This window comes from Cygnus olor, chromosome 3, assembly GCF_009769625.2.
Source record: "Cygnus olor isolate bCygOlo1 chromosome 3, bCygOlo1.pri.v2, whole genome shotgun sequence".
Lineage (NCBI taxonomy): Eukaryota > Metazoa > Chordata > Aves > Anseriformes > Anatidae > Cygnus > Cygnus olor.
The window spans coordinates 76,379,922-76,452,010 of record NC_049171.1 but is presented as its reverse complement, the minus strand read 5'-3'; the positions used below and the strand labels follow the sequence as shown (position 1 = coordinate 76,452,010).

General features: G+C 38.8%; 1 protein-coding gene and 1 long non-coding RNA gene across 4 annotated transcripts; both read left to right on the top strand.

The window, feature by feature from the left end:
- Positions 1–11,449: 11,449 nt before the first annotated feature.
- Positions 11,450–44,852, top strand: THBS2 (thrombospondin 2). Its single transcript, XM_040553998.1, has 22 exons — positions 11,450–11,699; positions 12,745–12,819; positions 13,688–14,244; positions 15,655–15,739; positions 20,137–20,333; positions 21,080–21,220; positions 21,479–21,575; positions 22,631–22,801; positions 23,595–23,771; positions 25,271–25,444; positions 25,890–26,017; positions 26,121–26,273; positions 27,326–27,544; positions 30,769–30,876; positions 32,653–32,812; positions 34,280–34,398; positions 34,836–35,070; positions 37,949–38,176; positions 38,621–38,892; positions 39,860–39,957; positions 41,852–41,991; positions 42,663–44,852. The coding sequence occupies exons 2-22, from the start codon at positions 12,750–12,752 to the stop codon at positions 42,668–42,670; spliced, it is 3,537 nt and encodes a 1,178-aa protein (XP_040409932.1). The 5' UTR covers positions 11,450–11,699; positions 12,745–12,749; the 3' UTR covers positions 42,671–44,852.
- A 1,385-nt stretch (positions 44,853–46,237) lies between these two features.
- On the top strand, positions 46,238–70,135 carry LOC121068643. Of its 3 annotated transcripts, XR_005819006.1 has the most exons (5): positions 46,238–49,914; positions 51,423–51,603; positions 53,253–53,411; positions 62,491–66,327; positions 66,960–70,135. It is a non-coding gene; the product is annotated as an uncharacterized LOC121068643 (long non-coding RNA). The 3 variants fall into 3 exon arrangements; XR_005819007.1 differs by lacking the exons at positions 62,491–66,327; positions 66,960–70,135 and adding an exon at positions 54,055–54,282; XR_005819005.1 differs by lacking the exons at positions 62,491–66,327; positions 66,960–70,135 and having other exon boundaries at positions 53,253–54,282.
- Positions 70,136–72,089: the final 1,954 nt, after the last annotated feature.

Genomic DNA, 72,089 nt, shown 5'->3' with positions numbered 1-72,089 from the left:
GTGTGTTCATCCTTACACAGACTTCTGTGATGCAGAAGTCTGATGACTTTTTAATTATATCTGGGACTGAATTTCTAAGAAAATCAGCACTCTAACCAGTCCAAACCTCAGAAAAGAGTATTCATTGTCTTTTTTCCAACAAATAATCTGAGATCATTTTGTTTTGTGGCAACACAGACATTCTTCCACGGATCTGACTTTTGGAGGCCATATGTCTAATACAGTTGGAAGCTACTGATATTCCTGGCAGAACTAATCACTGCAGATTTATATTATAAGGTCAGACTGTGTCCTAACAGGAGCAGAAATCACTATTGTGTGTTTAAAAGAAAGATGAAAGACATCCTCTTAACTGAGATAGCAGCAATGAACAACTTCAGTACCTATGGCTACGACACTGGTATCATTAGCCAAATGTCTTTCAAGCTTGTGGACAGTGTTTGAACTACAACCATTGCACAGTTAATTACTACTGTTTCTCTCTGACGTGTTAAAGCTGTCAATCTTCTGATCATTTCATAGCAGTCTTTTAAGCAACACACAACAGAGAGATATATGACCCAAATCCACATCCTGTTCATGATGGGCTGATGCACATCAGGAAGGTAGGATGAAAAGGTGAGCTTATCCTCCAGCATTGAGAAAAAACTCTGTAAGGGGCACTTCGGCCACATGGCATAAATAGCCTTGTCTTCTGATTATGTGCATCTGCTCCCTTCAGCAGGTGGTTTAAGAGACCAGTAGTTGGAAGCAGTAGTTGGCTGAATCTACCTCACTCCATTGTCCATATATACCTTGTTATTGACACCGCACAGAAGTAACCTCAGTCTGGGTAAAGAGACTGCATCATTTCCATTTACAGAGTGAAATCCACTCTTGTAGAGATGGTGTCTAAATTCACTTTATAATCCAGGAGGCTGAAATACTAATTCTAATCACAGGCCAGGCAGTTCGATTATTCTTAATTACTAAAAGTAAGTTTTCCTACAAAAAATGAACTCCAATCTAATTTTGGCACACACTAATTTACATATACTGGAAATGAATCTGAGAAAATCATAGCATCAAGAGAGAACTGAGTAATTTAATAAAGGAAACAAATCAGGATTTAGTTATCTATCTGTGATGATGAAAAGAATAAATAACTTTTAAATATCTAACTTTTATTTATTTATTTATTTATTTTGCTTTATGTGGCCTCATGAGGACTCACATGAGTGCAACTGCAGCATAGCTATAGTTCTCAGTCAAAGAGGCTGATGCAAGGGATGTGTCTTGCTGCTTACTTCCTGTCTGAAGAGAACTGTTTTGTAGTTGATCAAAATGTTTCTTCAAGATCAAACCTGAGCAGGGCTATAGACTGCCTATTAAGATCTTATCACAGTAATGTTCTGCAAGCCATATGGAAAAATGATTTTTTTAGCTCTGTCTAAAAGTCTTTAAAAGGAACATTTTGAAACAACTCTGTTATATTTCATCTAGTATACAAAATTTAGTGGTAGGAATATCATTTCCCCTCCTGTATTCTATAAAGACATTGAAAAACTAACCCCACACAGAAGCCTTTTTCCTATGAATTACAGAATTATATCTCCATAGACTTGTTCTCTATGAACGAGGCACTCTGAAGGTGTGTTGGGTAGCTAAAAAAAAAAAAAAAAAGAGGCACAATTACTAGTTACTTTTGAATGTGGGAGCCAATTGCATTTTATTATCATTGTGGATGTCTGAAAGAATAAGAGAAGATATATAGCCAGTTATGTGTAAAAATATCTTCAATTCTTCTGGGACTCACAAAGTGATAGCTGGGCAACTCACTCTGCCATCCTTAAATACCAAATGCCCACAGACATTCTGGGGCCCAAAAGGAGCAAGAAGCTGAACAATGACTAATACGATATGGTATTTGTATAATTTAACAGAAGTATTTCTCAAACTTACAATATTTACTTTTCAGGAAAAATATGGTTGAGTTTTTCTATCTTAATACCAAGAGAGCACTTAGTAGGAAAGTTAGTACAAAAATACGGTCTCTCGTTATTTTCTATATGGGTATTTCTTACTCCATAAGTCCATTGTCTTATTTATACAGCAAGTTCACAAGAATATCTGTGTGTACAAAACCATCAACATCTCCTTTTGAAAATACGTGTAACAGGAGAAATAGTAAGCAATTAAAATGATTTTGATTTTCAGGGTATCTTCCACCTCAAAATATATAAACACTCCCAGGCATGACTAATCTATCAGATGAATATTTTCATGAGGAAAGTAAGAAATACTACATATACTATAGAAAGAAGTAGATCTTGCCAAATACTGGAAATATTTTTTAACAAAAATATTTTATTTTTTCTTGATTGCAACATACAAATTCAACAATGTTGTATGTATTAGAATTTTAGAATTTTTCATTAGCTCATGGACAAAAATTTAATTTTCTTCAAGAGCAGAATCAAGAAAATCATGAAATGTTTTTCTGAGCAAAATATATATAAAGTCTTCTGTTATCATGTGTATTAAGTGCTTGTCAGTTATTTTCTGTAGAATCTTTTCAGTGTAGATCCATCACAAATACAAAGCAGTTGTAAATAGGTCATAGTAATTGTTGTGGTTGTAGTAATAGTTGAAAAAGAAACTGTGTGTGGCTGAGGAGCTAGTAATGTAGAGAGGTCCTATTAGGGTCTCTTCTTGACACAATTTTGTTCAGTAATTGTATGTACCAGAAACTATACACTAAAAATGCTGAGAATTTCAGATAACACAAAATTTTGAGGTGGTCTCCCTTAAGAACACATCTTAATCCAATCAAATGTGACACCAAAGGAAACAGTGACTTTAACAAAGATTTGTAAAGGGTGATGATGTGATAATTAATTGAACAACACATCCAGCACTATGTTAGGATTATGAAAGGGCATGCAAACATTGGACATACATACATTGGCAAATACCAAGTAAGGCAGTGAATATATTTTTATCATTCATTTGACTGAAAAACTATATACATTTCTTGTGTTCATATTAAATATATAAATACAGCAATTTTAAACAAAAGGGGAAAAAAAGAAAAGGAAAAGGAAAAAAGGAAAAAAAAAAGGTATAGAAGCATAATGAAAATATCTGAGATGAAAGAAAAACTCAGAGTATTACATGCTTAAATTTACATCATCAAATAAACTTTATACCAGGACTCTGAAGAAGCTGGCATAGGAGTTTCCAAACCCAGCAACAAAGAATTTGAGTGAACCTGTCTCATCTGGGACAGTCTCATAGGAAATGGGGAAAATTAATGTAAATGTATTTCATACAGGAGAGGAGAGAGCAAATAAGATCTCAGTAATACACAAAGAGTTTAGAGTAAATACCAAAACAAAGAATAAGGAACGATGGGGAGAAAACTGGACAAAAGCAAGATGAGTTTACCAAAGGAAGCTCATGGTGTCATTTGTTAACAGGCAGTACATGATTATATCAAAGTAAATAAAAGTAAAGCAACACATTTTTACCCAAGCTGGGTTTGAATTTCGTTATCTCTAAGCTAGCATAACACAGCTAGCTTCCAGGGATACTGCGTTGAGGGACACATCTTTGAACAAGCGCACACTTATACAAATGCACGTAGGCATCCACCACCATGAACAATGGCTCATCCCCACCTCTGCAAAAACATTGAACCAATTGCAAAAATGCCACAGGTCAGCTTTACTGCTTCTCTTTTCCTTAATGTGAACCATGCAAATCACCATGCAAATTCAAGATAAATTATGTGGCTAGCAGGAAAAAAAAAAAAGAAAAAGAAAGAAAAAAAAAAGACAGTTTTTGGTCAACAGAGCTTTTCCTGAAGTAGAACCAACTTTGTTCTTATGTGGTTTTCCTGGAAGTGAATAATACTCTGTGATCAAAATATAAAATAAAATAAATAACTGTGTAAATGGAAGACAAGAATAAATCCTGATTTATTTATCTGATTTGGTGAATATCAGTCCCTTCCTGTGCCCTGATTTCCAGTATATCACTGTGAACATTTGTGGAAAGGAAAGTGAAATAATAGTAAGAGAATAGTATCACAAGGGAGAAATGCAGGTAAGTGCTGTAAGTAAACAAGTAAGAATTAAAGTCAGGAAACCATGCATAGATTGAATTATATCATTGTTCATTAACCTACGATTTCTGTTGCCAGAGAGCATGGATAGAAATAGGAGGAATACATTTTGTAGGAACAGGAAAAAATTTCAGTTTCCTTATCGTCTTTTGACTAATATGAAGCCAATTAATTCCTGAACAGAGTGAAACAGAACTATTTGCAAATAAAAAATAAATAACAAAAGAAATAGTGGATAACTTGCAAGAACGGTCAAAGTTCCTGTTGTGAAAGTCTATCATAAGAGTGTAGAAAAATATACCAGTGTATACCAAAAGATCAGTGTGCAACAAATGTCATCAGGATTATTGTGTGTGGAGATACATTGTTTTGTTTCTGATGTATGCTGTAATAGATATTTTTCCCATTGCTCCAGTTTCCCCAACATGTCATTATACAACCATGTCAGATTGAGTAGGCTATGGTTATGATCAGAGCAAATTTCTCCCTTTTCACTTTTTAAGAGTACCAGAGACAGACACAGTAGAAGAAGGAACATACATAACAGCAAAACCGATTTTCTTCTTTGAATTACTTCAAAGGTTTTTTGAACTGATTTAATTCCATTTAGACAATGGCTTTTGGAGCCATTGCAAAGCAAACTGGACGCTTATAAGCATGAGTACCAAAAGAGTCCACACTTTAAAAATGTATGCCAATGTATTTGTTAGGGAAGTGATGGTGTGCTTCCTGGGGAGATGAAATGCTGCCATCTGACTCTAACCATTCACAGCTAAGCAAGATAATTTGTATTTTAGATATTCACCAGCAACGCAAGAAATGGCTATACAAGCACACCCAAATAATTAATGTGTTTAGGGGAAGCTGTGGCCTGTGTGGAGATGTTCTTAAGAGAGGCAAAACTCATAATAGAGTAAACATATATATATATATATATATATATATATGATTCTGTGATTTTGTGATTCTGTGATATGGGAATTATTTGCTCAGCCTTAATCATCATAATCATTACCAGGCCACAGCTGAATGAAGCTCTTTCTCCCAGTTAGAGTCCCACAGCCAGCTGTAGTATTTTCATGAATTGCTTTCTTTCATCTCTTCACTTCATCCTGTGGGACCCATGTCTCCGTCTGTGGGAGTTTTGCACATATGGAGAGATATCGAACCTCCAGACTGTTCTCTGTGGCCTTTCAAATTATTTTTGCAATCAATTTCAATTCTTTTAGTATGTTTTTTCTTTCCCTGTTGGGGCTTTCATCCATTCAGTTTCTGTTCCCTGTTTTGCCTCTTGGTCTTTTCAGAATCTGTGAGCCCCTTGCTTCAGGAATGCACTGTACCTGCTCAGACCACACTTTCATGTTGGCCACACTGCAGCACCTACAGAAAAATGGAGGGCAAGGGGAAGGGTGCAGATGCCAGAGGTCTTGCCAGGAAAAGGGAGGGAGTGTGGCAGAGGCAGCAACCTTGGGCATGGGGGCTTCAGGTCTGCCCGGAAGAGGGGCTCCCGTCCCATGTTCCTACCTAAAGTCCCCACAGAATGGTTTCCTGTAACAGCCACCACATGCAACAGTGGGAATAACCTGAACATCATGGGACAGTTGTATGGGTAAGCAAGGAGCTGACATGATTCTGATGAAACACCAACATGAGTCTCCAATAAAAATCCTTTTCAGAGTGAGATCATACAAACGTTCGCTATAACCCGTTAAGACCTCAGGAAGTGTTTAGTATTTTACTTCACTTAAATAGGTGAAAAGGCACTTGGCCTTCAAAGACTCCCCCTCTCTCACCTCCTACTGAAATTAATGGCATCTGGTCACCTGGACCATTCTTATATCTGGGCTGAACCACTGAAGTTATCATTTTAGTTGTATTCATTTGCTCCAAAGCTAAAACTACTACTAACTTCAGTGTGTTTTACTTCTAAATATGGATTAAATCACACTGGCTAAAAACTTTGAGATTTGGGCTATCTTTAAACATAAGTAAATATGTCAGAATGAATTCCATTTGATATACAGAAAGCACAAGACAGCAAATAAAATAAGAATGATAATATTACAGCCCAGATAATAAGGCTCGTTAGTCATAGTTGTTTAAAAGCAATGCTGCAGTGATGTATTCTATTCCTGTTATAACTGAAAATAGCAATACCTTTGCTGTGTAATAAAGTTGTACTAAAAACAGATCTTTGGGTAACAAATCTGTTCTGAAACCAGTAAAAATATTTATTTATTTATTTAGAACCCAGAGCAACAGAGTGGGATTTACTGAGCATTTTCAGTGCTCATTTGCATTGCACTTGGTAGGAGAATGTTCCTTTTTTGGAGACTGAAAATATTTGGCAACCCTACCATGTTCAGCAGCTCATAATAGGGGAAAGAATACCAACATTCTGTAAAAAAGGTTAAGGACACATTTAACTCTTTGTAGAAGAACATTTGTTTTGTCTTATGTACTGTAAGGATAGGGGAAAAAAAAGGTTTCCCATTTTAAGTTCCTGACTGTGAGTTAGAAGTCTAGGGCTTCACTTCCTGCTCATTCATAAGTTATTCTCATTCCGTTCCTCACTCATTCCATAAGTTATTGCGGGATGTTAGTTAAATAATATACGGTCCAATTTAGCAAAATGCTCATACATGTGTTTTAGTTTTAAACTCAAAGTTGTCTGGCTAACACCACTGAGCATGCTTTTGTGTATAAGCCCTTCATTGAGGGAGACTGGGTTTGTAAATGGGTGGTAGTAAGATTTCCCTCTTTGACAAGATTGTTGCAAAAGTATACTGGCTGGTACTTGTAAAGCCCAAGGCCATTTCCTCTGAAGAAGGTGTTAGCACTTCTAACTGGATACATTTTATACCTGGAAATCATTTAAAGAAGGTTGGAAATGGAATACTTCTCCATCTGAATAACAACAATAATAAAATAATAATTAAAAAACGGAAAACTAAGTATCTGGTGATGATGTCCATTGATTCTGACCACTTTTGCACCAGAACTTAAACTAAACCATACATAATGCTTTATCAAGAATAACCTTCTTCCTCATCCTAGATGAATTCACTGTCCCCTGTGTAATTTATTCTGGTGTTAAAAATCTTCATTTATCTGGAGTACTTCCAGCGTGTTGTCTGAGGAACCACCCAGGTCTTTCTCCCTATCAGTAATAGCTCATTCAGAAAACTGAATGGCTGAGTCACATGCTAATCTGAAGTCATCAGTTTTCATTTTGTAACCCCGTTATAAGTAAATTATGAAAATCAAGCCTTGCCACAAAAAGAAAAAAAATATGTATTGCTGTATCTCATGTATTTGGGAAAAAAAAAAAGTGCAACCTCCATTTTAACGCTGAATTTCATGGATCTTACACTAATAGAAACACAGAACTTTAAACCACAGCTGCTCCAGCAGCACTTGCAAAGGAAGCCCAGGGATTCACAGATTTCAAGGACTGTTGAAGCATTCAATCTAACCTACACAGCAGAGGCATGGAGTCTTACCCCACTGCTCTTGTATTGGTATCACTAGCAAGCTGCTCAGAAATGGTCAGCAGTTCCAGGGGCAATACTTCACCTTTGAGCTTGTGAAAATGACTGCATTTATGAGATTAATTCACTTGTATGGAAATGACACAAGCAATCAACAAATTATGCTGCAATTATTGCTATATTTTTTAATCTGGAGTACAGAAAGAAGTTGATGTTTTCTATAAAAGGTAGCTCATTTCCTGTACAACCAACACTGGAGAACCAGTGCTTACAAACATCTGAGTGCTCATATTGCTGTCTTCTCATTCTGGTATGTCTATATGACACTAAATATAGTGGTGAAGAAGCATTCTGTACAGCCTAAATCAACAGCCAGTAGTATTGCTATTCTCAATGGAACTGCAGTAATAAGTGGTTTTCAACAAAATGATGATCTTACACATGTATAGGGTCTTTGAAATTACCTCTGTGGGAATAATGTAGCTATCATACTTGTTAGGACTTATTAGTGTATCATATGGCATCTGATATTCACTGATGTTGGAGACTGTAAGACATGGGCAGACACTGCCTTAATGAACAAAAGACTATGTGCAGACACAGAAGTAACAGTCCTAAGTTTATCATTAGTTTGTTGGATGAGCCTTGCAACCTTCTTCCTTTCTGCTTCTCTGGCTTATGCAAATATGTACAAATAGATTTAAAAAGGCTCTAAAAGAGCTAATCCATGCCATTACTCATCATAATGATGACAATTTATCTTTGCTTGATCTTATTAATTTTTGTTATTTCTATGAATTAAGCAGAATGATGGAAATAGAGTGCAACTATCTAACCTCAAGTACTTCCTGTGAAACATGCAACCTCTATCTAATGCTTTCAGAAATTAAAAATAGGAATTATTCATTTATCTTCATTTATAAGCATAAAAAAAACCACAAAGCATAAAATCCACTATTTTGCATATGTGTAGTGTACAGTAAAAATAAGTTAAAGTTTTTACACAGTCAGTGATGTAATTAAGAAGCTCTTGTGGCATTCATCAAAGTAATCTCTCTCTTCAGATGTTTGACTCTGCTGAAGCTACTGGGAAAAATTCATCATGCCAGTCGGACAGTGTTCCAGAATTTTTATCAGCATCAGATGAAAATCCAGGACTGCAGGATAAGACTTGAAGGACTCTTACAACATATTTGTGCAATTAGCTTCATTTCAATGAGTGGGACTGCTTTTGTGTGTGGGGTGAAATGCTGATCAGGATTTCACCCAGCAAAAGTCATGGAATTCATCTTCTGGCACTGTTCCACAACATCTTTAACGTTGTCAGAAAAGTAGTCCAAAAATTTCTAGTATGTATAGCATATTCCACTTTCTTCAGTGGGATTTCTTCTAATGAAGGAGAGCACAAGTCTTGCCCTAGTGTAAGCTAAGACAGAATGTCAGCAATAAACTCTTTGGCAAAAACTAGAGTTATTTGATAGAGATCCATCACAGTTCTTTCTGAGACAGTGCAGAACCAGACTCACTGGGTCCTGCCATTCCCCAGTGATTTTCAGTAATGCATGCTTACATGATGCTCACACGGTCCAAAATGGTAGTCCCTAAGACTGGTGCAGAAGGAAGAAATAATAAAAAAAGAAAAGAAGAAAAAACAAAAAGAAACCAAGAAAAACCCCAAACAGAAGACAGAAAGAGGTGTCATAAAGAAATGAGAATTTAAGTACCTGTGCTTATATATGATGGGCCAGTCTGAAGCAAAACACAAGAAAGGTAAAACACTGAAGGAAACCGTTCATATGAGAATGTTACTTCACTAGTGTTCCTAACTGTAAGCATATCTGACTTTATGATCTCTGTAATTATCATTGCTCATTTTCAGACTCTACTTAAAGAGCAGGTAGATTGAGAAACATGAACGTAACTCCAACGTTTGCATGTATACATTGTCTAGCTGGGGAAAGAAGAATGTGCATTCATTGCTGTGAGCCTTTCTGTCAGGAATCCTGGACTGAAGATGATGTTTACCTGTTTAAAGGTGGCCAGGGAAAAGTAAGCAGTGAGCATTTTCACAGTTGTGGAAAGAACAGAAGCAAATCTGTCGTCTCAAAGGTCATCGTCCTACATATAAATCACTCAGCTTGAAACAATATGCTATCAATCTTTCATTCCTTCAACGCCCACAGAGATGGAAAGAAGAGTTTTATTATGTGGTAGCTGGTTAAAAGCAATCAGGATAAAATTTATCTCTTAACTTCGCACTTTTTTACTGACTTGAAAATTTCCACTGTAAAAAGTGTTCTTATATGAATGTACCAATAGTAAACTGAGTTATCTCAGATACCTTCTAGTCTCTTAAAGTCTTTGCTGCCCTCTCTTCTCCAACTGTGAACCCAGACTACAGTTGTGCCAGTGCTGTTCAAAGTCCTGTGGAAAACACATTGCACAGCTACATATATAAAGACTAACTCTTAATATAGTGGGGGGAATGAGTAAACGCAGTAGAATTTGAGGTTTTGTGAACTTCATTAGCTAGTTTTTTAAATTCTTGAGGTTTCGCAAAACTGAAAACCAAATGTCTTAGGAAGACAAAAAAGCCCTCTCCCTCCTAGCTTGGCCCAGTCCCCTGGACCCTGTGAGAAAGGGGAAAGTTCCCTGGCTCCCACTACCCTGCAAGGCCCAGGCCAGCCAAGTTGGACGGAGCTTCCATGGCAGAAAGCAAGACAGTGATGCTTGCGTTGGCGTTTTCTGCTCTAGTGACAGATTGAGCCTTTTGAAGTCTCCTGAGTTTTGAAAGAGCAACATGTTTTTCTACTGGAATTTCAAATTGTGATGAGAAAGTTGATGGCTTTCTATGCTTTCTTTCTCTGTATTTTTTTTTTTTTAATATTTGTGGTGTTTATCCACCTATACATTTGATGGGGCTCCACTCTCCAGATTCGTCACACCTCTCAGAGCCCAAATCTATGCCTCTTCTCATCAGCTACAAGATCCTTCCACAGATATTGTGCAAGCCCAGATCAGGCCTCTGCAGCAGGGGTCCTAGTCTTCTCGTTTGACTTCTGAAAATTTTCCATGCTTCAGGGCAGGTTCTGTGGACACACCGCTGGGATTTCTTCTCCTGCCCCACACAGCATTGTGCCTGCAGCGTGATGGCTGCTCCTCAGCAGGGCGACCTGCTGGTCCAAGACACCTTGCTTGTGGAGGCACTTTCCAGTTTTCCACGCTGGGTGCAACACTTGAGTGAGATTTCTCCTGTGCTCACGTTAACCTGAGGGATGGCTCTCTCCATAAGAAGCATGGAGAAGAAAGCCCAAATTCCTTGAGGTCAGCAGGGACCAGTGCTCCACGGGGAGGCAAGAGGGGCCGGGGTGCTGGGGCTCACTTGAGAAACTACTGCCTGACAAACGGCAGGGGGACGGTGCCCAAGGCGGCCTTTTTGCTGCCGCCGTAACGTAAAAAATATTTTTTAAAAAGGGATGAAAACGAGAGAATTCGGTGCTGGGGACGGCTGAGCCGAGCCCTGAGCCGCCGAGGTACGCCGGGCGGGCCGGAGGGGCCGCAGCCGCTCTCCCCGCCTGCCGCCCGCGGGGACGGGGCTCGGGAGGCCCCGGCAGCGGCTCCCGGCCGCTCTCGGGGCCCGGCAGCGGCTCGCAGGGTCTCCGCAGCTGCCCCGTCGCCTCTGCCTCTCCCCGCTCGCCCCGGGGAGCCCGTCCCGCCTCCCGCACCGCCCCTGCGCAGGGCGGTCGCGGGGCGGCGCGGGGCAAGGGGCCGGGCCCGCTGCCGCCTCGCAGGTAGGCGAGAGCGGGCGGCCCGGCGGGCAGGGGGCGGTGGGGGGCGGATAGGGGGCGAGGGGGGGCCGTGTCACCGCCGCCGAGCAGCGAGCCGGGGGCGCGCCCCGGCGCCGCTGATTGACAGCGGGGCCCGGCCCGCAGCCCATAAAGGCGGCGGCGCGGGGCGCGGGGCCGCGGAGGGACGTGCGACGGCGGCTGGGCTCCGCGATCAGCTCTGCACCCCGCTCCGCACCCCGCTCCCCCGGAGCCACCCCCGGAGCCACCCCCGGAGCCGGCAGAGCCTCCTCTCCCCGTCGGCTCCCCCCGTGCCAGGTGAGGCGATGGGCGCAGTGCCCCTCCGAGGAGCACCCCCGGGGGCTGCTCCGGTGGGCTTCGCCCTGGTCTACGGAGCCTGGAGGTGGGGGATGAGGCGACCCGACCTGGGACAGGGACAAGGACAGGGGCGTCTGGGCATTGTCCCACGGGGAGGTGCTGGGCGTGAGGGGTGCTGCAGGTAAAGCTCATCCCCAATGAGCGCAGCCCCGTCCATAGTAAGAGGCGAGAAATCAGAGGAGCTGCGGGAAAAAAAGAAATGTCTGGCAGCCAAAGGTGGTATCCCCGAGTGCTTCCAAAAACGTGTGTAGCACTGGGAGTGTTGGAGCTGGAGGTGTGTGCGGAGGAGTGAGTGTCTGCACGTCCAAGTGAGTGCTGCCTGCTCTGTGAGAGCACACGCGTGTGGAGATGCAGTTATGTGGCTTTTCGCCGTACAGCGCCGCAGGGCGAAAATAGCATCGCGTTGGAAGTCACTGTCTCCAGCTATGATTGAGTACAGAGGGTTGTAGGAATGGGTAATGATATGTGTATGAGAAGGAGAGAGGCGTTTGTGTGAAGACACTGGAAAAGGCACTGAATGAAAACTATCCCTAGTGATTAAAACTAGCATGTAGTGAGGTCCCATTGTCCTGCAAGGGTTTTCATCTGAATGAGAAATTTCAGCCTTGTGATCCAAAGTAAAGTTGCAGCTACTAATATGCTGTATATCATGCAGTATCATCTGGTCCCTATGCCACCTGGTAAAAAGATTGTGCAGAAAAAATGTAGTTTCTGTGTGGCTTTCATTTTTTTTTTCCTAGTAGGGTCATTTAAATGAAAAGTAGCCTTACTGTAGAGTTCTTCATCCTTTCACTTGATGCCACTTTACTTTACTTCTGGCATCAGTAATGAATAAGCATGACGATAATCAAAAAAGATAGGAATTTGATTTCCTATGTGTAGTTGGGGTATATAATGAGAATTCTGCTTATGTCCTAAGGCAAATTAAAATGTTTGTAGTTGACAAAGGTTATTTCCCTAATACTTCCTTTTGGTTTATTCATAGGAGTTATGGTGCAGAGGAGTGGGCTGTTGTGGCTTGCTGTCTTGATAACCCTGTGGGTTTCCTCAGATGCTCAGGGTAAGTTCTTAGCTAGGTATAGTTAACTCACAAAGCTAAAACTTGGTGTAGAAATAGTCTTACCTGACATACAGTAGGCACAGTAAACATATATGGCTTTTTTAAAGTGTCTGGAATTGTAGTTGCTGGGGTTTTTTTTTTTTTTCTTTAGAAATTATTGATTGAAATGTATATAATCTCAGAAGTAATTGCTATTATACTTTTCTCTGCAGTATAAATGTATTGCGCAATAAACAGAATCACTTGGGATGAACTTTTTAAAAAGATGGAATTAAAGAAATAAACCTCTACAGACCAAATATAAGTAAAATGTAATTTGGCACAGTGCCAGGCCTTCATCTACATCTGATTTCTTGTCCTGAACCTTTAAAATGCACATCTCTTGCTTCCTGTTGTCACATGGCCACATGGCTTCTCATCATTTGATTTTTGTTAGCTGATAGTCAAAATACAGAAATTGGCTCAGTTTCCTTATCCATTCATATATGTAAAAATATCTACTGATTACATCATTACATGCATCTGTGCATAGACATATACATGAACATAGAGTTCATGAACATTATGTACAATTGTGTATTATATAATGCTATAAATTATATAGTCATGTGTTTAGTTATATGATGGCATATTGATACCTACAGACATAAAAGAAGAGAGGCGTCATGTAAATGAAAATGACAGATGGAAAATACTATTCAGTTGCATGCTAGTAAAGCAATTATGTTTGTGGAGGTAGGAGAGTACCAGGTTTGCTCTGCTGATCTTCATGTGCATCGTATAATTGCAGTTACTAAGTATAGTGTGCAGAATTGTTTCTTAAGATGATTTTTGTAGTCACATTGTCACACGCTGTTAATTTTTTCAGATGGTGACAAGGAAGAGGAGAATACCTTTGATTTACTGCAAATCAGTAATATAAACCGAAAGACAGTTGGAGCAAAATTGTTTCGGGGTCCAGATCCCACTATCCCAGCATACCGTTTCATTCGGTTTGACCATATACCTCCATTTAAACCAGAGAAGTTAAAAAAGATTGTCAAACTCATACGGCAAAATGAGGGCTTTATCCTTTCAGCCACCCTGAGACAGGACAGGCAATCTAGAGGCACCATCCTTGCCTTAGAGGGTCCTGGCATCAGTGAGAGGCAGTTTGAGATAATTTCCAATGGCCGAGCCAACACCCTGGACCTCATCTATTGGGTGGATGGCTTCCAGAACGTGATTTCCCTGGAAGACGTGGACCTTGCTGACTCGCAATGGAAGAACCTCACTGTGCAAGTAACAGGGGAGAACTACAACCTCTATGTTGGCTGTGACCTTATTGACAGCTTCATTCTGGAGGAGCCTTTCTATGAACAGCTGAAAGCAGAGAGCAGCAGAATGTATGTGGCAAAAGGGTCCATTCGGGAGAATCACTTCAGGGTAGGTAACCCGGAGGTCTCTGGTGAGGTAACGTAACTGCGAATAGTTTCTGAAGATGCAATAGGTGCATTTTTTTTCTCACAATGTCCGTTGGATTTGACGAGGTCACAGGTTTTCCCAAGCGTTTCTCCAAAACGTGTTTTTATTCATTGCTGGATCCATATTGCATGAATTTGGGAGTTCTTGAAAGCAAAAGGACTGGTAAAGGACTGATAAAGTCTAAGGCCAGGAGAAGTGCACACAAATCCTCTTTGTTTTCCAGATACAAGACTTCTGAATGTCACATATTTTTTGTGGTGATTTTGCAGAACTCTGGAAATAGCTTGAAGACCTATTTTTGGTTGAAGTATTTCTGTTCAGTTCACAGAACCTGTTGATATTTGTTCAATTTTATTTGGAAAAGATAGAGGAAGAAAAGAATTTTTAATTGAGTTGAAGGGTGTGGTGTTGGACCATACCCTAACAGAATATCTTGATTTGCCAATTTGAATAAATAACCTTTCATTTCAATTAAAAAAGAAAAAAAAGGAAAAAAATCAGAACAAAATGTTTTGATCAGTCTTGTTAAAGATTTTTTTTTCTTGTGGAAAGCATTTTGCTTCTCTTTTGTTTTAGAACAAAGCAATTACAAACTTTCTGGTTTTCCTATGAAATGAAAATGATTTCCTGTCCATAAAATGATGTGATCTGGTCCATGTACTCTAAGGATAGCTTCTTTTCACTTACAGTTGAAATCAAACTTGAACTCGTGGCTTCAAAAATTTGCAAAGCCCTTTATTTTCTCATCCTATTATGCCATCTAGTTGTCAGTCAGAGCATGACATGCTGGAGAGTGGTTCCATGTGTTGACTAGTTTTGGCAGGAAGGTCAGAAGTTGTTGCCCACGGCCTCTCCATTCCTGCCTCCATGACTAGGTTGTGCTGATGGAACTAGTTTTGGAACTGTACAGTTCAGTGGGCCACTGAAATAAGAAATAGTCTCAAAAAAGAAAGGAATTAGTTTAAAAATAGATTAAGTGAAACATACTGGTCTGTTTTTATAGTGTCGTCTCAGGGTAGTGTCAGCACAATTGAAGAGAGTGCATGGGAATGACTGGCTAAGGATGGAGGTGTAATGGGGCAGGAGCTTCTAAAGTTGGCTTTGACCTCATGGCCAATGTGTCATAGAACTACAATCTATTACTGTTTTATTATGACCTATTTTGGAAAATACCTAATTTTGTTGCTTAAAGTATTGAAATTGTATATAACAGAACCATCAATACATTTTTAATGCCTATTAGATTGTTTTATTTTCATATTTACCAGTCAGCTAAATCCAGTCAGTAGCACGGGGTTGAGACAGATTAGTTATTGGTTAATTCCAAATTGATCTAACTGTTTTTTTATTTATTTTTTATTATTACTACAGGGTCTCTTGCAAAATATTCAGTTAATCTTTGATACTCCAATAGAGGATGTTCTGCGTAAAAAAGGATGCCAGAGGAGCCAGTCAAGTAAGGCTTTTCTTCCCCCATTAATATTGTTCAGCTGACTTTGAAAATGAGAATTGCCAATATTGATTTATTATATTAAAGCCATGCAACAGATCCCTTGGAAATTGTAGAGGATTCTTATTTGATGATGAAAAAGGAAGCAAGTTGCTTTTTGGTGGTGAAAGGAACATGCTTGTTAGCTATCTTGAGATATCATTCCTTCTCTCCAGCCTACATCTTTAGTTCATGCTGCTGGTTTATAACTCTGAGTCTCTGTTTCGAAGCAGGGAGAAAAGCTGTCAAGAAAAAGAAATAGAAATAGAAGGAAAAATATATATGTATGAAAATATCTATCTTCTTCCATGAGGAAAACTCTGATGCTTCGAGCACAAGACTAAGAACATTTTCTGAATTCTGCTCCTGATTCTCAATGGGTCCATGAGCAAATCTTAGGGTCGCGTCTTAAAAACACCGAGTTACTCAATGAGTTTCTCGAATGAAATAGGCTTTGGGTTTGAATCCCAGAAGGGTGTTAACCAAAACAACAAAAGCAAAATAAGAAACTATGGAAGGCATGTGTGTGACAGGCTGCCATGTATTCTTGCTAGTCCTGTACGTGCTGACCTCACCAGGAGGGGAGCCTTCTGTGCGTGGGAGTAGATTGGATTCCTCATGACAGAGTAATGAAAATTTGTCAAGTATGCACTAAGGTTTTGCAGTAGAGCTCATGGGAGGTTCTAGTTTACTTTCCAGCATTTGTAACTGGCAGGAGCTCAGTCAAGACTCAAAGACAATTGATTCCATAAGGACATGGTGTTTGCACAAGGCAGTCAGGATTTGGGGATTTTATTTGAAACTCTTATCATCTGAAATGCCATTATTTCTGTCATTTTGCCAAGACATATGACATTGAGCAAGTCAGTTAAGCAGACTATGCTCTACTTTTTTCCTTGCTTTTACATACCCCGAAAGTTAAGCAGTAGCAGGTCTTAACTTCTTCAAAGGGAGACAGAGTTCTGAGACTTCACAATGAGAAGTCTCTAAGATACATAAATATGCATGTATATATATATGTATGTATATGTACAAAAAATTAACTGAGCTTGCTAGTTGGTTTTTAAATCTTGATAAAGGATATTGGTTGGTTATTCCGTACATTCCAGAGGTGTGCCTTGCTGCAGGACCTCAGACACAAGTGTGATGATGTGTTAGAAACGAGTCTTGTGGGCCAGAATGGAAGTGGCCTTAGATGGCACAAGTAAGAAAACAAGCCCTCATTTGTTGATTATCATCTATCCCAGCCACACTGTTTTCTGTACTCAGAAACTACAAACTGCACAGAACTACTGATTACTGGTTTTCAGCTTTGTTGGTGGAAGAAAATGCTTGAGATCAGATCTGTTGTGGGAGAACAGAACATTTATTTAGGTCCAACTGTAATCTAAATAAGACATGGTTTCGGGAAGGATTCCGTTCAGCTACCCTGCTTCATTTGCCAGGGGAAGCAATATTCCCAGAAACTGAGGTAGAATGTAGAGGGCATACTCAGCGGTCAGAGACAGAACTGTGTCATTATTCAATATGCTGGGCTCCCTAGGTGTAAATAGATTTAACCAGCAAAACAAATGAAAGAGGGTGTCTTCAAATCATTTATATTACTATTGGTTGATTACCACAAAGGAAAATAGTTGGACCAAATGTTTTGAAATATCACCAAGTAAAAATGGAATATTTTAGTACAGTATTTCTACTATAAATAGGAAGCCAATGGAAGTCTAAAGGGATAATTAAGTTTTGCATACTGTTACATACCTACTTTAGCCGCCATAACCAGCAGCATCGTTCTTAATGCATATTTTGTCATGTTTGTCAACTACCAAATTTTCAGGTCTGATAAATTACACAGATTTTGGTTTTATCCTTCCTGGGAAATACTTAGCAAATGATTTCATACAGAGTATTTTGACTTTTATTTTACAATACCAAGAGAACACTACAAGATGGAAATTGCTTGTGTAATGGCAGAAGAGGGCTAATGGCATGCTGTTGTTGGAGGCTGTCAGAATGACCTGAGAATTTTCTTACATGCATGACTGGGATTTTCTGGCATTGCCTATCCAGGTTAATTATCACAGATGAAAAGCCATGGGTAATATGCTACTGAGCACAGAATACATAGGTATTTTCCCATTTTCCTTGCCCGCCCGTTGAGCTGAGGTACAGGTGCTAAGGTGACAACTTACGTGAGAGTGTCCCACATGGCAGACATTATCAGTGAATTGCCCTCAGCAACGAGGGTACAAAAATCCTGCTGCTTTTTCAGAACCAGGACTGTGTTTCCCTTCTGTACCTTATTGCAGTATGAGAAGGTGACTTATAATGAAATGGTAGCTTGAGACTACAGCTGAGTTGAGGGTAGGAAAGTATCTCTGTAGTGTGGTGGTTGCAAATATTTTAAGCAGGTCTTACACACAGTGCTGAGTAGGAGAGATGACAAAAACATGCCTAAATAGACGCATCAGTAAAATCCCTTCTCCAGCTAGATCAACAGAATGAGATTTGCATATGTGAAGGGATGCACATTCTGCTGTTCTGGTTTCTCATTTTAAGGTAATCATGTGCTCCTTAGGAAATTAGCAGGAAGCCAGCAGCAGAGAACTGATTTTGCAGTGATCCCCAGGCATCTTCTTTCAGTCACTGCCAAGTACCAGTAGGAAGTGTGGATTTAGCTCTTCTAACATCGTTTTGGTTTGTGTTTCCTGCTGAGATTGCAGCTTTATTAATGTCCTTAGAATGTTCCGGTCAAGGCACACTCCATGTTGGCTTGAAAAATATGAAATTAATGACCTGAGAAGTGCTGTGGGGGAATCTGAGAAACCTGGTGTTTCAGTGTGGTAGGAAAATTGCATTCTTTCCAGGGAATCAAAAAGCAGTTGAAGTAAACAGTTATGACACAGAGAAGTCTGATCCGTTATGTGGTGTATCTGTTTTCTTCCATCCTGTAAGTGAAGATAGACAATTATATAAATTCTGGAACACTGCAAAAAATTTATTGTAGATGGTGGCTAGCAGCAGATACTCCATACCTAGTAATAGAAAATCACATCAAACTAAGTATCTTAAATACGGTTGAGAAGCAATTATTTAATGTCATCTTATGGGTTGGTTCTTTGTTCTTTTTTTTTTTTTTTTAGACTTCTAAGTGAATAGAGAATAATTCTGCTCCCATTTTCATTGCCTGTACATTTAACTCTAGCGCTTCATGTACGATCAAGCATGAAATCAAGCCATAAAATTTTTTTAGCATTGCCACTTTCCATGGCTTGTCTACAGTGACTGGTATTGGGGTGTTCAGAAGGATATGTTTTACGACTCACATTCCTCTAATGATTTCTTCTTTTTACATTGCTATATGCTTTGCTTCTCTCTTTTGCTTGGTAACCTCAAGTTATTACAGCATTTCTAAATCTGGTAAACAAATCTTTACTGAGTGATGGGACAGTATGGATTTCTATATAGCTGGTAATAAAGTTGAACGTGCCATTGAGTCCGTACAGAAAGTTTTCATGGAAGCCATAGAATATTTACCTGGTGAAGATTTAAATGCTTAATAGAAGCCAGATTGTTTTATGTAGTTATGACTGTTTTATTTCTTTTATTTTTTAATTACTGCTGATGCTTTCTGTTACATTCTTTTTCAAGAGTTTGCTATAGACAGGGAGGTCTTTTAAACTCTGATATTAGAACATATTCAGTTCTCCCTCTGTAATGCACGAGAAGTTCCATTTTAATTAAGTTTTGCCTGATGGAGGAGTGGTTGGAGTGACAAATCAACCTGATCTTAGCTTGATCTCCATTTCAGTTCAGAATTAAACTAACAATATAACAGCTCCTCTGAGTTTGACACCAGGTAGTGAAACATAAGCAGCCCAGAGGTTGGTTATATATTGCATATTGGTCCAAGTAAACATGGGATATATGGGCAGAACAATGCCAACGACTTGCTGCGAGGAGACTTTTCTTGTGTCTTTTTCTCTCATTGAGAAAACACGATAGGTCATGAAAAAACAAGAAACCTTTCATGACTCTGAGTGGATGAAATGGGTTTGATTTTCTGTTACTATGTCCTTTTCGCTTTCTTCATAAATGAATGTGTTGCAGTGCCAACAGTGTTTTAAAGCGAGCACTGTGCAAGACAGAGCTTGGCTTTTAATTTAGAAAAGGGAAAGACAATTATTGGAACCAGCTGACATCTCACCCTTCTCTTTTATTCAGGGTATAATATAACATGAAGTTGTTCCAAAAGAGCTGTGTTTAAACTCTACCCATGGGTGCCAATCTGTGATTTCAGCAGGAATCTGTAGTCTGTGGAAGAACTTTTTATATGCAACTCTTCTTTTTCCCTCTCTTGCTACCAGCTGAAGTGAACACCATCAACGAGAGCACTGAAATACTTCACTTGAGCCCTGCTGTCACAACCGAGTATGTGGGTGAAAAACCAGAGAAGAAGGCTGAGTTCTGTGACCGCTCCTGTGAAGAGCTGGGAACAATGTTCACTGAGCTCACTGGCCTGCGCATTGTGGTGAATAACTTAGCTGATAATCTCCAAAAAGTGGTAAGTACCTGCAAGGCTGAAGAACTGAAAGAGGTCTGTTGTTTGGGGCTCTTTCCTTTCTCTTCCCCCTGGCGCTTTGATTCGTAGATGGTGAGGCTATTAGAGGTTTCTATGACCCACATTTTCAAAGTGACTAGTAAGGTAGTTCTTGAGTATGGCTCTTTAATGAAGGCTTGGTTTTCACTGACTGGGTTTAAAAGAACACATACACATGCACTCAGACACAGAAGAAATCAAACCTTTAAAAGATACTGCAAGTTTGGAAATTGAAAGCTAGCAAACTATGCCTTATCTGTATACCGTTAAAGCAATGTTACCATGCTTATACATTTCTGAATGCATCAACAAGTATGCACAAGGTACCAAAACTGTAAGTATATGAGATATTTGTAGTAAGTGAGATGGCAATGTTTTACTGAAGTGTGCAAATCTTATTCTGGATAAGTTGATCTTTTCTGAAGGAAGTTTATTAATATTCCATATGTCTCAAGAGTAAAATCTTCCCATGTAAAGGAAGAAAAACTCCTGAGAACAAATTTCCCCTGCTACTGGATGAGTGTAGTTGTGCTATTAGTGAACAATTAATACATGGTATTGCAGTACCTGAGGTCATCATCTTTATGTACATATGTAAAAGTATAGTTTTTTATGGAAAATTTAAATCCAGTAGTGTTTCTCAGTTTTGCCTTGTTTAAAATTATTTGCTTACAAAGCGCACTAACTTTTTCATTTGCTTCATCTTCTAGTCTGAAGAGAACCAAATTATGTGGGAATTGATTGGGCCTAACAAAACACTCAAGAACCAGTCTGTTTGCTGGCAGGATGGCCGTGTCTTTGCAGATAATGAAAGCTGGATTGTAGATAGCTGCACGAAGTGCACCTGCCAGGTAAGGTTTGGGAGATATTCTTCTCTGCAGAAACAAACAGCAGGTTTAATCCAGCTCGACTGTCCAGGTCTGGTCACATTTACTGAGAGCTTGGCCTAGACTTATGAAACTTTTTCAAGAAAAAAAGTTCCCATATCCATGTCATTTAGAACAAATCGAAGAATTTCTATACGTGAAACCTTCCCCAGAAAAAAAAAACAGCTTTATTTGCTTCTCTATGTGAGTGTAAGTCAGTATGTTGTTTTTCTTTGCCTGTAGGATTCTAAAATTGTATGCCATCAAATAACCTGCCCACCAGTCTCATGTGCTGATCCATCTTTTATTGAAGGTGAATGCTGCCCGGTCTGCTCACACTGTAAGTATTTAGCCAACAAAAGAGATACTTTTTGTCAGTTTTTAAAACACTACTAGTAGTTGGAGAGGTCACAACAAGAGGTAAAGCAAGTAAGAAGAAATAAAAAACTTATTTGTATGAAAGGATCATATGAAATAACTTTGCTGCTCAAAGTTACCTTCTGGAGGAGTTGTGCTTTCTTCACTAATTATATTGGTTGCGTAGAAGTAAGCTGGTAACTTGCATAGCTAAGTTGGACACTAGACGTTAGATGCATACCCCTCCCCAGTCATATTTTCAAAGGCTAGGCATTCTGGTTTTTATTTGTTTGCAACAGTATGTACTGTTGTTCCTATTCCATACTGCCTAATTAAAACAGACTAGCATAAGTTAGGACATCTTTTTGCCTTCTTTTCTTATATGGAACAGGTTGACAAGGTTAATTTAAGACAGAATTGCAGGCTGTGGCCTGGGCTTCGGAGTGATAGTTCTAGTAATTTTACTAAGTCTTCTTTACTTACCAAGTCTTTACTAAGTCTTTTACTAGGACTTCAGTGTGAGTTCAGTACTCTTCCCTCTGTACGGGTCAGATCTATTACAGAAGAAAACAGCTCTACTTCAGTTGGTTAGATGTTCTAAATAAAAATGCATTGGAATAAACTAAGAGTTTTTTACCTATTCAGAGCACAGAGCACATTCTTTCAATATGCTTTTGATCATGTTCATGGTAATGTTGTGTTCAGAGGTGTGCATCATACTGATCTGTATGCTGAAGTCAAAGGCATATGGGAATTGAGTGTTTGTCTCAGTGCATTCTAGAAGTAAGATGTCCTTCTTCAAGGGGTCAGTGCCTTGTGCAAGTGCACTGCACACAGGGAGGTTCAGGATCTAATCTGGGCTAACCTCTCATTTTCTTAAACCACATTTCCCTAACTTCAGTGGTAGCTCAAATTAGAAAGAGAGATCTAAAGGAGAAAGCATGTATTATACAGAGAAAGGGAAGTGAAAATCTTCCAAGTGGGATAATAGAAACAACTTTTAATGCTAAGCACTTTTTTGTATCTTTTGCTTGCCAGCTGATGACAGTGAGGAAGGCTGGTCACCCTGGTCAGACTGGACGAAGTGCTCAGTTACCTGTGGCTCTGGGACTCAGATGCGAGGAAGGTCGTGTGATGTCACCAGGAGTGCTTGTACAGGCCCACACATCCAAACAAGGATGTGTAGCTTCAAGAAATGCGACCATCGCAGTAAGTAATAAAATTTCTCCCCTTTTTTAAAGTTTCTTTTGACTTCTCTAAGGAAAAATAAGCTTAGCCTGGATTTTCTGTGAACACTTGTTATTCATAACGGTTGGCATATGAACACTCATATGTATAATTAAAGTAGCTATCGTTACATTCTTTGTCTCCCCTTTCAAATATTCCTCCTTTTACTATCAACGTGGTATCTATGTGCATTCTGGGCACTCTGTTAAATAAAAAGATAGTACGTCATCTTTTCTTATACATTACAAACTGGAGTCTCTTCTCTGAAGACAGCATGGAGATAGCACTCAGTTCATATTTGCAATACCTGGGGTCCTAGGTTTGATCTGCCATTCCTTCATGACTGTTGGCCCATTTTAGTAGCTTTGTAGTGTTTAGGAATTGGGTATTAAAAGGATCATACTCTTCCCTCAGAACTGTAGTTCATATTGTTGCAGATAGTCTCTATATCCAAGCTACTTGAGTACCTGAGACTGTTGCTGAAGCTGCTAATTGTTCAAGTATGCATTTTAAATATTAGTTCCATTAGAACGAGTTTATTTTTAAGTAAAATGTTTAACATTCACTTTAGTGCTATACTGGTTGTTGAGACTCTTAAAGCTGTACTTGAATGACCAATCTGAAATGCTGGACTTTGTAAGTGACAGTGGTAGGAAAGAGATAGGATGTGCATCAGCTGTGGTGAGGGGCTTATTAGAAGGTTAAGTTTACAAGTGAGTTTGTATTACTGCTGCAGGTGGGCTATTTCCTTGAATTTTGCTCTTTTCTCTGGCAGTACGTCAAGATGGTGGCTGGAGTCACTGGTCTCCCTGGTCTTCCTGTTCAGTTACCTGTGGAGTAGGAAATATCACTCGCATCCGCCTCTGCAATTCCCCTATCCCCCAGATGGGTGGGAAAAACTGTGTGGGAAATGGGCGTGAAACAGAGAAATGTGAAAAGGTTCCATGCCCAGGTAAGTCTGTGGCCTTAAATAAAAGATGACTCAATAATGTTGTTCAAGAAGTTGAACTTCTTCTCTTTATACAGCTCTAGATTATAGTGAATTTCTATGACAGAGAATATCATTTGCAGTTTAGGGGTGAACTAACTCTTATTTGCTCTGAGATTCTGAGTTTTAGCATCATTTTCAGCAAGTAGTGGTCACAGAGGTTCTGGAGGAATCAGGAGTCAAGAAGTGGGGATGTCTGTTACAGGCTTGGCACTGACTTTCTGTGTAACCTCTTGATATTCACAACAGTTCTCCATGGTTGTAGTTACCATCTTGCTAATCTGCCTCACAGTGTTTTTAGAATGAACATAAGGATGCAGTCTGAAGTTTTATAAGCCTCCCAAGTTATTATTTGGCTTTAAACATTAACAGTTTGAGAAGTTCATTTTATAGTTTATTTATTGATGCATAGTAAACATATAAATATTTTCTATCTAATAGGAAGCTTGTACTGTACATATTAGGAATAGACATCTAATCCACAGTAGTCAGGCTTCTTTGAATGCATGCATATATATTTTATATATATGGAACACATTTATTTCATATTACAACTCTTTGTTCCTCATCTACATGTTCTAACCTCTTTAGAGATTGCTTTTGATGCCTCTCTTTTTCTTTCTTTCATATTATTTTTCCTCCTTTTTTCACTTTGAATGTATTTCTTCACTCCCTCTTCTTTCCATGCTTTCCATTCTACTTATGGGATATGAGCCTGAATTTCATGCTAGTATTAACCCAATATTACTTAAAGAGCTATTTTTTTACCTGCTTGTGCACGCAAAGTTAGCAACATTGACAAGGATGATTTATTTATGGACACACGCTATTGCACTTCTGTTTTTTTACAGCACTAAGAACGAACAGTTTGGTTCAAAAATGTTTATATTTCATGAAAAATCAGGAGTGATGACAACAGAATTGGTGGGATTGTACCAATTTAAATTGTGCAGAAGAATCATTCAAATAAGTCATTTATACTGAGTTAAGCAATGCCATTGAAGATAAACTGGTGAATAGATTAACAAACAAGAGTAATAGCTTCAACAAAATATAAATGCTGAACACGCTGTTAACCTCAAAGTTCTAGAGCACAGGTCTGGCTCAGCAGAAGTTTGTATCCTGTAGTTACCTGCTGCTGTCTGTATGAAATGGAATCTTAGCAGGGAGCTTTGAAGCTGCCGTACTTGCTCTGGTCAGCTTAAGTGGAAACGCACCAAGCCAGTGGGCACTGAATGTTATTTTGAATTATTGGCCAAAAATGCCCATAAAGCAGTTGGGTATTTTTTATTTGCTTGCTCGTTTCTGAAATATTGCTATCTCAGTAGAAGGCTTTGCCAGCATCTTTCTTCCTCTGTGTGTGTAGTGAGAAACTGTCAGGGATCCGAGCAAATGATTGTTGTAACTGGCACGAAGTGTTGTCCCCAGTACACTTCTTTTCCCTTCTCTTCTGCATATTCTAGTGAATGGCCAGTGGGGTCCTTGGTCTCCATGGTCTGCTTGTACTGTTACCTGTGGAGGAGGAATCCGTGAGAGGTCTCGCCTCTGTAACAGTCCGGAGCCACAGTATGGAGGAAAGCCATGTGTGGGAGATACCAAACAACATGATATGTGCAATAAGAAGGATTGCCCAATTGGTTGGTATTTAATCATTTGTTATTCTGTTTGTGTAGTTATTTTCGCTTTTGTTTCTTTAATGGAAAAAATTTGAATTGACACTACAGAAATCTGCTAATGACACCTTGGTTACAGGAAAGCACTTTTAACTTTTTTTGGGTGCTGATTAGATCACTGGGATTTTATATATTTTCTTGATACTGACTCTTCCTGAAAAGGGATGCCTTTCTCAACCAGGGCCTAAAATGCATTCAACTGGATTTAGCAACCTGTAATAGTTTCATATTAAAACAATAGTTAATCAATGTTAAATACGCTTAATAACCCTAATTTTGAAGGTTTTTATGAGACTTGTCTGTATCAGATGTGATCTATGCTTATGAACAGAGAATTGCTGTTTTTTAAATGGTCTTATGTGCCTTTCATGCTCATAACTTAATAGATGCTTTTATGTGTCTTTTCCAGATGGGTGTTTGTCAAATCCCTGCTTTCCTGGAGCAGAATGCAACAGCTACCCAGATGGGTCTTGGTCATGCGGGCCATGTCCCGCAGGTTTCCTTGGCAATGGTACAGTCTGTGAGGATCTTGATGAGGTATTGACTTTATTTCCACTAACATCAGGAAATTACTGTGAAGTTTTCATTATTTGGGAATTATGTGGCCATCTAATTATTTTCTTTCTTTCCTTTCCTACAGTGTATAGCTGTGTCAGATGTTTGCTTTAAGGTGAATCAGGTTCATCGCTGTGTGAACACGAATCCAGGTTTCCACTGCTTGCCATGTCCTCCACGCTATAAAGGAAGTCAGCCCTATGGGGTAGGACTGGAAGTTGCCAAGACAGAGAAGCAGGTAAGTGATGTTGGAGAGAATTTGATGGCTCAGAAACTGAGTAATTCTCGCTGAAAGTATCTGTGAATTAAAATGTGATAAACTTGGGTGCAAAACAAAGATAACTTCAAATAGATAGCTTCTGCTTCAGGGTGGTTTTTTTTGGTTCAAGTGACAAAACACTGAATTTGTTGGTTTCTGTTAAAGGTTTTTATTTTCTCTAGACATCTGCCTAGGACCAAATGAGTGTAACATGCAGGAAGTGGGCATTCCCCTAGTTTGCAATGATTTCTCTTGGGTGTATATACCTAGTTGGGGGATTGGGAACTGAAGAATCAGGATAGTTACCCATATAAGTATATTGCTGTTAATGTGGATATCATCAGACATATGTGTAAAGTTCTCCTTAAGTTCCATTGGGCTGACAACTGTCAGTGGGGAAGGATATAAGGAAGTGAAAGTGACATTGAAGGCTATGGTTTGAGAGACAGGACAAAAATATTAAAACAGATGCCTTAGAATGCCTTCTCTCTGTTGCTGTTGAATCAAACTCTGGTTGATTCAACATGTGAAGTCTAAACATAAAACATAAGATTCTCAGAAACTGTCAAAGAAATTAAGCAAAGTGATATGAAGAGGTAACAAAAGCTTACTTGAGGGGAATGTGAAAATGCATTAGGCTGTTCTTGATTTAAGAAAATAAAGGTAGTCTTTGAGTATTGACAGGTGGAACACTGAAGCAAACAGGTGAGTACAGTGTACTTTCCATTGCAGTAAATTTCTGGGCATTAATGACATACGGAAGAACGCAGATAAGAGTCCTGAAAATGTTAACCACTTTGATTTCTTTTGAATAATGTACAATTTTTCCTGTGGCTTGTTTTAATTATTTTCATTGTACGCAATGTCTAGAGATGTGAACTGACAGAGCAATATGGCTTACTAACCACAATTAAAACAAAGTTCCTCTCGTTAGGCGTCTAAATAACTGGCCTGCTTTTGATAAAGTTGAGGCACACAGAGCTGGCTGTGATGATTATCATGCTCCAATTAGTATGCTTTATTTGTTACAGGTCTGTGAACCTGAGAATCCATGCAAGGACAAGACACACAGCTGCCATAAGTCTGCGGAGTGCATCTATCTAGGCCATTTCAGTGATCCTATGTACAAATGTGAATGTAGGACAGGTTATGCTGGTGATGGACGCATCTGTGGTGAGGATTCTGATTTGGATGGCTGGCCAAATAACAACTTGGTCTGTGCTGCTAATGCTACATACCACTGTGTGAAGGTAGGTAAAATACTGTTGATAAAAAGTTACACCATAACCAGATTTTTTTTTTTCCAAACAGTTGTAAGTAATGTTTTTCAGCATCAAGCTGGTGGTTGCTTTCATTTAAGCTTTGAATGTTTATAGCATTCTTATTTTCTGGGAGATTCCATCGAATATGTATTCACTTAACACTAGATTCAGTAAGGATTCTCAAAATGAAATCCATAGTCCTCTGCTTTGGATTTCTTTCTGCTCGGCATATGTTGAAGGCAGGGGCGCCTGTGAGTGGCGTTAGCATACTGAATAGGAGCTGCCTAAAGCATGTGTAGAGCGCACAGCTAGTTAGAACTAAACAGCATCTCTGAGTGCAGGTGAGTAGGAAATCTCACCTGCAAGGCTTATAACAAGACACTAGTGGTCAAGTAAGGTCTATGGTTCTGAATCCTTTGTGGAGTATCCTTTCCTTTTAAAGAGTTACACTGTGAAACTGGATTCAGAGCTTGAGGAAGATTTTTAGCAGTGGGAAACAGAGATGAATACGAGTAACTAGACAGAGTTGTCTTTGTAACGCTTGGTGGGAGAAGATGGGAAGTGCAGCCTCTCTTACCTTTCAGAATGTGGAGTCACAGCTCTTACCCCCTCTCTCAGATGGAATGACCTGCCTGCCACATTGGCTCTAGACCTGGCATGGGACTGTTCACCCTTGCTGCTGTGGCTGAGCCATCGTAGTGAAAAATGAAAGATCACTATGCAAAGGAGGAAGTAAGCATCAGGGAGCCTAAAAGTGGCTGTATATAGGTTTACCAGTGATTGCTTGCCATGGTATGTTCCCCGGGACCTGTTTCTATGTTGTTAAAAATAGGAATACGGATCAAGAAGCTAGGAAAGCTTGAAATCAGGCAGTTTGAGAGAATCAGAAGTTACCCAGGTGTAATCCAGTTAAGTTGTGAATCTAGGCTTTGTCAGCATAAGAGTTTCAGAGCCTCTCAAATACCGATTTCTTCACCCTAGCTGATGTGTATTCATTGTGGTTCCACCCAGTTCAACAGTTACAGTTCATAGATTCATTTTTGGTTCCCTTCATCAGGATCTGCAACATGTTGACTCAAGATGTAAGATACATGATTAGTTTTCACTAAAATCCTAACATGCTGTACCCATTCAGAAAAAAACTGTTTCCAAGGATTGATTCATGCTTTCTATAAGATACGTGTTGGTCTAATAGACACAAGTATTTCATTTAAGGGGAAAGAAAGAAAAACACCTTAAAAATACCAGAAACAAACCAAAGCTTCTTTCTTTGAGCTGATAACGGTTCAAAGTTTACTTACAGCCTAAGCAAAGCTACATGAATAAAGCAAGTAGTTGTAGGTAATAATAATAAAATCTTAGGAATATATTTACTGTAAATTTATTTTGCATTCACATGAAAGTAATATTTTCTTTTTCGATAAGTATTACTGGAACAGCGTAGAACTTGGTCAACAGGTGAACCAATGAAGCCTAGTTTACTGTGGGTTTGTGTCTTGAGGTTATGTTCTCAGGTGGAAGGTGTGTCGAAGGTGTACTTCCTCTACAGCTACCTCCATGGAGATTGTGGTGAGGCGGGGATCAGTCTCTTCTCCCAAGCAGCAGGAGATAGGATGAGGAAATGGCCTCAAGTTGTTCCAGGGGGGATTTAAGTTGGATATTGGGAAAGATTTCTGGAATTTCGGCATTGGAATGGGCTGCTCAGGGAAGTGGTTGAGTCATCATCCATAGAGGCATTTAAAAGACGTGTAGATGGTGCTCAGGGACGTGGCTGAGTGGTAGACTTGGCAGTGCTAGGTTAGTGTTTATAGTTCATGATCTTAGAGATATTTTCCATCCTAAATTCTTCTATGATTCTATGTCTAAGTCTTCTTTCTAATACATAATAAAATGTTTTTTGAGTGCACTGGTTAGATCTATCTTCTCTTCATCCTTTACTTCTTTTTGTAAAGCTTATGGGAACCGGCTGCCCTTGAGGGAGCTCATAGGAAACGGCTGCCTCACTACTGGGTTTGTATGAAATTGGACTGAAATCTATAGAGAATACAGACAGGCAAGCATACAGATGCAAACATACAAAGTGATTGAGCAAGCTTTGACTATTTTTTTTTTCATTGTTAAAAAAAAAATAAAAATCATTTTGTATCACTGGTAGGCAGTACAGAGTTGGAGAATAAAGGCTGTTCACAAGTATTTTGTAAAAATATGCCATAAAAAGTTTGCAGTTACATTATGGTTTTGATACTTATCACAAGTTTTCCAGTTCTCTCTTTCTTAAATTGTCAGTACTATTGGAACTGCTGAGGTTAAAAACAGGGCTGGTAATATTACTGGAATATTCATTTTTTTAGGGTAGATGTTATCAAAAAAAAAAAAGATATTTCTGCAGTCCATTGGCAGATACAGTTTTGGTCTGAGATAGATATGGCATGGGAGAAAAAGTGAGAATAACAAAGTGTTTTTTTGTAGGTATATTTATTCTTAGCTAGTGGTAGAATTGCAATCCATTTTTTCAGCTGATTTTAGTACTTTCTTTAAAAGGGAATACATGTTAAAACTTTGTTTTTCTTTCTACTTTTTCAGTCTAATCTAAGCTTTATTCTTTTATAATAATCATTCTTTACAAGGCTTTGTTAACATAATAAAGAGATAAATTCACCTTTCATTTTCAGAGCTATGAGAGAGCAAAAGTGCAGCAGAACAGTATAAAGGCCCATTTTTCAAAACCCATGCATACAGGGTTCCCCTTACTGCTGTGTACTACCTCATTGCAGTAACTTTCCATACGAACAACTGTTTCTGAAGATATCTCCTGGCTTGTATGCTTTTCTGGCAACAAAACTTGGACATTTTATATGTAATCTTCAAACATACTTCATGAGCTGTCTATAAGAAGTTGATGTAAGCAAGTGTGTGTGCGTGTGGTGTGTTTGTTCTTTGCTAGATAGTTTCATCTAAAATTTACTGGAAACATCCCTTTACCAGAAGAAAAGCTGAGAAATAGAATGATTTGCAGATGCATTTCACTTACTGTACAATATGAAAGCAGCAAATGAACTACTATCTTTGGCAACAAACACAGACTCCTTAAAAAGTATTTGTGGATGATTTTCTTGTTTTATAGCCTCCAGTGTAACATATCTGCTCTTATACCCAGGCAAGTCATTCTGACATAATGTAAACCTAATGCCTCAATTCTGTCTTTTCACCAGGATAACTGTCCCCTTTTGCCTAACTCTGGCCAAGAGGACTTTGATAAAGATGGCAAAGGAGATGCCTGTGATGAGGATGATGACAATGACGGTGTTGAAGATGACAAAGTAAGATGCATTTCTCTGTTATCAGTTCATTTGACCTAAACATCTGTTTTTAAGGAAAACCATTACAACGGATGAGAGCCTTATTGTTCAAAACTTAATCTGAGTTACTCTGCATTGCTTTCCCTGAATGATGCCTGCTGCAGAGTAAAGTTATGCTGGGTCAAATGAGAGTAGCGCTGGGAAGATCAAAAGAGCCTGGGGAGCCCAGGGCTAAACTAAGTTCTCCATATCTGCTCCGGGTTCTGCTGTGTGCATGAAAACAGTTCAATTGAGTTTTGTATTTTGCAATGGGAGAATGATTGTTCCATTGCATTTTAAAATCTGATAGACATTATATCTGAGGTATGGTAGAAGCAAATTGTGATAGTAACTGTAAACATAGACAGCATCAAGGGGAAATGACAGGAGGAAAGTTACTAGCCTGTTTCATACTTTGCTCTTTTAGATTTGCCAGCAAGAATGAGATTCATAAACTGGAAGAACTTAAGATAGGCAGTTAGTCTAAACATGTTATCCCTTTGCAATCAGCAAAAGGTCAGAAATATATCAAGAGTGGGATTCATTCTTCCTTTTCTGAACATATTTAGGATGCATGAATTTAAGATTACTGTTCCTCTTTGTTCCCTTCACAGGGAGCCTAGATTCTCTAGAGCAAATGATGGTTAAAACTGAGTTAGAACTATGTTCATGAAGCCTCTGTATGGCATATTTAAAAAGTCAAAGAATCATTTGATAACATAATATGGCTTACTACATATATACGGAAAAATTGTAGCTAGTTGTTCAGTTTTATGTACAGTATAAAACTTCGACTTGCCCCTATATCATGTCTTTAAGTATATAAAACATATATGTGAGGAATCTAAAATGTGAAGCTAAAAATGATTTCCTAGTAAAGAATGTTTTTTTGCTTTTGCAGAGGAAAAGTAATTTAAAAATATTTTCAAATTACTCCCTTCAGATTCCACAATGCTGATCTGCCCCTCACTCCCACTGCTTTGATTTGGTTTGTTGGTTCTTTGCTTTCCACAAAGCAAATGCCTGTGCAAAAGTCCCTGTGTAATTTGGGGTTATGTAAAGCGTAAGAAATTTTATTTTGGCAGTCTTTCAGATTAGGGATTGAAATAGATGAATTTCTAAAAGTTGCAGTAAAGGGAACAGTTTTGGGGAAAAATATGTTGGGTCAATGAGAGTATTTTGTATTAATTTTGCTTTTTAAATTTTTGTGTGCTTTATTATCATGTGCAATATAACACAACCCATAAAAAGTCAGTCCTTGTTTAAAATGAAAAATGAAAATACTTGGTTTAAAAGTGAGAATACTGATACTAGTTTGTTCCAAAGAAATCAGAGTATCGATTCCAGTTTGTTCCAAAAAAAATAATATGTACTGAGATTGGACTGATTTTACAACATATTCTGGTTTTGACAAAACACAGGTACCAGTGGGTTGCACTTCTGTTGAAATTTCTGAGTATAGATCCAATTTAAAATGTCTGTTGCTCTCATAGTGAGATAAGTTGTATGCCTCACATATCTTGTACAAAAATGCAAAATACACAGTGAGCTAGGCAGTGCTTCTTCAGTTCTTCTTCAGTGCTTCTTCAGATTTTCAGTTTAGGCACAGTTTGTCCACTGGAAAAATAATGTATTCATGTCTTGATTTTGGCCTCTGTCCAAGATGAATAGGAAGAGTTACCACTTCATAGTATGTGCTGATGACCTCAGTTCAAGCTGTGATTTATATTCTTAAATGTCTTTATTTCTTCTCACTAGGACAATTGCCCTCTTTTGTTCAACCCTCGTCAGTTTGATTATGACAAGGATGAAGTTGGTGACCGCTGCGATAATTGCCCCTATGTGCACAACCCTGCTCAGATTGACACAGATAATAATGGGGAGGGTGACTCGTGTGCTGTGGATATTGATGGAGATGGTATGTTTTCAGTCTTGAGAATTAGGTGCTGTGCTGTAAGTACACTATGAGTTATGGCCAGTAAGATGGAATACCTGCTTTTGTACATGGAATAAAATCAAGTTTAGCTGCTCAAAAATGCAACAGAAGAAAGAGAAGACTGAGGTCCATCTCTCCTGTGTAGTATACTTGTCCATAATGTCCCTAAGTAAATACAGTGGATACTGTTGGAGAATAAATCACAGCATATCTTTTGTTAGTGTAATCTTAGAAAAAATTCTTTCCTTCCTCTGTGTTCCAAAGTAATCAGTGTCTAATATAACAATTTTGTTGACTTTTTTCTCCTTTTTAAAGTTTAGGGAGGGAAAAGAACATCAGATCATCCATGCAGTTAAGATAATATCTGCAGTAAATTAATCTGCTTTTTTATGAAAGCACTGCAATGCCCATAACAATCCAAATACACATTGTTTTGTCTTACAATTTTATTAAAGGTGTTTATTTTATCTACCCGTATGTGTCTATATGACCCAGATTTGATCCAAGTAAGGAGGGAAAAATCAGTCACATGTCTCTCAAAAATCTTACTTTTGTAGTAGTTCAAATTTATTTGAATCCAGAAGTACTATTAGTTGTAGAAATCTGGTTTTGGATTTCCTTCAGTAATCGTAGAAACTTTAGGATGCTTATCTGAATTAAACTTCTAAATATTTTGAGTCCTCTCGTCCTTCAAATCATCAGGTTCTTAGTAGTACTCGTGGGAGTTTGCATATATGTTTGAAAAAAAAATAGAAAGAAATGTGTTGGCTTAAAGATTGCACAAATATCCAGGGACCATATAGTGTAGGAAAGGGTCCTTGTGTCCTTTCCAGACAGCTATGCCAACATGTATTGATTATGTTTCTTTTCTACATATTATAATTTTTGAAGGAGATTGTCCATTGCATAATGAACTTTCCTGAGGGGGAGCAGTTTCTGTTTAAAATTTGGCATGCTGTACAATAAATGACATATGTTCTGGTAAAATGAAATCACTTAGTGCTGAGGCAGCTGAACATTAATACAGTTGTTTCTATACAAAACTATTCAGACATTCCACCATGATATAGCTATGCATTCTATGCCGTTACATATAGCATATGTGAAGAAAGTACAAATCAAATTATTTAAAAATACCCCACCTCTTCATCTATGTTTTTTAAAGAAATGTAGAATCTGTGCAGAAAGGGTAGAAACATGACTTAATCAAACCTTACTTTAGCAAAATCTCTTAGGAAAGTACATATAGAAGTGTTTATCATAGCAAGAAAAGTGGGATTGATACTGTATTATTTTTTTCTCATACTACCCACTGTTTCATGATATATCAGCCTGTGAACACCTTATGAATGCTGCTTATTTACTCGTGACTCTAACAGTCTATGACTGTCTGTGCTGAATGACATATCATTTTGATTTCTTCAGTCTTTTTTTCTTCTTTCCTCCTAGACATTTTTAACGAACGAGATAATTGTCCTTACGTCTATAACACAGACCAGAGCGATACAGATGGTGATGGAGTTGGTGATCAGTGTGATAATTGTCCATTGATGCATAATCCAGACCAGGTAAATGTTAGGCACAGTTTCATTAATGACAAAGGAAGAGAAAAGTAGGAAAACATATGAGGAAATAGCTGAAGCTGTTGCTGTTTCTCTTGCAATTGCATAATACAGGTAGACTGAAGGAACTGCACTGCATACATTCACCCAGTATCTCATGTGTCTGCCCCTACCATAATGATGACATCACTTAAAAGAGTTTGTAGCTGTGCTCTTAGATAACCTGACACATTTTGTTGCCAAACAAATTCTGATCAGGTCTGATGCACTGACGATTGCATAAGTAGCTATCCTATTTGTAAATCACGTTTCTATTAAAGATGTTTTTCATCACAATATCACTTGTCTGCAGAGAAGTTCCCAAGGAAAAATATTGAGAAATTTAAGTATCAGGCTGTCAGTATCTTTGTGCTTGGTAATGATCTTTTTTTTTTTTTTTGTAGACTGATGCAGATAATGACCTTGTTGGTGACCAGTGTGACAACAATGAAGACATAGATGAGGATGGCCACCAGAACAACCAAGATAACTGCCCTTACATCCCCAATGCTAACCAGGCTGACCATGATAAAGATGGTAAAGGGGATGCCTGTGATCCTGATGATGACAACGATGGTATTCCAGATGACAGGGATAATTGTCGCCTCAGATACAACCCTGACCAGGAGGATTCTGATGGTAAGAGCAATGTGACATGAATTTAACTTGGTTCTTAGTATCCAATTCTGATCCTGGAATAGAAATATTTCATGAAGAGAAATACTCTCGAAATCAAACTGAGCTATGTTTTATATTTGAGGCAGCATGGACTTCAATGGAAGTGCTATAGCCAATTTGGACCACAATTAGCGCATTAAGAAATCCCTCTGAGAGGGGCTCAAACAAACACATGATTATTTATAGAGAAACACCTTTCAGAAATTTATATATATATATATATATATATATGTATATATTTCTGGTTTTAATTTTGAAATATAAAAAAACTGGGAAAATATTTCAGATTGAATTTCACGTCTTAAATGAAAAAACTATTTGCTTTGTTTTCAGGCAAGATGTCTTCTGAAAATTAAAATGGAAAAAATATGGCTTACTGTTCTGTTTTATTTTGAAAAGGGGACTATGCAGTTCTTAAGTCTAGAATCATTTTTGATTTAAAATTATTTTTCTAAAAAGTATTTTTGAGCAGCTTTTCTCAAATTTGTTTTATAGGTTAGTAACTTTAAATACATTTTGATGATGCATCTTTCACAGTTTAAGAAATGGATATGTAATTCTTGTTTTTTCCAGTTCTGTCCTGAAATACTGCTGGGCACTCTCAAACAATCCTTCTTTGTGTTTGGCTGTATTTCAGTAATCAAATAGTGATAGTTTCACAGTCATAAATGTAAATTAGAAAACATTTGATCCTTTGAAAACCAACACAATATGTCTACAATAATGGTCCTTGCAATAAATACGTGAGCAATTTCTGTTCTGAGTTATACAACTTGCTGGAGTCATTCCATGGTTATGTTGGTGAAATTGAAAGCAGAATTTAATACCTACACAATATGGTTTTATATACTTTTAGAAAGACAAAATCCAGAGACCTGACTGGTTTCCTGGTAAGACAACTGCTGTAGGAAGTTTCTGATTGGTAGTAGTACTTTACCTTTCAGTCCAATGATATAACGGTAATATCTTTGTACTTGTCAATTTCTAGTATAGCCTTGTAATGTCAGAAATACTCCAAAATAAGGGTGCCCCCAAACTGAGGTATAGTCATCTGTCACCTGGATCTTGTGAGTGAGAGTACCATTATGTATGGAGTAAGCATTCACAGAAAGAGTAAATTTAAAAAATTTTAGCCAGCTCATCACTGTCATCAGCAACAGGCCCAAGAAAAATCTTGGAAAAATGATAAATAAAGCCAAAAGATGCTCCCACGCTTTTGAAGATGTGAGCTATAGCATTTAACGATGAGGCCCTTCAGAGAGCTGTTGGACATGGCTGGGTAAACAAATGCTTTCTAACTTTTCTTGACACAGAGTCAACATTGTCAGCAACAGCTCAGTACCAAATGAATGTCATCAAGACTTTCAGTGGATAACTAAGTTCTCCTGTGACTTGAATATTGCCTCTTCGATGTTGGCAAGGAGAATAAAATTGGAAATTCACTCTCTTCTTCTAAGTGCTAAGATAAACAGGTGCTTGAGCACACAGAGCTGATCAGGATTTGGAGTTTTCCATGGCCAATTGCCAGATTGGAAAATAGGACTATTTTACAGTCACAGAGTGGTTCAGGTTGGAAGGGACCTCTAGAGATCATCTAGTCCAACCTCCCTGGTCGGGCAGGGTCCCCTGGAGCACGTTGCACAGGATCTTGTCCAAGCAGGTTTTGAATATCTCCACAGAAGGAGACTCCACATCTTCTCTGGGCAACCTATAGCTGAACTTTCAAAAGTCTTTGAGTTATTAGATGCTTTAGCTTACTCTAAATATCCTTTTTGGCTGTTGTCTAAGACTCATTCTGCTTTTCTGCTCTATTTATGAAAGCTTTATTCCTGAAAAATACTATGCCAGTTAGGCATGGTAATGTAGCTTTGCATTTGTCTGAAACATCTAGTAATAGCTTAGTAATTAATTAGTTGGATCATTGCTATTTCCCATTTTGTTAATTCCCATGTTCTTAGAACAGTCACAAACACTTTAAAAAGGAGATGCTCAGTTATGTGAAGTTAGAAGCAAATTAACTGGTGGGTCTGGTTTTACATTATTAGTACCCAGTGTAATATCCAGTTGCTTCTGTTGTAAAAGTCAGAGCCTTCCTTCTATTTTCTTACGTGTTTCTGAAGTGCTATGTTTTATCTTAAGACAAATTGTTTTACCCACAAGAGAAAGAGTAACCAAGCATGTATACATATTTTACAATAATATTGTCCCCACTTTCTTTTGACATAGCGGTGACACTTCTGCAATCTGAAGCACCCTGCATGGATTGTTGCTGAAGGAATCTTGAGACACAGATAAAGTCTGAAAAAACAAACAAACAAAAAAAAAACCCACAAACATTGAGTATCTTCAATAGTATATAGGGATTTGGTAATTTGCAGTAGGGTAAAGATTTTAACACTGCTTGAATTCATTTACACTGCATGTATTAAAATGTGGCCTTATATCCACATCTGGGACAAATCATACTGAAAATTTAATACAAACATTAGTGAATTACATCGGCATAGGAAACTTCCAAGTCCCCCAACACTGTTTCTGAAGAAGCATATAGAATAAGGGCCAGATTGATGACTGTCATAAACCACTGACTGGCCAGTTTTATTAGCATTAATTTTGGCCCTGATCTAAGTTGATGGTTTCTTCCAGTCATTACCAGCAACATTTCAAATGTTCGTTTCAAATGAACTTTCAGAGAATGAAGCTTTATTTGGAGCATTCTTTGAGTAACAAGAAATAACGTACTCACATGCATCATAAATTTCTTCCACTAGTGCAAGAGCCATTAGGTAGCACGGATAATTTGCTAACAATTGTATTCATTTATTCCTGTTGCTTATAGGTGATGGCAGAGGTGATATTTGCAAAGATGACTTTGACAATGACAATGTCCCGGATATTTATGATGTATGCCCTGAAAACAATGCCATCAGTGAAACAGATTTCAGAAAATTCCAGATGGTCCCTCTGGACCCAAAGGGAACAGCTCAGATTGATCCCAACTGGGTTATTCGCCATCAAGGCAAGGAACTGGTGCAGACTGCCAACTCTGATCCTGGAATAGCGGTGGGTAAGTATCAAATGTTAGCCTGCATCTTTGCATAAACAACCAGTGATCTAGTGATCAAAAAAAAAAAAAAGTAGATAAACATGTCTTTTTGGCGCTCCAAGGTTGGGACTGAAACATTGGTTGTATATGCCCAAATTAAAAATATCTCAATGCTGTTTGCCTTTGTTGACCATTCAGTTTGTCACTGGCTGTAACACACATGCAATATTCTGTAGAAAAACCTTACGTAGGTGTAGTGCCTGCTGTCTTTTATCCCTTGTAAATAACATATTTCTCTCTAGAAACCTCCATAGGATAGGTTAGGTAGGCAAGTGTAATTACCTCTGTTCTTACAGGTGAAGAAATTGAAAAAGCAAAGCTTAGGATTAAAGTTGGGACTCTTGGGTGTTGGTGGCTGAATCCAACACTGTAATTCAGTGGTTTATGTCTTTTGTCCTCTCCCAGGTTACGATGAGTTCAGCTCCGTTGACTTCAGTGGCACGTTTTATGTTAACACAGACCGTGACGATGACTATGCTGGCTTTGTGTTTGGCTACCAGTCCAGCAGTCGGTTTTATGTTCTGATGTGGAAGCAGGTCACTCAGACCTACTGGGAGGACAAACCCACCAGGGCTTATGGCTATTCTGGTGTGTCACTCAAGGTAGTGAATTCAACAACTGGTACTGGTGAACACTTGAGAAATGCTCTCTGGCACACTGGAAACACCCCTGGACAGGTGAGAGATTTAAAACTTCAGGGCTATGATGATGCCTGATTAATCTTTTAACAAGAAGGGAGGTGTCTGGAAATAAGTTTTCTTTCACGCCTCAATTGTTGCAGAAGATTACAAGCTTTTCTTCAGTTCACATATTATTAGTGTCAATAATAGCATTTGCCTTGTGTTTCAAAGAAAACATTACACATATAAAAATCATGAATGGAAAAAATTACATGTGTAAAAGGGAAGGTGTGGTGTGGTCCAAAAAAGAGTAAGAGATCTCAGTTCTGCACAAATCCTTTGTGACCTCTGTACTGGCACTTGTTCCTTCAGCATTCCAGCTTGTTTGAATTATGCTTGGTTTAGACCTCAGCAACCAGTGACAGCCAAAGAGAAAAGAAATGAAAACAAAGAGAAAAAATCACTCCTGTTCCAAGTAGGGCCCAGCCACAGAATGATCTTGTGCCTTTTGGAAAAGAAGTTAGTGAGGCTTTGTGTGTGAATAGGAATTTCACACTTTGGAGTTCTTGCAGGAGCGAGGCCTCAACTGAGTGCAAGAGTTTTCAAGGAATAAGCCAGAGGTAGTAACATCTGTACAAGCTGCAGTCCGTTTCACTCAGTGGAGCCACTCATACAGATAGGAAAAGCAGCATCAGATCTTTCAGCGTGGGTGTCTACGTGCAAATAGGGGCAGGACTGCATAAGGGAAGTCAGATTCAATGCTGTAATGGCCTTCAGTGACAGATAAGTAACTGATCTATAGTTACAGACAGGAATTTTCATTACTCTCCCTAGAAAGGAACAGAGTGAAAAAATAGTATGCTGATCATATGTTAAACACTGGTTTTGGTTTCATCATATGTTAAACACTGGTTTTGGTTTCATGCTCTGCAGCAAATGATCTGCGGCCGCATGTACAGTTAATGTAGTGGATGTACACTTCTGAAGCAGTGTTTCTAATACGGCATTTGTATTCCTACCATAGGTGCGTACTTTGTGGCATGATCCCAAGAACATTGGCTGGAAAGATTATACTGCATACAGGTGGCATTTGGTTCATAGGCCTAAAACAGGACTAATAAAGTAAGAAATATTTCTGTGCCTCTATATTAGAATTAGTATAACTTCCGTTTCTGTTGATATAACAGCTATTTCATCAGTTTCTGTGTTAGTTTTCATAATGGTAATACTTACATTAGTTTGTTTCAATATTTAGGGAACCATTTTGTTATATTTGGAATGACTCAGGTGTATTTAATTTAGTAAGGATGGTTCAGTATTCACATCAGTTAAATATTCTTAAATTAAAAAAAAAAAATCTTTCTCAATAGCTCTTCTGTAAAGGGACCAAAAATTCCTAAGCAAAACTCAAAGCAAGATTAGAACATGAGATTCTTCCATAGCCTCTGGAATTTGAATGAATGAAATTAATTAGAAACATCAGAATTGCTACAGGGAAGTAGGCCAACCTCCTGTCTGCTTCAGCATCCTGTCTCCAATAGTGGCTTATACAAGATACTGCAGAAGTAGCCATAAGCACATCTGCAATGCACATAGCAAGGAGCTATGGCATATTATTTTCCTTAAAGCCCAGCTGTTTATCTGATATTCCAAAGAATAAGCATTAACTGTTTATGTCAATTTTATTTTGTACTGACTACTGTAACTGTAAGTATGTTTTTCATGGGGCAGAGTCTGACATCTTAAGGTCTTGCTAGTTTGTGTTCAGTAAGAGTAGGGGAGTTTGGCTGTGAAAGACAAAGGGACAAATTTGGTTAGACTACTTGGTGTGTCTCTTAGGGAAAAAAAGGTTTCTATGTATAAGTCTTTATGCATCAAAGGATTGCAGTGCAAAGCACTGGCTGATAGAGGTCAAAAAGAAACTTGAGTTTTTCATTCATGTTGCTGTTGCCTGTAGCTTCCTTTGCAGAATGTACTTAGTGTCAGACAAAACATATTTCATATGGTAACACGTTAGGTTAGTCTACCGTGACAAATTCTATGGTCTGGGACATTAGATTCCTTCATTCTTTAGGGTGTTTTAAAAGGAAATAAATAAACAAAAGCAATTATTTCAATAGTATAGTTATGGACCTATGTTATTTGTACAGAAATAGCAATTTAATATTAACATTATTAGATCTGCATTTTTTTTGTCTCTGCTGTAATCAAAAGACTGTAGACTCACTTCACGTTTGGCTATTTTTAGAGACTGAGAGCCTAAGAACCTTAGGTTCTTAAGGTTCCTGTCATAAGGTCTCCCATGAGAAGTGGATAATCTAAGATCAAGGAACTGCAACTTGTCTGGTAGAAAATAAAAATGAAGAGGTCTGTTGGCTCCAGGGTGGGTGTCTGAGACACTCAAGGGGAAAAAAAGATAAAAAGAAAAAAAAAAGAACCGACTCCTTCTTTTCCAGTTTATAAATCTAGCTGTTTGTGTCCAAATCCTTCCAGCTTTCATTAGGAGCTTAAGACGTCTGAAACTGAAATTTAACATGTCTCCAGTTAATGTTTTGTTAGAATCTAAAGGGACAGTTTTTCCAATTTCTGATTTTGGCCCTTGCACCTAGAGATAAGTAAATCAGCCATTCACACAGCTGTAAAGAAGACTTTGCAAAGCTATGTGGCTAGGTCTTGTGTTAACCTCTGAGTTCACAGGGACAGAGTCTTATCAATGAATGATAGTACATGACATAGTTCATTCCAGGAGACTTGACTGTTCTAAATAAAGAATTGGGAAATATTTTGCAGATGGTGTGCATAAAATTACTTATAGAACAGCTCCACTACTTTTGATTAATGTATTATGGCTGCCAGGCATGTGGGCGTGAGAGAGTGTTGAGGAGTGATCCTTACAATGAAGCTGTGTTATCTGGTGACTTGTTAAAATGAATTCACTTCTTGGAAGCTGTTACTAGCCCTTAGCACTGGACACTCCATCATCCTCCTTTTCTAATTTATATTATGTTCTTTACAGAGTTTTAGTTTATGAAGGGAAGCAAGTCATGGTGGATTCTGGACCAATCTATGATACAACCTTTGCTGGTGGACGATTGGGTCTTTTTGTCTTCTCTCAGGAGATGGTCTATTTCTCTGATCTCAAATATGAATGCAGAGGTTAGTTACAGAAAATGTCTGGAAAATGCTGATGCCTTCGATACGACCTATGGAGTAAGCACGAAATATGGAAAAGAAAAGTAGCCTCTTGTTACTGAAAGCAATCTGTAATCTCATAGCATGTCGTGAACCTTGATTTGTTGAAATACCATGAATGCTCTTTGCCCCTGTAGTAATCTCAATTTGAATAACAAAACCCAGATGTTTAATATTACCCACCTGGAAAAAAATGAGATAGAAATCTGAGTGAGATACGCGCTTAGAATTCCCTCTGCATATCCACTTTCCTTTGTAGGCTATTTCAGTGTGTCCTGCGGGCAGAGAACTACTTCAGGATCACCCCTCTTTCCAAGAGACACGAAGGAGAGAGCAGACATTCTTAATGAGCATGTCTGTGTATTGTGCCACCTCTGAAATGTTTTGAAATAGGAAAACCTTGGAAAGCATTTTCTCTATATATGATTTTTTTTATATTAACATATACATAGGTGCATATTCGTGTGCACATATAGGTAGATGCCTATTTTTATGTAAATGTTCTCACGTGTAGGAAAATGCAGAATGGGAAGCATTGCAACCTTACACAGGTATCATTCAATCCTGTCTGATTGAATTCTAAACCAATAAATCAACCACAACAGTTAACATCTTTTCTTCCCCATTTCTTTCAGATGCTTGAGCAATGGTTGCTGCATTACCAGCAAAGTACTGTAAATGCTATGCAACCTAGACACCTCAGTACATCCTGGTACTCCCATTTTCTGTTTTTGTGTACCTCCTTCTCTGTCCACGGGCTCCACTGACCAGGTACCTCCGTGCTGCCAGGAGTGGCTCGGCCATCCCTTCACCCAAGTGCCTTCTCACAGCCAGCACTAACGAAACCTAAACACGAGCGTCTGACCCACCACTGAAGCAAAAGCAGATTGATACGTTAGAACACTTGTAGAGTGAAAACTTAGCAAACCACATTTGTTTGTTTATTTGCCTTTTCTTAAGGAATGACGTTTACATACAAAAATGTAATTACTTAATGTATTTATATATATATATATGGAAAAAGGGGGGAGATAATGATTATTAGTCATTATCTTTAAATGAGGAAAAAAGTGCTTAAATAACTTTTTAGGTGTGTGGTTGATGCTTCCTTGCTCTGATCAGGGCTGGACTTCAGTGACAAAATCTCTGGGTCCAACTGTAGCCAAGTAACAGAGGGCCACACTAACAGTGTTTACACTAACAATGAAAAAGCTTTTGTAGAATAAAATGAAGGTCAATTATGAAGATTTCTTGATCCAATAAGATGTCCTTTAGCTGATGAAGATGCTCTTAATAACTCCCATTAGAATTAAAGTTGGTAGAAATGTCAAATTTGCAACCTAAACATTGTCTGTTATCAGAGAGTTAATTCAGGCCAAACAGAATTGAACTCGAGACTCCCATGTGAAAGGGAAGAGTGATTAATTTAAAAGTGAAAACTATCACCATTGTCTGACTTTCATAAAATGATTGCTAGTTATTCCATTTCCATTATCTTTTGCATTCTCTCATAATAAAAAATATCCCATGAACATGTGGAGCAAAATTAACCTGAACCACTTTCCCACCTCTGCTGCAAAACGCACTTTGACATCTTGAATCCTGATCTGGGTTTTTGAAAAGGTGGCAACGCCACTATTACTTAATTTGGTAAGGTAAGAGCTTAAGGTTCCACTTATAAATATTTTGTTAATATTTATTATGATTATCACACCAAGCTACCTTCTCTGATAATTTATTTTAAAGCATGTCATATAATGCATCAGTAATACATTTACAAAGGATGATATTTTAAAGCTATTTTTAAAGCATATCACAATATGTAGATATCGTCAAAGCATGGTATACACTTAAGCAAGGGTTATATTCAAGTATGCTTTAAAGTTAAATAAATAATAATAAGGAATTTATAAATGGAACCTTAATATATATCCAGTTACCCTATCTTTAATATTTTGTATTTTTACCTGTCTGCTGTATATAGAACTTTATAAAATAATGCTGAAGGGATACCAGTGTTTATTCTAAACAGATACAACAGTTATTCAGATATACAATAGTATAAACATGTTTAACATTTCGTTTTTGTTTTCTTTAAGTTGTATGGGCTTTGTTCACAAAAAGAACACTTGCTGGTGTAATTTTATTCATAGATGGGTTTACTAATGGAATAATACAGTATCTCTGCCTTCTTATAGGGCATAGTGAGATAAATGTTGAATCAACTTTTTCTCCCTTGAAATAGATTTTAGTGCTATATTCATTAGAAAGAAATCCACAGTTGCTGGCTTTATTGCACATTTTATATTGGTCATATTATCAATTCTTTTTTGTTTGTTTTTGTTTCAATTTTTTTTTTCCAAATCCTCTTCATGAGGTTTTTAAGTGTGTTTCAGTTTCTTTCTTTTGGTGTTTCAAATTGTATCCCCAAGTCCCAAGCAGAAGGGAGGGTTACTTCATTAAATGTAATGATTGTAATGGCTGTGTAGGGTTTTTTGTTTTCTTGAAGAGAGACATCAGTGTAGGGATGAAGATGTTAATATTTGGACTGTATCATAATTTTCCTATTCTATGTAAATTATTTATGATGGTTTTTTATTTTTCTCATTTTTTTCCTTGCAAGTGTGTGTGTGAGAGAGTGAGATCAATGAAATTTCACTTTGTTTTGCCAAAAATTGTAAATAATTATTTATTTGTTTACATGGACGGAACTTTATCATTTAACGTCCTGATTCATTTAGTCAGATCCTCATTTATATATATATATATATATTTTAAGAAATTAATGATAGGAAATAAACTGTAAAAAGGTTTTATAAAAAAAATTCTCTTTACCTTTTTTATAGTTAAACTGTTTATTGAAGGAAATATTCCATTCCCCAAAGCCCTCAATTAAATAACCTTTTGCCTTGCATTTCAAACAAACCAAAAAATTTCTTGCTGGGCTACAAATCACTGCCTTTCTTCTAAGGTTGTAAATGATAGGTTTCCTAGTCTTATTGACACAAGACATCATTCCTCATAAAGCCTTATCTGGCAAACTATCCCAAGTTTTTTTTATGGTATTCTGACTGAGAAATGTTGGTCCTGCTTCTCTCTTTTTTGCTGGACTTGTATACACATACTCTGTATTGGATCTTGGCCAACGTGTTTCAACACATACACGATCGTGTTCTGCAACCGCTTCTGCCGTGAGTCCCGATTCAGTTGTTGGTATATGTTTGTGTGTGCAAGGATTGCCTTCCTGCTGGAGAATTTCAGGAGTGAGTGGTTAGTGTCGATTCAAATGGATTAAGATACAAGAAAAAAAGTATTAGCATGAGAGATCTTTGCCACCAGTATGAACTGCTCCCAGGGAGGGGAATTTGAATTGGATTACGAAAAGTCAGAATGTCCAGCATGCCAAAATGCCGATTTTGAGGTATAAACTCAAGTCATACTCACTTGTAAATATCCCAGCTATTCACTTTCCTTGGCCTGACCAGTACCCCAGTTACTTGCTTTCTTTGGCTTGTGGTTCCAGTGTGACAGAGCCAGAGTACACAGACTACTGCACCAGAAAGCCATATACTCCTCAACATCAACTTTTGATGAAACCTTTAAACCAATACAAATGTCCAGGCTTATTGAGAGATGGGTCTCTTCTATTTATTCTGCGCGGATGGAAATGATTGACATTGTTCAGGTAATAGAGTGATCAAGATCCTGTTATCCATGTTTCCAAGAGTTCCTTTTAAATGTCTGGTGTGGATCTGTGAGAACAAGGCTGTCATCAGGACAGCGTTTTGAGCATAGATACTTCATAATGATTTGAAAAGAACATAGGAAGAAAAAAAAAAGCCCTTCATGGCAACCAAACAAAACCCTGCAAAACGACCGAGGGAAATAAAACCATTAGAAACAAGTGAAACCATAACAAACTGCCATAGTAGTACAGCGTCTTTAAGAAAAACAGAGAAGGAAGGATGAAAAACCAGATACTACTGTGAATGAGTGAGTTCACATGAAACAGATGTCCTCTGACCTCTCTCCAAGGATCTAACTACAGGGTTTTGATAATGTTCAAAAACATTTGGCTAATTTGCGAAAAATACATATTTAAAAATTTTGGCAGCCTCTGCTCTTCTTGTTACCAGAGGAATTGCTATGAAAGAAGGCCTGGAATCCCTGGAGAGAGGCTGGGTTTCTTGCAACGAGAGACACTGAGGAGACCTGGGCTCCAGTTCTGTTAGTGACTTCTGTGTGATACTAGGCAGATTTTTTTATTCATTTCCCTGAGCATCAGGCTTCCATCTACTAAAAGTCAATGATCAAATTTCCTCCGCTTTAAGATCCTTTTGATAAGTTTTATATACCTCATTGTTTCTAGGTCAGCCAAAAGAACAGGAAATACTGAAATCCTGAAACTCCCTTGAGATACACTTCTGACGAGACTTCTTGTCCACTTTTAAAACATGAGTCTTTCAGATAAGCTTTGGATAAGCCTCTGAATTCTGAAAAGTAAAGCTGAACTACTATTACTCCATTGTAATAATATTAATAGTAATAATAATACAATGGTTTCTTTCAGAAAGGAAGGGAAAAATCCACCTAATGATTATACCTGTGATTTCTCACATCAGGCAGCTTAAATATTAGCATCATGAATGCTAACATCTGTCTACTGCTTGCTTGCTGTGCAGTGGAGGCAGAAGCTGAACAGACTGTCACAGACAGTGGGCCAAATCCTCATCTTGGGATGTGGGAGTTTTCCTACTACATACTTGAGTGGTATCTGGATGAGATTCAGGGTTCGGCTTGTGCTACAGACTTCCATAATGCTTGCATGGGAACATCTGCTCTCTAAAAGTGATTTGAAAAATAAATAACTATGTAATAACTTGGCACAGCCTTGTTCCCAATGTGGAGAAGACCACCCTTGTAGATCAGGAAGGGGGACTTTGAAGCAAAAGAAACCTGGGACTGATTAAACCAAAGGTCTGTCTAACCCCTTGTCTTGCTTTTTGAAAGGAGTCAGTACCAAACGTGCCAGAGGAAGGTGTAGAATCCTTATCATTAAAAATTAGACATCAACATGCCTAGAGTGAAAACATTGTTCCTACCCCTGGGCAGTTAATAAGTGGTTTCTGCCCTCATGCCTGTATGGTTTATTTTATAATAATATAACTGCAAATGTTCTTGTTATTCATACATTTTTTTTAATCCCACTTCTTAACCTTAGTAAAATCTATTGTGAGTTCCCAAGGCTGATTATACAACATATACACGTAAATTTCCTTTTACCAATTTCAGATCTGTTACTGTTTAATTTCATTGCCAGTCTATTCTCACAGACTTTGGGAAAGAGTGAAAAGCATACATTTCATTATAAATCTGGATGTCAGGAAAAAACAACACAATACTCTGCTTTGCTCTGTCAGTGTGCATGTGTTTGTAATGGGATTATGCAGTTCATCAAAGGTAAAATTTCTGCTTGCTGAAAATGTGAGCTGCCATGTTGTAATTCTGTTCAGGTGACCTCCTTCATGTCTCTGTTGTCTAGCTCTTGTGTAGACAAATTATATGTATATATATATATATATTTTCAAAGGGTAAGTGTCATTCTGTGCTTGTCTTATTTTAGTGCTTTTCCTAGCCATCTGCTGCTGGCCACCACTGGAATCAGGCAAATGAGTGAGTTGGATCTTTGATCTGACATTTTAAAACCTTTTAACCTGTCAATGATCATTGATAATTATCCAGTCATCTTGATATTTGTAGAGCTAGACAAGAACATGTTCTTCCTTTAGAAGGAAGTGAATTCATTTTCAGAAGACAGCTGAGCATTTTTGGACTCCTTTCAGCACTGCTGAATACACCAACTTCTAGCTGCTGGAGGCATGCATTGCAAATCACTCTTTAAATCTTAGCAACATCTGTAATAAGGTAACTTGGAAATTGTTTTTAGTCATTGAGATTACGTAGTCATTCAGTAACTTTTGTAAGATATAGTGCTGACACTCTCTTTGTGATCTGATTTCCTTTCTTTAAATCATGTTGGTGAAAAGAAGAGAGAGGGTGGAAAACTACAAGCATTGTCAGCTGCTGCATTGGATAATTTTCAACCAATGCCTTTTTATATATATGAAGAAAATGAAAGCCAGAATTTTCAGTTTCATGCAAGGCATGATTTTCTCAGATAATGTCTTCTAATCGTTCAGTCCAGTTCTCTTCGTAGAGTCTCTGCTGCTGCCCACTTGAAAATAGAAACAACGTTTAGGGAAGGATCTGCCTATGATAAATAAACAATGATTCAAGTTATGGCAAAACCCATCACAATATTCAGGAAAACAATATTCAAGAACAGTGGCTATCAGTTGTTAAGACATTTCTTGCTGGTGAGACGTAAGTACGGTAGAGCTGAAGCATCGAGACCAAGCAAATTAACATTTCCTGAGTACTGAAGATTCAGCTGCAATGTCTGCTCTGGGATTTTGCAGTCAGAAGTAACGGACCACCCAGCTGGCTGTGGATCTAATCCAGTGGGTTTAGCTATACTCAGTAGCTCAACTTTGATGCTGAAGAAGTGGGGAAATGTCTAGAAGTGAACCCAGTGATGGATGTGTGGCAGATGTCTTGCTTTCTCAAGAGTGATTCAGTTACAAAGAGATTGGTGATCCCTGTTCTAGACAACAGCACTTCTCCGTTTAAAGACAGAAGTTCCTATGCTTGTAAAGGAGACCAGGGGCAGGGAGGAAAACATTGTTTGTTACATGTTCAAGTTTTTAAGATTTGCATAATTTTCAGAGAAATGGAACATCCAGAGGCAGTGAAGTGGCAGAAACCACATCAAAAGAGAAGGGAAATTCTTAGTTTTAAGTGCAGAAAAAGGACAGGAACTGTATCTTCCATCACTGCAAAATCAAGAAACTATTGTTCTCATGCCTAGTATCAGCCTTCTCTGTGATGAGAGAAGATATTATCCTCTCCTTCTGAGACATAAGGCAGAGGGAAGCTGTGGCTGAACACAAATGGAGCAGAAGGCTCCTGAGCACTCAGTCAATGTCTTTACCACAAAACTGTCCTTTTCAAAATAAACGGGCACAAGTCATTATGACAATAACATGAGAACTTCAGCTCCTGTTGTTTCTTGTTCAGGCTTTCCTGTAACAATTAGTTCATCTCTTTTAAGTGAATTGATGACAGCCAATCACAAAACTGACCTTATTTAAATGCTTCTTGGTTCCCTTATTATCATCTGAAAAATCTGATTATTCATCCAACCATGGGACACTACACAGGAGAGGCAGATCAAACAACAGTCTTCTAACTCTTTATATTTGGCCACTGGAAGGCCCAGACTTTCAAACATATCTCCAGTTTTGAGCACAGGAAAACTAATGGTTATTTTAACAAATGACCCACATCTTTAATAAATAATTGGGGATTATTAATTGAAAAAAAATATTTAGGAATATTTTCAAAAGAGGGAAAGTATTTACTATATTATACCTGAAGATGGGTGGATAATTTCCACTTTTCTCCAGTGATTCCTTGTAAAATGTCTTCAGCTCCTTTTTTTTTTTTTTTTTTTTTTCCCCATTTTTGGTAACTTTTTGTGAATAAAAATGAGAAGCTGATTTTTGTTATTAACAGTTGCAATCATGCTTAACCTTGCAGAAAACCTGATGCCTTGTCACATTTTTGCTGAAATCATGTGTTTTGGGAAAGAAAGTTCTACCAGAACCATTTTTCTCCTCTGCAGAGAGGAAAAATTGTTCTCCACCAGCAGGCATTGATTGACAGCCTTCTGATGAGAGAAAATTACAGCTAAGTTTCAAAAAGTGGGAGGTGGCACCTGCGGCATGATTCCACTTGAGCCTCTCAACAGCCAAAGAAATGGTCAAGGTAAGAAATTCTGCAAGCAGCTATCCTCATGCTCAGTCCCCTACAGAGGAGAAAGGGAAAATGTGTTCAGCCCACAGAGTTACTTAAAACACTGAGGTCTGCAGAACAGCTCTATGGCTGCTATTCTGCCTGTACTTTGAATACTTTCCCCTCTCCACATAATATCTGTCTACAGTATAGTTCCAGATTTAGCACCTAAATGTTGTGCTTAAGATTGTTTTGTTTTGTTTTCCTTAATGAAGCATATAGACAAAAAATAACCAGTTTTACGTACTTGTTTATGGAATATTCGTTTTTGTTTGTTTGTTTGTTTGCTTTGTTTTCTTCTATGAACTAGAGATTAATAATGCCCCAGAAAATGAAATAATGTTTTGAAAGGATTCTTTAAAAATGTTCCGTGCAAGCACCATGGTGTAGTAGTACTGCAAAGGATTGTTGTTTCTGCCTCTTCATTCTTGTCCAGAACTTATTCAGTGTGGTGGCTGCTGTTTCTCAAAATAGACTCACTGTTTAGCTCCATGTATTATATACATACCTTCTTCTCTGTACCATTTTTCCCAAAACAGCATGAAATATTGGGATTTAACAATGTTACTGGTAAATCACAGCCTATTTCATATCACCTGCTACTTCATATCCTCTGTTTAGGTCCTGCCCAATTCCCAAAACAGAGTTGAGACACTAGTTTTTGCAGTACTATATTTTCAAAACAAAGGATTGCTTGGAAAACTATATGTATTAATTTCTACAGCTTCAAATGAAATTAATGCTCCCCATACACGTATGGACTTCTTATAAACAGGATGTTTCCTTTTCTGTCCAATTTTGATTCAAAATTCAATATTAATTTTAAATTGACACTCACAAATGGCAATGGAAAAGATTTTATCAACACACTTTTTGTACCCTTTCCTGTAATGTTCTAGGCAGGTTTTAACACTAAAAGGTAATGTGAAAATGAAACCTGTGATGTCTAAATAACTCAAGATACAGAACCGGTATTTTTCAAGAAGAAAGATGTTTTTTTTTAAGAAACTGTAAACATTTCACTGTGAAGTGATTATTAAGTAAAATAAGAAATGGCAAGTATCTGAGACATCTTTTCCTCTTCTATTGGCTCCATCATTACTTTGCATAGATGTGTCCATATGGGATAAGCCAATGTTGTCAGCTTGCCTTTTTAAGGACAACCATTTTTTCATACACACATTCATAATTTTGATAGACAGACAATCTCTTAGCAAAAAGCCTGACACTTGTTATGCTGCAAGTGTTTTGCATTAGGAAAAAAAAAAAGCTGTGGAAAGATTTGTTTGTTCAAAAGGAAACAATCACAGAGCATTTTAATTTCCTGCTATATCCATACTTTTGTTCCTCATCAGCTGGGACTTTGACACGTGTTTATGCTCTGCACTGTGATGTCCCTATCATGTGAAAAGTTGTTCTACCTCTTCCAGGGATAATCTATAGGAAGGGTAGAAAATCTTCCCATTTTTACCTTCCCATAGCTCTCAGCCATGCACAGCAATGCCAAGCTGGTGTGAAGCAGTCTCCCAGCATCACAGAAGAGCAGCTGCTGAGAAGGAAACTGGAGAAGGATGAAGACAAAAAGTACAATAGGAGGAATCTGTACAGCTATTTGCTTGGACACAACACCGAAAAGGCAGCTCTTGAAGGGAGCTCTTAAGAGTGACTAATTTTTTCTTCAAACTCAGTATTAATTTTCTGAAATGTATTAAGCCAAAGGGATTTTTTAAGCTTGTCTAATAAGTAACTATGAATGCCAGATGCATTTGTCACCGCATCTATCTAAGGTTTGTGTGTTTTCTTTCTCTTCCATCGGCCTCGTTGGGCAGCTCTGTAGCAGTCAGCAGTGCTCAGCCACCGCGAATGGGCTGGAGGCCATGCTTCTTCCCCCAGCCAAGTGCAGCACGTGCTGCCTCCTTGCCAGCTGTAGGCAGGGAGCCTTGCAGGTGCCGGAGGTGCTGCCATGGGAGGAAGGGGAAATTAGATGCTTGTGATGAGATAGAAATATTGGGGGAGATAGGGGGTGTGGACATATCTCAATTTGTGGCTCAGCTGTGAGGCGCAAATGCCTGGGGATTTCTATTAACAAAGTCTATTAATATAGGTTTTCTGTGATACCTGGGTCAAGGATATTAATTTTGCTCAGCCAGGGCCGGTCACAAAGCATTTGTGCCCATATACCTTTTCAAATACATTTCCATGTAGACAAACCTGTGTATAGATAGATATAAAGTAAATGCTCATACTCATAGGTGCTTGCATGCAAATCAAAATGGAGAGAGGAAAAAAAAAAAAAAAAGAAAAACAATTGCACAATTCCTGTTAACAAAAGTATATCTGCTGATTCGAAACAGTCACAGACAAAAATATTGGTACTAAATTTATTGGCTCAGTGGCAGATAGAGACACATTGTGATGATTTGTGCTGCAAAGGGGCCTCCACTTCTTTAAACAACCTATGGCAATATCACTTTGCTGAAGCTATAGGAAAGCCAGCAGGAATCTCTCACATGGAGACATGTAACATACCAGATGTGGCTTAGAGGAATGAGTAGGGGGAGAATTTTATAGCAATTGACAAACCACACAAAAGAGGTAGGCAGCAGGAGAAAAATACTCGGCTCAGAGTTATAATCGGTGTTCACAGAAATGTAGGATTTAGTCTGCAGAGATCATCAGCCAGTATCTGAACCACTTAAGATGCCTGGCAGGCACCCTTGGGGAGCTGCTGTGCTGTCTACATCAGAAGCCAGCTGCTAGACTTTGTTGTAGTGTATTTGTTCTTAAATAGATGATAAAACCAGAGAGCCAAATTCCTGCTTCAGTTGTGCAAAGGCAGGCTCAAGAACTAGACATATGCATAAAATATAGAAGTTAAGTTCCTCGGAATAAGCTTACAGAGGTAGCATACTTTTTGTTTGGGAGATTTTTCTCTTTTCTGTTTTCTTCATCCTGTCAGAACAGAACAAGACCACTGATCTATGCTCTTACCTGAGAAATACCAAGGCCTCTTAAAGATGGAAACAGAAACGATTTGATATTGTTAATGGTTAGCTTTAATGGTTAGCTGAGGGCAACGGTTAAATCACAGTTTCCAAAGGAATACTAGTCATAAAAGATTGACCATTTGGTCTGTATATCACAATGTCCCAATTGCAGCTGTGTCTGTAAGAAACACTGTGTTTCCAGATGTGTGAGACAGATGATATTCTGGTAAATAAATGGGGGGAGTGGAGGAGGGAACAGAAATGAAATTTACCCATCTGAAATGTAGATTACACCTGGCCTAACCCTTTATACTTCCTTTTCAGTTACTCAGTGCTGTGAATTTCATTTTGGACAAGCATGGATTTCAGTTAATGATGGAAATGTGCACAGTGTTGATGCCCTCTCTATTACTGAACTAAACAAAGCCACTGGTCTCTGAAAGCAATGATAGAAGTTACTCCAATCTCCACAGGGATAATTAGGTAAGGACATGGCTACAGATGCTGACTAGGTCTCCACTTTCTGAAATCTGTGCTTCTGCTTGCAGAGTCCCTCTGCTACAACAGTGAATAAACTAACTATATCTCTAACAAAAGTTGCCTAAAGAGGTGTTTCACATATGCTGCACGTGCAATTACTGCTGTCCTAAAAAAACACACCCTTCAAAAAAAATATTCTCTGCAGGATAAAAAGGGTGAAGTTGACTAGAGCTTGCTGAAGCAGGAGTAGTGAGGCTGAAGACTGAGAATACAGAGCTCAGAAGAACTTCAGCTCTGAACTATGGGTTTTCAAATGGAGTTTCAAATAGTACTGAATAGAGAAGGGTGTAGGAAAATAAATAGTAAAATGGCATCTTTAGATACTTGTTCTAGTTTCTGACATCCTTCCTTCTAAAGAAGTACTTTATTTAAGTAGTAAATACAGTACAGTAGTGCTGTCTTAAAAGATGAGCTATGTTTCAATCCAGCAATCCCAATGTGGGACAGTTTATCACAAAGAAGGAAGCTCATTCACTATCTACCTATAAACTGATTAAAAAAAAAATATCAAGGAAACAACTACCTAATCAACACTGTTAAGCTAGCACTACCGCATGTACTGACTATGCCATATATGATTCTACAGGGAGAACATGAATGCTGAGAAGAAGTTGTGATATTATACCTAAACAGCCCTTTACACTTACAGCATCAAAGCAGGTGAAAGTGCAAAAAGCAGGAGTGTCCCCAGTGGATACTGCTAGCCACAGAGTTTAGATTTCAACCCCATACTGTGTACGCATACCAACAGTGGAGTAGACATATGAACAAATACTCGAAGTGGAAATAAATGTTTCAGTAGTCATACTTCATAGCAGTAGTGAGAATCACAACCTCATGTTTGTAAACCTTCATCAGTTCTGTGTGGGAATATCTGAAAGCCTTAATTGCCCACTGGCCTAATCATGAGGTGATGATCACTGCCTACAAAGTGCTGAGAGCTCTCAGCAACTGCTTCAGTCAGAGCAGGGAGATGCTGATAGTTGGTACTTCACAGCAGCAGCAACATCCTTCCTCTTCAGACCCATACTGTTTTCTGGAGGTTCTCATTGAGAACAACTGTTGTCAGTAAACAAACAATAGCAGCTCAGCTGGTGTTCCAGCTGTGCTTGGGCCGACAGCTTCAATTTCCAAGCCTGGCATCAGCGAAATCTGTTTCTGACTCTGGAGGAGAAACCAGGCATTTGATCTGCAACTTGCGGAAGACGACTCCTTCCCCCATTCTCCCATGCCTTTCATGTCTCCTTGAATTGCATCTCCTACCGCCAGCATTCAGGGGAAGCCAACTCTGGTGATGTCAACAGGGCTCCTCCAAACAGGCAATGTGTCATCAAAGAGTGGCTCCTCAGAGGAAACCTGGAGCAGTGCCTAGAGCGAGTGCATGCTGCCAGCCCTCCAAGAAGCATTTCTGTTATTAAAGGGGGCCAAGGGGCACTGGCAGCCTGTCCTTCTTTTCATCAAATCAATCAGGCACCAAGGAGCAATTCCAGCAAAACAGTCCAAAGTAAACACCGTGATTTTGAGAGGGATAAATGACACAAGAAGCCAAAGGAGTCCTTGAAGAAATAGTGTAGTAATATTTCATTAGACCACCTACTGCCACAGCTAAACAGCTGTACTATGTACAAGTGTAAGGTGATGAGGTCTTGAGAAGTAGGGGAGCCTAGCAGAAAGGATGGGCCATATTCTTAAACCTCACTTTAAAAGCAGACAAAAAATAGCTTCAGAAATCCTGGCCCAGAAGTCTGAAAAACAAATTATGAAGCAAATTTACCTATAGTAAACAATGTTTTAAGATGAGTGTTCTTTCTGGATGTATGTTGATATTGAATGCTTTGTTGTGTTTTGTGGTTTTTGTTGGTGGTGGTGGTTTGATTGATTGTGTTTGTTTTTCCAATACACAGCAAACCTTTACTAAGGCCATAATTATGATAATGGAATTACTTTCAGTGTCCTACATCCCATAAACAATGCCCCTGTATGCAATGCATTACTTTCATTTTTACTATTAGCTATGCTGTTGTGCAATCTGATGAAAGCGATTTTGTTTGTTTGTTTTAATGATACTCTCCTCAAAATCTATTGAACTAGATTTATTCAGAATAGTGACACTATTTGAAAGCTAAGCTATAAGATTCATAATTGTCTTGCAGACTTCTGTCTGACGGTATGGTGATTTTGAAGAGTACTATGATGTTAAGCAAACAAAATTGACATGTGAAACACTCAAAAGACACATCATTAAAAAAGAGCAGATTCTCCTGGTTCTCCTTTTAATCTCCAGCAAACCTAGAGATTACTTGCAACTGACCACTGCCTTTTCTTTTTTTAAAATTGAGAAGGTGGAGGGTTGGTTTCTTTCTGGTGTTATGTTGTTGGTTTGTATGTGTGTTTGTGTGGTGAACTGAAGGACATTCTGCATTTAGACAGGGAAAGAAGCGCTGTGTATTAGCACTGATTTAAGTAGTCAGCCTTCAGTTGTTCCACAGTCACTGGTATTTATCGTGTCCTTATGCCTTCCGGTAATAAAATCTTCCAGGCAACACCTACCCATCTCATAGCAGTATCTGCTACAATCTCAGAGAGCTGCAGACTGGTACAGTGCCCACAGATGGGGGGCATCCCAGGGGCCAGGAGCAGTGGAGGCTCCCCATGGGTTGTCCCAGGGCAGGGCCTGCAGTCAGGGCCTGCCAGGAGCAGGGCACTGGGAGCACCAGGGCAGTCCCAGGCCCAGGCACCTCCCTGGGGACCAGGCTGGGCCAAGGCTTGGGTCTGCCAGTGAGGCCTGGGATGAGACCCAGTGAGGGGCAATGGAGTCAGGCCTGAGCCAAGGCCCAGCATGGCCGAGAGTAGAAGCCTCGGCTGCAGCAGCCCCACGGGCAGGGGTGTAGCCCTGGTTAGGCATTTTCCTTCTCTTCCCTTGCAGCAGCTCCTGCTGGCCAGATTTCTCTGGTCTTGGAAGGGCTCAATCCCTCCTAAGATTTTAGATACTCTGTAGTTCATACCAGGTTATGAGTTTGGTGGTCTTCCAGTGTAACACGTAAACAGTATTGCACCAGATTGTTCAGAGCTGCAAAGACCATGTGGAAGATTTCTGTGAATGCTGTAAACCATAGCAATCAGTTAAAAATGTATTCATGCTTATTTTATTAGAAACCAGAATCAGATGCATAATCCCACGTAGGAATTAGAGCCAGAAGCTGTATCTGTTCTCTTGAGCTGCCTTTTTCCCTGTACTGATCCAATACCACACTTTGCCTTCTAGAAGGTCAGCAGTTGTCCCACTGCATGAATTTCAGCTACTTCTTTGCTGGGGGATTAACTGGGGCAGGCTGTGTTTAAATGAAGCTTCAGCTTCTTTAAAAAGCTGGTCTTCAGCTTTTACAGGCGTGTTATGATAATGACAGGCACAGGCTGCTCTGGTGGAGACTTCATCCTTTCCTTGTAAGCAGTTCTGTCAAGAAGAAATGCCAGTTTTATTTTTTATGAAGTCATAAAAATGTTTTCCCATTTGCATGTCAGTCATCTCTGTGCTTACTGGTGTGAGTTTGGAAATAAAATCTCATTCCTTCTGCTATGTTTGCATGAATGGCGACACCACTCTGCACCCCTGCTTACCCTTTCAAAGGCTTGTGTGTGAAACAAGGACTACCCAGAAACTGGGTGCACGTGTAGAACAGTGGTCCCACCATGGTGTCCAGCATATTTGTAATAGGTTCTTCCCAGTGCAAAATATGGTTAATTTTGAAGGCATATATTTACATTGTTAAATTAATACATATTAAATGAATGATCTTGTAACATGTGGCATGGGAGACTCTTGCCATGACTAATCTCTGTGAGTCAGTCACCATTTAATCAATGATACTTGCAGTTTAACATGGTTTTTCAACCTCATCGCCTATAGTTTCCTTTTAATATGGCAAGAAAAGTGCTTAACATGAGCATTGGCAGATAAATAGCATGGCCCTAGATGATAAACTTCTAACTACAGAGCTTTGCAGGTTGGGGTGGAGTTGTGGTTGCAGGGACTGAAGAATGAGTTAGGGGAATAAGCCTAACAGGAATAACAGGAGAAGCCTGTTAGAGACAAGCGTCATCAAATACCTGCTATGTGTAGTTTTTTGATAGTATTTAGAAATCAGAATCATAGAATCACAGGATGCTTTGGGCTGGAAAAGACCTTGAAGATTATCTAATTCCAACCCCTCTGCCATGGGCAGGGACATCTCCCACCAGACCAGGTTGCTCAAAGCCCCATCCAACTTGGCCTTGAGCACTTCCAGGAATGGGGCATCCACAACTTCTCTGGGCAGCCTGTTCCAGGGCGTCACCACCCTCATGGTAGAGAATTTCTACCTAATGTCTAATCTAAATCTACCCTCCTTTAATTTAAAACTATTACCTTTGTCTTATTGCTATACTTTATCCAAGATAAAAAATCTCATTCCATCTTCCTTGTTGGCCCCCTTTAAGCACTGGAAGGCCACTGTAAGGTCTCCCTGGAGTCTTCTCTTCTCCAGGCTGAACAAACCCAACTATCTCAGCCTGTCTTTATAGGAGAGGTGCTCCAGCCCTCTGATCACCTTTGTGGTCCTTCTCCGGGGAGTGAAATATATGAATAATAGTAATTAGGAAATATTTAAAATATTTTTCTAGATACCCAAATGTCACAGATGTGGGAAAAAAGACCATGGTTTTTATTTCTTCAAATAAAGTTAAGTTTAAATGGAAAGTGGAGTCAGCTACACATGCTTGCAAAAATCACAGATGCACAGCCACACGTGGTTTTTATTTTCATGCCAATAGATGTACTTTCAGGTATTTCATACATTCATGAACTTTATGGGACACATACACATAGATGTATTCATGTTATTCTATCACATTTCATAAACAATTAGTGCAATTTTAAATTATTTAAATTAAGAGAATGTGTATTGAAGTTAGGACATTGGAAGTGTATATATCTGAGATATATAAGTATTGGAATCAATATAGTTTGCTCAACATTCTCCACAGGTTAATTAAGTTTCTGAAAAGGTGTATAAAAACACAACAGCAACAGATGTAGTACAAATAAAAGATACTTTTGAGTTTACATACGCAGTTTAAGCTGTATTCTATACTACACAGACAGGAAAATGGTTGTTTGACATAGATCTATGGTTGGATTTAGCATACTTTTTACCCTAGGTCTCATTTTCTTATCAACTGAAAAATCACCTCGCTTACTCCATAGTGTTTAGCCTGAGGTATTCTCTTCTGCACCAGAGCAGAAGTCAGCTCTTGGAGAGCTCGATCACGAAACCAGACTTGCTTCCAAGAGCAGTGAGACTTGGATAGCTAGACTGAGAGTTATTACAAGAAGATGCCCTTGAGGATCTGACAGCTGGAGCAACCACTACAGAAGTACTTTAATAAACTTTCTGGAAATGGGGGGAATGTCTACCCTCTGCAGATACATCTTGTAACTTAACTAATCTTCAGCACTGGGTAGAGAAGAATGGCATGTCTGGGTTTCTGGGGAGCCCTGGAGCAGTATGTTCTCCTCCTTTAAAAATCTGTACTATCATTTATCAGGGCATGCTGAGAGCTTTTTTGCATCATCTTCTTTTCTCAAGGGGATTAAAATTATGTGGAGAACATCCTATGCACTTTTACTCAGTAACCTCCCAAGTTGCTTCAAAAGCATACAAACACATCATAATGTGAGAGGATTGCACAACACTATCCATGAATTCATGTCAAGGCTGTAGTCTCAATTTTCATAATCTTTGGAAATCTACCCAGGGAGTATAACCTTTGTAAGACTTGAAAACTCGTTTCTCATGACTAGTGAGAGTTAGATAAACCATGATAGGGTTCTGTTATGTATCTATCTTATATTTGTTTTATTTACTAATTTTTTAATTCACTCCCTTTGAACTTTTCAGAATGAAATGGTATTGCTTAAGTAGAAGAAAAAGAAATGCAAGCCAAGGCTGAAGAAAGAAACAAGAATATTTATAGTTCAGACAATTCTGTAATTGTTTTGTCTAGGTCAAAATGATCTATCAAAGTTTCCTTGGCCATGAAGACTCAAATGAAAAATTTGGTCAACTCTGACTAAGTTTATGCAATAGTGATAGAATAACTAGGTCCTTCTGTCTGATAGACTCATTCTTCTCTTTCTGTGCATTGTTGTTTTGCTTTTTGATGGCATTACACAGTTCTTCATGATGCAGTGATGATTAGGGCCTAGAGTGATTTTACTAATAGTGACTGCCCCTATGCATTTATATAGAATAAGCACAATTTCTAAACCAGGTGGAACTGAAGAAGGAGAGGAAGAAGAAAGAGCTTGTCTGAAGCCTGAAATAATGTGGTGTACATGGGTCAGGCATAGGGTGGAACCATGAACTTCAGAAAGAGAAAAATAAAACAAAAAACCACTAGCATCTACCCTGGGATTTTTTTTTTCCTCCATTAGGACAGATATCCTTGTCTATAATCCATGATTATTCCTTACATCTGATGACTATGAAGCTGGTGAAGGGCCTGGAACAAAACTTCTATGAGAGGTAGCCAAGGGAACTGGGGTTGTTTAGTCTGGAGAAGAGGAGGCTCAGGGAGGCCTTATTGCTCTCTACAACTACCTGAAAGGAAGGTGTGGGGAGCTGGGGGTCGGCCTCTTCTCACAGGTAGCTAGTGATAAGACTAGAGGGAATGGCCTCAAGTTGTGCCAGGGAAGGTTTAGGTTGGAAATTAGGAGAAATTTCTTCTCAGAAAGAGTGGTCAGGCATTGGAATGGGTTGCCCAGGTAGGTGGTGGAGTCACCGTCCCTGGGGGTGTTCAAGGAAAGGTTGGACGTGGCGCTTAGGGACATGATTTAGTGGGCGACATTGGTGGTAGGGGGATGGTTAGACCTGATGATCTTGGAGGTCTTTTCCAACCTTAATGATTCTATGATTCTATGACTGTGATACTATAGTTTTGCTTGAGTTTGGAGTGGAGTGTGAATTAAACATGAAATTAGGGCTGCACTGCAGAACAATTGCTCCTTAGCACTGTTCCACAGCTCCTTATCCCTGCCAGCACCATCAGCCTTACCTAACAAATTAGACTGAGCTGCATGGACCTCCCAGACTGCTTTTAACAAGGTGAGTAATCTGGGTCCCAAAATGTGGGGATCAGTGTGTCAGAGAGGATACCATGGGATAATTCACCTCTTTGCAGCATCATGGAAAAGCAACTTTACTAGTTTTGCTTTGTGGTACTAAAGTAAGCTGGGCAAAGTACCAGCCCAGCTGGTGTAAGTCATTGTGCCACTGTGCAAGGGTATTTATTCATCATTACCAAAAGGGACAAGTAGGTAAGGCCCCAGGACTTAATGGGCTTTGGGTAATCTCTATAATAGTCATAATTTTCCTACTTGGTCTTATAGGCTGTAGCATGGTTATGAAAAAGGGGAGTATCTTAAAAGGAATTTAGTCACTAGGAAGGAATTATACTCTGTGTGCACATGGACTGCACAAGAAACGTGCAACAACTAGGGAGTTACTTATGTTCCCAGATATGAGACTTAAACTGGACTAAGTCGTATATAAGCCTGATGTATATAAACCATTCTACCAGGGTGGCTTTCCCCTTAGAGAGGTTAAGAAGTAGATGAACTGCTGGAGAAAAACATCAGGTCACCTGGCTTTCCTTTGTTGTTCTAAAGAAAGGATTAAGCATCTGGAGTTGTGTGGGTGGCTTTGCAGTGGACAACGTATGGTTTTCTTCAGTTACCATAAATCTATCAACAGAATATTATCTCCTCAGTAAGAAGTACTTCTGCACTTCATTAAGATGGAGAATTATCGATTCTGTAACAGGGAAGCCATGTAAATGAGGCCTTCTAAATAACGAAAAGAAATCCACGTTCCATTGAGAGTCTTCTAAAAATAGCTGGGGCTTGAAAGTTGGAAATGAAAGGCTGGAAGAGAGACAAGCCTGGGGAGGTCTTAATAAAGACATAGGAGGAACTTTGGAAATATTTGGGTAAGTTGCGTTAGCTCTACTAGACTATAATCTGGGTGACCAGATTTATTCAGATGCTGTATACATTTTCTGAAGGAACATTTAGCTATCTTCTGCCTTTTGATCTGGACTGCTGCCAACTTCACAGAGGTGATTACATGAATACTATAAGCATTCTCTAACATCCTAACACCAAATGTCATTTCAAGTAAAAAAAGGTTAAGTGTATTGCGGGTTTCATACTTTTTTTTTTTAATATTCAGCAGGCAAAAGATAGTGTTACGTCCTGATGAAGGTTCTGCATGTCCATTAAATGACCAGAAATGTCCTTCCAGAAAGATTAAGAATTTTGTGGCAGCAGGACTTTAGAATTGTTTGAATATTCTGTTTGAGAGTCTCTAAATTGTAGATGTGTTTATTGTCTTTCATGTGTTCCAGATGAAATCTTTTCAGATAACAAGTAGAAAAGTGTCTCCTAACTAGCTAAGATCCTTGCAAAACTCATCACAAAATCTAAAAGACTGACTGGGATCGTTCAAGCTCCAGGTTTAGCAGTAAAGATTCTGGGATCACAATTCAGGTGAAATCCTACTGAAGAGAATGTATAGTGTGGGCAGGAATAGAGAAAAGAAACTTTTTTATTTCTATTTTTGTATTTTTATTTTATTTTATTTTATTTTTAAGCACTGAGGTTAGGACATCAGATTCTAAGAGGGAAAGAGTAGATCTCCTGAGTAGAAAACTTTTTACATAGTTGAACTTCAGAGTAAAAGATGAATTGACAGAAAATTTTAAAGCACTTTTTCTGGCAAGTCTGCAAAAACAGAAAGAATGTTATAGTGCCCAACAGTACAGTCAATTATGTGCTGTGTTAAATTATCTAGGGCACATCCACTGCAGTATATCGTCCCCATGGGTTCCCCAATCAGTGATAGCCTCTTGTAGGGGAAAAAAAAAAATGACTTCAGGAATAAATCAGGTTTCATCTAGTAAAGTGCAGCTGTCTCTGTCATTTCAGAATCTCTGCATTGGCCCTTGAAGACAATAAAACAAACAAACATACAACAATGACAACAACAAAAACACCCTGTCTCAAAAATGTTCTGTCCTGGTGTGTGTGAAATGCTCAGAGCTGCTAAAAACTTTTGATGATTTCACCCACAGAGACTGCTCCATGTGAAAGAACTGAAGAAGCCTACATTTGGATCTACCACCCTTCTGATTCACAACAGGACTTTCCATATTCAAAATTGTACCACATTTCTGCTATGTTGCTCCTTTTTCTGGTTCTAAGTCCTATGCAAGAAACATTCTAGGACATATTGTGTTTCCTTTGAAATACTTGTTATTACAGGTTAAACAAATTGCTTTTGGTCATAGAAGTTCTATCCTCCCGACACTGCAAAAATTCTGTCATGTACACTATGCCTTTTTCTTGGAGTTTCCTATTTTTATGGTTTGCAATATATATGCAAGGTACCAGAAATGGCTAAAGCACAACCGGTAATTTTAAATGCTGCACATGTTGTGTAGGTTTATCTTGCAAGTAGCTGCCAAAGAACACAAGAGTGAATATATACCTTCCCTAATGAGATATGATATTTAATTTTAAAATGTTCTTTGGAAAATGGTGTTTATATCAAATATTTGTAACTGAGTACTTTGCAGGTTTGAAGTCAGTGCCTTTTGACAAATTTTACCTGTGGGTGTGTTCCACATGAAAGATGCCATAGAGGACGGTGAGCACAGCTCGCTTGTTCATCAGATCTGGTTTCATCACAGGTCCCAGGCTTACAGGTCCTTGCCTCTCTGCCTACCTATGTGTGTATCAACATCTCTCAAAGAGCTATAATACACTGAAGTACTTTAGACTGCTTTGTTCACATATACATGTCGCTTTGGGGGATGAACTGACTAGCAGTTAGTTCATCTGAGGCAACTGAAGCCTGAAATCTAAATAAAAAGAGAGTGCTACACAGCTCTACCAATAGGATCATATGCCTTGATGCTTCTCTGTAAAACTATGCATTTGATTCCCAGCTGTTTGCATTATTGATGTCTATGCTAGGGAGCTTTTTAAACAATGCTGGGGAAATTGCCTGTGGCAGAGGAAGTGTGAGCCCATCTAAACTAGCTGTATGACCCACAGCTTAGGAGAGCACTTTTAGGAAAATGTGGACCGTGGCCATGGGCCAGTAACACCAAAAGCTGCAAAGTTTGCCTTGCCCAGCTACGAAGTAAAAACGTGTGTAATTGAGATTGCTGGGTCTTGAGAACTCCTGAAAAAGAAGTGCAGATGGTACAGTTACCCGGAGTACAGGAATCCCTAAAGAAAGGCTAACGTGTTTGGCTGTCTTTGTTACACAGAAACAAAACAAAACAAACAAACAAAAAGAAAAAAGGGAAAAAAATGAAGCCTTTTTGGCAGGAGAGTAAATGTGTCATTGGGTAAGAATCCTGCAGCTGGCTAACACTGTAGCTGAGAAAGTTAATTACATACAAGAAGATGTCAGGATATAGCTCAGACAGCAAGCGGGAATGGAGCAGAGGTTTGGACATGGCAGTTAGCATTCCCTCGGCAAGGATGTGCTGAGTTTGCATGCACAGCCTGGGCAAACGTCCTGGCTGGAGGAATCCAGCCTGTGGCATGTGGGCATGGAGTCTGTGGGCATGTGCACAGAGCAGTTGTGGCTATTTAGAGACATGACTTGTGCCAACTGAAAGAGGTTGGATCTGGCATTTGGCATTAAGGCTAGCTCTGCTTTTAGTCATTCTGAAGTGCAAACAAATACTCAGATACTCAATATTGAAGTGTCCAAAAGTGCAGGACTGCAAAACTGCAATATTGCCTTTGTTTTCTAATTTTAGAAGAGAGGATACACTTCCCTCCTGGTACTACAGCATGGCTAAAATCAAGAAAGATCTGAGTAAATCTTACTGGACTATGCTCTGTGAGGGTGGGCTTCAGCTCCAGCTTTATTCAGGTTTCTGTACATGAACTGGTGTCTGAGGACTCACTGGAAAACTCAATAATAAAGTCAATGGGGCCAATATCGCTCCATTGATTTGGCACTATTGCAGATACTTCACAATGGTCGCAATGATTCCATCAACATCCATACAACTGCTTATGCATGGGCATTTAATGCTCCATGGCATGCTGGCTGGCTTCCAATGGCTGCTCCAGCAAGGCACCGACCTCTTGCAGGTCCTGTGATGTATTTGCCAACCCCATTTAGATCCCTTGGATGCCACAGGACATCTCTAATGAAAAAGCCTTTGTTTGGGCAACAGAGGAAATCTTTATTGATTGTACTAACTAGACCACTGTTGACTATAATATCTAAGGACCAGTAAGGAGTACAACACGTTGAGTAGATGTAGACAGCTATTAACAAAAACATTTTGGTACTGTCTTTGGATGCTGAATGGTCTGGATAGCACCCACCTCACTTCAGAAGGCAGTGCACTGAACAGCATATATTAGGAAAGTGCTTAGGTAAGGGCTAAATATTAAGTGCAAAGACTCACTGGTACTCCTGATACCCTGCAGGCCCATCCTGTGGTAGCTTCTGTACTATAAGGCAAGGAATTTTATTATTTCAGTGCATTTTCTCCTTCCTTGAGGAAACGTGAAGTTTGTCCCTTAAATCAACTTCTAAATTTCTAGACAGGCAAAAGCATTATTTATGACAAAACAAAGCCACAGTAAAAAAAAAAAAAAAAGACAAACATATGGCTAAGCATTTTAACCTTAGCTAAACACTGTAAATTTGTTAGGAGGCAAAGAACAAATATTTATGTTTGTTTCTGCTTGTTGCTCTCACGGAATATGGTAGGCTGAATGGGACGTGGCACAGCAACAGCAGGGAAGAGCTGTGGCGCAGTGTGGCTGGAGCAGGTCCCATTAAAGGAAAGAAAAGGTCCAGCTGCTTGTCCAGTCCAGCCAGACACTGAAGTTTAGTCCTCCCTTACCTTACTATAGCCCTGCATTTGAGGTCCATAGGCAGAAGTCCACGATCAAACCAATAACTAATGATTTGTTTTCCTTGTACATGTATCTTTTTGTATCTGTAAATCATAAATGCTCTTCTCCTCATACACTTGCTTGCCACATATGCCCAGCTTGGATACTAATGCTCTTGACCTTGGCTTTGTCCAGTTTGGATCTGTATTTTAAATGGTATTTAAAATCAACATCTTAGGGAAAACTAGAATGTGTCTCCTACTGTAAAGCAACATATAGCGAAGAGATACCTGATCTAACTGACCAGATAAGATTTCCAGATGAAGCAGAATAGCGTGGTGCCAATTTTTCAGTTCATGGTTGTCTGCTAAGGGGAGTTCTAGCAACTGGAATCCAGGTTTCCCAACCGTTAAATTAGTATTTCAGAAACTAGAGAGTAAATGTTCATAACCTGCATGAGAGATTATTTGGATTCAAATGGTTCATATTCTCTTTGTAATGCTTTTAGTGTATTTACCTGAAAAGCTTTTAAAGTTGACAATAAAGATACCAAATTAAATCCTGTCAGTACTAAAGCTAATGCCAACCTCTTCTTGACTTTTCCCAGGGCCAGAATTTCACTCATTATAACAAGTTTGTTTTATTTCTGTCTTGCTGGCAAAAGTGATATCCCATTATGACCCAGTTAGCATATTTTTCCATCTCTAGAGCAGAGAATGTTTCCCTGAAGTTGTTCTGGGAGGAGCCATTCTGGGACCACCTCTTCCCTGTGTCTGGAACAAAGGCTTGGGATGCTCATCTGGTACCACCAGTATGATGAAGCCCTTATGTGTGGTCCAGATCCAGGCTATGGGGTGGTTAACGAGAAGAGGTGTGCCAGACTGAGAAGTGGGCTTGGTGCCATGTCTGATACTTTCCTCTTCATGGAAATTAGTGTGAAAAATCTATGTACGTAGCTGTTCTGAATAGCCAGATGATATTTTTATTTCTCTTTCTGTTCTTGTGGTTAACACTCATTGCTGACTTTTTTCTCAAGTGGAAAAGCTCCACATCAACTTTGATGGTATTATGGGTCTTTCTGCTGCCATGCACTGTGCAGGAGTTGGCAAGAAAGGTCAAATCTCCTGTCTGCTGGCTCATATCCCACAGCTGCAGGAAGTCTCAAATTTTTTACACAGAAGGAATTTCTGACTCCAAAATGATTTCCAGGAGCTCTCCAGTATGGGAACTGTCTCAAGGACAGAAATCAAAGCAGGAACAACTAAAAGAGCTGCACTACATATGGTCACAATCTATAAGAGAAAAACAAGTTATTTTCTTCTCCAGTACCAGATATAGTAATTCTGAGGGTACAAATTTTTCTTTACAAAACAAATTTTTTTCTTTACAAAGCAGAGACCTGCTCATGGCATCACTTTCTTGGAGAAGTGAGCAGAAGAGTGATGTGAAAAGCATATATATATTTTTTTTTTCAGAGCGTGTTAGCTACTGATACTTACAGCTTGATTTTTATTTTGCAGGGAAAGAGATCCTTGTACATACGCACCCTGATGACCCATTTCAGAACCTGGATTTGAAGTTAAGCATCTGATATACAGCTAGTACTACAAATTTGTAGCACTCATTTTACTGGCCTGTTTAGGTCCCCTATAGGGATGGGATGATTATCACCCTGGAAGGTTATCCAGGCACCAGAGGAACAGCAGCAAGCCCCAGATAAACTGTTTGTTGTTGTTGTTGTTGTTGTTTTTCTTTCTGTTTTCTTCTGTTCAGTCATTTTTGTCGAAGATTTTCTTTTGAAGTTCATCATGTCTCTCATCTTTCCTATGTATGCAATTTCTATGCAAAAAGAGCCAGAAATTATATCCAAATGATATTCTGTCCTGTGCAGACAGAAGAGAGAGTTTTCTTTCATAAATAGAGCTGAGCTTTTAATCCAGGTATGCTGCAATATTTTAGGATGAAAGGTAGAGAAGTAAGAAGCAAAGAACAGTTCTTAGAATACAGAAATATTTTTCCCTGCTAATTTTACTTTCTTGCTGCTTTATGTTTGAAAGCCAAAAAATGTGATAAGAAAAAATACAAGCAAAAGCCAAATGCTATCTGTCCTAATTAAACAAGCTGCCAAAAAAATACAGATGGATGCCCCCAAAAATCCATACTCTGCATTGACAATATCCAAAAACAATATTTTACCTCATGTTTCCATTATTTCCCTTTACAACCAAAAACTGTGTTTGGGAACACACCCCTTTCTATTGCTCCTTGCATAGCATTTATCAAATGTCTGTCTACACTGCAGTCATTCCTGTGTTTGAACCTCACATAGACATGGCTCTAAGATTTCAGTGAGCTAACCTGGGTACTGCTTGCAAGAAAGATGTGATACCACAGGACTCAGCTTGGGCATGCCTACCGAGTCTCTAGGTTTTCCCAGGTACATTTATTTTTCATCTTGGATTTCTCTGAAGGTGCGGTTTGAGGAAAGATAATACATGTCTAGGCTGACTGATAGCTTATGTAGGGCAGATGATTTTATCAGACTGCTGTTCATGTGGAGACACTAGACGTACTATTAGTCATATGTCCAAGACTTCAGGCAACTGCATGCACTATGGTGGCCCTACACAGCCAGCCCCGCACTGTGCAACTGCCCAGGTTCCAGGAAACATTGGCTAAACCCCTTGAACATCCTCTGCTCATGTGGCCTGCACATGCATCGGAAGTTATATGCCTCCTGTGCACATCAGATTTACTACTTGTGCACAGAAAAAATAAGTGTATTGTAAGTCTGATTCTCATGGATGGGTTGCTTTAGTTGTCTGCTCACAGTTTACTGTGAGCAGAACACTATATTTTGATAAAGTAACATGACTTTGGACTGTCATATAAGTCTATCTGCTTATGATGCAGAGGGGTTCATGCATAATTCACCGGGCATGAGAAACGGGGCAAATGCCTCTTTTCTGACAATGAACAGAGAGCTGAGGGAGACATCCAGAGTCCAAGCTGCCAAAGCAGGGGCACAGCAGGCAGTGAGTGTGCAGCACCGCCAAAGCCCTCAGGGTTCCTTGGGGCAGCTGCATGCCAGCTTGCATGAGGGAGCCCACCCAGAGCTCCTGGGGAGCTTCTGCAAAAGTTGCGGCAATGGAAGAAGCTATGGAAAGTTGCTGGACTGGATAGCGAAGCTGGAGGAAAGGACTCGTGCTGCGAAAATATGCTGGGTTAGAGGAGGGCTTTGTTTTCAAACATTTGATTTTAATCTGTTTCACTCAGCAGATTTAAGTGCTTTATTTTTGAAAAGATTTCGTTTTTCATTCTAGAGACTGCAAGCCCTTTTGGTGGCTTTGGTATGCTAACCTTACAGGGGAGGTGGGACAATTGTCCCTGAAGTTCTGGCCTCGTACAGCTGTCCGAGAAACACAGTCCACTTTTATTAACACACTTCTGTTCTGTTGTGGCAATCCAAAGCTAGGACTCCAGAGCCTGCCCAAGTAGTGAGATGAGTAGTGAATGGTTTTCCTATGCCAATTCCACACTGGTCCCTTCACTGAACTGAACTTAGCACCTGAGTTATTTTCTAGGTTCCCTCTGCAGTCAGTGAGAGGAGAAGGACTGACACAGGCACCAAGCGAGCCCTTGGGACAGCTGTCTGAAATAGGTGAGCCAAATCCTTACCTGCACCTTTCAGCTGATCCTTGAGGGAGATGAGATGAAAAGAAAAGCTTAGGCCTCACTATCTGAACCATATCTACTGATAGCTGAAATTAGGTGAGGTGAATGTTTTAAGAATCCGTTGTGGGTTAGCTCTGGCAGGCAGTTAGGTACTCCTCAGCTGCTCGCTCACACAATGCTCATGTTTGTGAATGAAGGACAGAAGGACATGAAACCTTCTATCATTAACATTAACACTTCTAACATTAAAGAGAATATCTTTTTCAGAGAGGCTGTCCACATTCTTCATGGTCCCAAGCAGCACCAGGGAGAATGCACTCTAGGCTACCATGTGCTCATTTGCAATGTGTTGCATGTATGAATGGATCAGATAACTCCAGAGAAAAAGGTCAATAGTAACTGGGGGAAGGGAGCAAAAAACTGAGAGGACAGATTTATTAACATTTAGAACCAAATGTAATTTATTGGAATGGAATTGCATTAATTATTCCTTTTCTGATTATTATGCCGGTAGGATAAAATTACTATTTAAATGGCATGTGATGGACTCAAAAGCTAAAGCAAACCTAAATAAAAATATTTTCTTGTTAATTTGGTGAACTGTTTACATAAATGTTAAATTTTCTGCACTAGTCTCTATTGTGCACAATTTCAACATTTGTCCCATACTCCAAAATTTATAATTATCTCTGTGTGCTGTTCTGGCCTAAATGCATTTTTCTATTGACATGGTCCAAAAATGTAATATTCACCATAAAGTTTGTCCTCTGTAGAGTTCTGGACTATATTGCCCTGGTCCTACTCCTTTATTTCTTTGCTCTTCATTTTTCAGGCAGATACATTCATATATCTCCGGTCTTTGCTTACATCCAAATTTCAATAGCTTCCTATATACTTTTCTGATACTCTCTGATATTGTTATTACCTGCATTTTAATACAGGCAATTCAGTGATTTAATTAAATGAATTTTTGCTTCACTGCAATAATCCAGGCTAATGACTGCTTATGGATTCTGATTCCTTAGGAAAAAAAAAAAAGATAACAGAAATAACAGAAATGTTCTCTGTAAACAGATCTGATTTATAGTGTTCCAAATAGAGAAGCTCAAATAGATACACAGATTTGGAAACCTAGTATTGGAATTCAGACTTAGCGTAAATCTGAACCTTACTGCTTCTTTACAATGCGATAAACCAGGACCAGACCATTGTATTTTCCTATTTTATGATGCAGGAACTTATGTAATCACTAATTATAACATAAGGTTTTATAATCATTAATTCTATTAAATTAACTTCAAACCAACATCTGTTAGGAGAAATGATTCATATTTTACTCAGTTCTAACCCTACAGAATAATGAGTGTAGCAGCCATAAATTTTAGTCTCATATGCCATGTGATGTGCGAATCTGGAAAAATATTTTACATTAAGCCAAACATTTTAAGAATAATGGACATATTACATCTATACCAATGCCTTAATTTTTTATTGGCAGTATACGTGCCAGAGGCAAACTAACTTTCATGTTAGTCCATGTGAGCTGTAGACAGCAACTGATGGTAAGTTAATGAGATTTCTCTCGTTCTATAGGATTTTCTTTGAGAAGAGCATATTTTGTAAGAGGAAATGAAATAATACTGTAGAAAATGGATCAGAAACAAAGAGCAAGGAAAATAATCCATTGCAGTAGAACATTAATTGCTAGTGCAGCTGTTTACAAAACCTCTCCTTATTGTTGTTGGGAGAACACTGGACAATATCAGATGCAGGAATTATAAATAAAACCTTTGAATAGCATTATCAATGTCAGCTGTTGACAATATGTATTAGTCAGTAATTGCTACATTCATGGTTCACATAGGCATGCTCACTTCTGCTGTTCTCAGCTGGGAAATCCCCTGCTGCAAGCAGGGTGTCTTTTCTCTTCATATTGATCAACTCCTAAGGGAGATTTGCATCTCCTTTTGGTTATTTGTCCAAAATGCAAGCAGAAAAGTTATAACCTTTCAATATTTGAAGGTGCAACTCTCTATTTGGTAACTTAAATTTTTTCAGGAAGTCCTTTTGTCTTAAAATATGAGCTAAATGTAAAGGAGTTTTCAACTCTTTTTTTTTTTTTTTTCCCAAAATCTTCTGACGCTTTTGCTCTGTGATATCTCACAGAAGGCTTGGCTTAGAAATCTCACTGTATTTTACTCTCTTTGGCTGAATTACAACATGAACAAATGAGATTAGAGACGGCTTCGTTGTTCAGTTAATTGTTTGGAATTCAAAACTGTTTAGAAGAACTTGAAGTCTTGACATTTCATGGAGGGAAAAGCACTCTAAGAAACCCTGGGTAAATCCTGTAAAGGCTCTGTAGTGTTGACAAAGGAGGATTTTACATGCTTGGGATAAATGTATGTGGGAATTCTTTCCAGATATTTAGCAGACTGAAAGGTGAGCTAAATGAAAGCAGTGTTGTTGTATTGTTTTTGCTCCTTGTTGTTCTTTCCTTGGCAACTGCTCTGCACTTATTTTTATCAGATAAAACAGTGTATTGTAAACCAAATCATATGTTCTCTGGCATAAATCTTTTTAATGCTAAAGTTTCCTCAGGGCCTAAGTGATAACTCCGGATGTTGACTCATTTGATAAATAGTATCTCATGACGGTGACTGCAGCCCCAGAAACTGACAGATGAAGTTATGTCCTATCCTGCTAGGTTCTGCTCTGTGCTGCATAGAAGCAGACAACTAATAAGGCCCTGCTCAGGCAAGGCAAAGGGTGTTTTCCAGCATGTCATTTTGTTCAAGGTTATGTCTCCTGGTACAGGTGCTACGACAGCAGTGCAGGTGCATCCTGCCTGGTCCTGACACTGTTCTCCAGGTAAAAGCCAGTGTACCATCTTTGAAGGCAGAGCACCTCTGCCTAAGTGCTGCTTCTTGCCTATGTGAGGCAGCTTGTGGCTATTTCTGTCAGACTGTAATTCA

Bases quoted from the DNA above. Each gene is read 5' to 3' on its own strand.
- THBS2 (XM_040553998.1), top strand. From the start codon at position 12,750: ATGGTGCAGAGGAGTGGGCTGTTGTGGCTTGCTGTCTTGATAACCCTG. The intron at 35,071-37,948 runs GTAAGAGCAATG...TGTTGCTTATAG, and splicing joins TGACCAGGAGGATTCTGATG to GTGATGGCAGAGGTGATATT. The intron at 38,893-39,859 runs GTGAGAGATTTA...TTCCTACCATAG, and splicing joins CTGGAAACACCCCTGGACAG to GTGCGTACTTTGTGGCATGA.